This window comes from Nicotiana tabacum, chromosome 11, assembly GCF_000715075.1.
Source record: "Nicotiana tabacum cultivar K326 chromosome 11, ASM71507v2, whole genome shotgun sequence".
Taxonomy (NCBI): Eukaryota; Viridiplantae; Streptophyta; class Magnoliopsida; order Solanales; family Solanaceae; genus Nicotiana; species Nicotiana tabacum.
Window position 1 is genome coordinate 138,589,847 of NC_134090.1, and position 71,454 is coordinate 138,661,300.

At 35.8% G+C, this 71,454-nt stretch overlaps 3 protein-coding genes across 3 annotated transcripts; 2 read left to right on the forward strand and 1 right to left on the reverse strand.

The window, feature by feature from the left end:
• Positions 1-15,455: 15,455 nt before the first annotated feature.
• On the forward strand, positions 15,456-19,801 carry LOC107787159 (uncharacterized). The gene is made up of 2 exons (XM_016608688.2): positions 15,456-16,385; positions 19,380-19,801. The coding sequence occupies exon 1, from the start codon at positions 15,513-15,515 to the stop codon at positions 16,371-16,373; it is 861 nt and encodes a 286-aa protein (XP_016464174.2). The 5' UTR covers positions 15,456-15,512; the 3' UTR covers positions 16,374-16,385; positions 19,380-19,801.
• A 32,774-nt stretch (positions 19,802-52,575) lies between these two features.
• LOC107766830 (uncharacterized) lies at positions 52,576-54,489 on the reverse strand. Its single transcript, XM_075224433.1, has 3 exons — positions 53,822-54,489; positions 53,279-53,665; positions 52,576-52,816 (listed from the first exon to the last, which is right to left on the reverse strand). The coding sequence occupies exons 1-3, from the start codon at positions 54,487-54,489 to the stop codon at positions 52,576-52,578; spliced, it is 1,296 nt and encodes a 431-aa protein (XP_075080534.1).
• A 4,116-nt stretch (positions 54,490-58,605) lies between these two features.
• Positions 58,606-60,426, forward strand: LOC107766832 (uncharacterized). Its single transcript, XM_016585706.1, has 2 exons — positions 58,606-59,324; positions 60,211-60,426. Exons 1-2 carry the CDS (start codon positions 58,837-58,839, stop codon positions 60,302-60,304), a joined length of 582 nt encoding a protein of 193 aa, XP_016441192.1. The 5' UTR covers positions 58,606-58,836; the 3' UTR covers positions 60,305-60,426.
• The last annotated feature ends 11,028 nt before the right edge of the window (positions 60,427-71,454 follow it).

Here is a 71,454-nt window from a genome sequence, read left to right on the forward strand (position 1 = left end):
GTACCTTGGGTCAGTAATTCAAAGGAATGGAGAGATTTGCGAGGATGTCTGCATCATAGCAGAGCGGGGTGGATAAAATGAAAGCTCGCATCTGGTGTTCTGTGTGATAAGAATGTGCCATCAAAAATTAAAGCTAAGTTTTACGAGCGGTGGCTCGATAGACTATGTTGTATGGAGTGGGGTGTTGGCCAATAAAGAACTTCCATGTCCATCAGATGAAGGTAGCAGAAATAAGGATGTTGAGATTGACGTGCGGGCATACCAAGCTAGATAATATTAGGAATGAAGATATTCGGAACAAGGCAGGCGTGGTCCCCGTGGAGAACAAGATACGGGAAGTGATGCTTAGATGGTTCGGACATGTAAAGAGGAGAGGCACAAATGCCGCTGTAAGGAGGTGTGAGAGGTTGGCATCAATGGGTGTGAGGAGAGGTAGAGATAGGCCAAAAAAGTATTGGGGTGAGGTGATTAGGCAGGATATGAGACTGCTTCAGCTTGCCGAGGACATGGCCATTGATAGGAGGGTGCAAAGGTCGATAGAGTAGAAGGATAGTAGGTTGTCATAAGCCTTGTATTTTCTTATATTTTAGATTTCTATTACTATCTGTTGTTTCTTTCGGTACAGTTTTCTTGTTATCTTGCTGACGTTACTGCATGTTGCTTCTTTATGCTTCTTTTTTTGAGTCGAGGGTCAATCAGAATCACTCCCTCTATCTTCTCAAGGGAGGTGTACGGTTTGTGTACACACTACCGTCCTCAGAACTCAGTTATGAGATAACACTGAATTTCTTTTGTTTTGTTGTTTCTTTGATTTTCAGAGTAGTTCCCAATTCATTCGCCAATGTTATTGCTAAAGTTTTAGTAGATTTTGGAAAATTGATACTGATTTACTAGGGGATTAATGGTTCTAGCAAATAATATTTGTTCACATCTGGTCAAAACAGTGAGATTGGCGGACACTCGGCTTTGGTTGCACTACAAAATACTAATATGTAAAAACTCTAAGGATTTGAAAAGTTATGACTTGGCCACTCAGTTGTAATGTCTGTATGGGCTGTACATATGTATAATTCTCGCATTATATAAATCTTTATATATATATATATATATATATATATATATATATATATATATATATATATATATATATATATATATATTGAATGAATGAGAGCCCGTGAGAAAGGGTTAGTACAGCGTGGAGATCAAGTTATTTATGGAACCCGAATTTTGATAGGAGAGGCTAATTGCCAATTCGAAACGGAAAAGGAAAATAAAAGCTTAAAAAAATAAAAGTGGAAATCAAAACTGCGCCGACTTCAGAGTTTACCTAATTAGGATGGCGATTATGGCAAATTTGTACATGACTTCCGTTTCTAATATGGAAACTTTTGATATAACAGATCTGATTCACGTTCACTTAATTAGTTTAATTAATAACTAGTATTAGTACACGTGCGTTGCGCGGGCATTATTAGCCTGTTTAGCCAAGTTTCTTTTAAGGCAAAAGTACTTTTTTTCTAAAATTAAGGTGTCTGGCCAAAGCTCTTGAAAGGAAACAAAATACTTTTGAGAAGAAGCACAAGATACCAAAAAGTTTTTTTTTTTTTTGAAAAACATTTTTGAGAAAAGCACTTCTCAAATTTAGATAGCTTGACCAAATAGGCTATAAAGAATATTAATCATATCAAACATTCACGGTCTGATTTGTTGAATATATTAGATTGTCCATATTAACAAAATTATAATTATCGTCTTATCTCAGTGTAACTATCCTTATAATAGAAAATATACTTAAATTAACGAATCATATAATCATCGAATAGTTTTTGGATGACACTCAAATATCATACTCCCTTCTTTTCAAGTTATGTGGCGATGTTTAACTTAGCATGGAGTTTAAAAATAAGGAAAGATTTTTAAAATTTATTTTAAAAAATCATAAATATTTGTGTGCCTTTAAGTCAATTCAGGGTAAAGTATAAATTTTACAGATATATTATTTCTAAGTAAGGAAGGTGATATTCTTTTTTAGACTGACTAAAAAGGAAAGAGTGTCACATAAATTAAGACGGGTAAAGTAATTATATAGTTTGTGCTATAAAGAATCTAAAAATATAACATGATTCAAAACGAATAAGAATACATTATAATTAAATGAATCTAAAAATGCTTTATTTACTATTTTTCTAACTTCATTTGTTATTTATGCATCATTAAATTTTTTGATTTCTTCCTACTTGTAACTCGTAATGAAGACCATAAAGTGGTTCTTTTGTAAATATATATTTATTTAGAGACAGACCCATATGAGAAAAATAATTCTCTATCGCTTTTAATAATTTTAAAAAGAATAATGTGAAAATTATCTTCGATTATATTAGAAGGTATTTTTTTCTGTTGGGTATAGAGTCAAAATTATTATTGGGATGATCACTTTCTAGTCAACATGTTTTCTGATAAAGTCTTAATTCAGTAACTCGATTTATAAGTCTTACTTACTTTATGAAATCTTATAGCTTTCAATTAGAGATGTGGATTATAAATATTGATATTATATTGTTACTTTTGTACATATCTACATATATTACGTTTGTACATATATAATCAATATAATTAAATTTTATATTAAGGTAAAAATCTTAAAATTTTCATTCCATGTTTCAAATTGGTAGAGAGGTACATCTATTGCAACAACGATTTGTATAGTTATACTATTCGTGCATCAAATAAAATGATACTCATGCATTTTTTTGTCAAAAAATGATATTATGTTGTTTTTGGAGAAATCAAATAAATATTAGTTAATTGCTTTATAAGATATTCTTAAACATTTTTTACTTATAAGTGCAATATTACATTCATGATTTTAGAAGAACAATATGTTTATTAATTGAATTTTTTTGTTTAAAATATGTCCTTTACCATTATTATTCATGCTTTTCATAAAATTGTTTATATTTCAATTCTAATAACTTTTTTTACATACCAGTCCAAATTCGAAACCTTTTGTTTAAATAATATCTTTCACCATTATTCTCATTGTTTTCTAAAATGTTGTTTATCTTTTAATTAAAAATAATTATTTTTATATTTCAATTAAATTCAAAATCCTTATCTATATATTCAAATATTTATCTGTTAATTCAAGTTTAATTTTATTACATGGTCTAACAGATATTATTTTAAAATTATCAAGTGGCTTTTATTAGCTTTCCACTTGGCATAATATATGTATATGTATGTGTGTGTGTGTGTGTGTATATATATATATATATTACTCTAAATATTATTGAACTTTACTCTAAATCTTATTAAATTTTGTCCTAAAAGTGCCATGTGGCTTAATGTCGTTGTCCACTACTCTATTTTATATATCATGAATATATATTTTTCTTAAAATTATACTCCAAGCAAACCAAATAAATAACAACTTTTGTTATTTGCAAAAGCAGAAAAGTGGATAAGAGTTTTTAAGATAAGCAATGAAAATTAATCCATAGTAAAGACGAAGTACAACTCAATTCGACATCCTTTCTAGGTATACATATTATTTTAAGTCATGTTCTTTTGAGGCATACACTGATGAAAAATTACTCAGAGATTAGCACCTCCTTCCTTAGCTTTTTTAGTCAAAGATATATGGCTACATTTAAATAGCAAAACATTTGAAAACAAAAAGAATATCAATAAAGCTCTAAGTACAATAAAGAAAAAAAAATGAATGAACATTTAGAATAATAACATATAAAGGTTACAAATTTTTTTCAAAATATCATAAATCATAAATAAGAAAGAAAAAGAGAATACACAACACCACTGCTTCAACGGGAAAGGTAATACAGGAGAGTTTGCATAACTTTTAGATGGATCTGACATGCTTTCTCATTTCCAAAAAGAAGAGTATATATACATGAGTTTAAGCTCATACTCCCTAAAATCTCTCCTAAGAATATTCTCGGAATATCATATTCCTATAATATCTTCTAGAATACCATATCTCTAACAAATATAGATACACAATATACAACTATTATATTACTCATTTATAGATCTTGCTTAATAAAAAGAGATCCAACTCTCTACATTCAACAATATTAATGAAGCACGAAGAAAATTTTATAAGGCCAACTAAATTTTCTTTTTATAGAATCATAATGCTTCTTTCTTCCTTTTTAGTTCAGCTCATCAAATAAGGATGCATAGAGAAAACACATGAACTTAATTGTCTAATAAAAAATCCACCATGATTAAACTAAAGTATATCATATAATAGATAAATTATTAATGCAAAGCAAATTAAAACAAAGAGAAGAAAAAAAATACATGTCTTTCATTCCTTTCTGTAGCATTATTTATACAAGTGTATTGTTGTGCATTTGAAATTTAAATACGCTTTGCCATATAATATTACTCCAAATATGGTAATATAAATCAAGAACAACTATACAATTTCCCAACATATATTTTTTTCAATTATTAGTTAGATATTCCTCGTCAAAAAGATGCCTATAGTAATTATATTGTACACAAATCAGGTTAGATACATCAAAGTTTGCACTATTCTTTATTGCAGTATTTATTTTCCAAATAAAGAATTATAATTGAAACTCAAAAGGAATGTGTAAGCTACAAAAATAAAAATTTAATTGATTCTTTGTCAAAAAAAAAGACATACCATAACTAAATTATATACAAAAGTTTAACTAAAGATACCTACAATAATTATATTGTAGACAAATAAGGTGAGATACAAAACTTGTACTAAATAAATAATTATTGTTGCAAATAAAAAAAAGAATGTATAAAATACAAAACGTATATTTCAATTGATTCCTTGTAAAAAAGGAGACCTACCATAATTGAATTATACACAAAATGCTAATTAAATTATAGTATTTTATGTTATTTATTTTTTAAATAAAAGGAGTATTTAATAAATCAGAGTAGTATACATAATTTATTATTCTTAAAATTATAATTTGGTTATAATTCCATATTGAAAAATAGTTGAGCTATGCAACAAAACAACTTCAGCAGTCTTGTTGCGTAGCATTATTGAAACTTAAAATATCCACACTGCAAATTTAACAAATCAGTTTATTTTTATTCACATACTTTTAGATGCATATTCATATCAATTTTGATTAGTCAACAGGCGAAAAACATATTTCCTATCATAATTAAGAAAATAATTCTCATTCAACTACTACTTTCATTAATTATGTTTCTATTTATAGTTTCTAATTATTAATGTTGTCTTAAAATTGCCAAGTGACTTCATTTTAGTTTGGCACTTGACTTAAACACAATGGATACTACTCTCCTTTTAATATAATATATAGATCTTTTTATATTACGTTACGGGAGGAGAGAGGGGGAAAATGAAGGGATGATACGCTAAAGGAAGATCACCAAATGAGCTAGCCCGCCCTCAATTCCTTTTAGATTGTGGGGTTTTAAGTTTTAAAATCTCACTTGAAATCATACTTCAAGTAAGTTATTGTTTTTTCTTGATGATTTAGTTTAATTTTCCTAACATAATTTTCTCTTTCTTAATGGCTTTACTTTAACTTCCCTAACATAATTGTTAATCTTTAACATTTTATTATTTCTTTCTATTCATCATTTGATCTTCAAAATTTCTTCCTTTATTGAGCAAGTAAAATATAATCTACATCCAGCTTTTGCAGGAACTTATCTACCTTTTTAATATTTATTTTTAAGTTCAATAATATTGTTTAATAACATTTATGTAATTTCTAAAAAATTGATATTAAGGTACACACGCAAAGAACGTACCCAAAAATTAGTTGTATTTAAATGGTAGGGAGAACCAAAACTAATGAAATTACGTCACAATTGTGTGATTAATTGATATCTGAAATTCTCAGATTGCAAGCTATGAGTTTTTAGGGCAAAGTATCAACTTCCTTATACAATATTTTAAGTTTTGTACTCCGTCAATATACCAAACATTTTATACCATTAGTAATTTCAAGGTAAACACGGTAACTTTCATAAGTAATTATACTACATTTATTTAATATGATTATAGTTTACCCTCGGTACACTAACAAAAATTACTAATAAATCTAGCCTGTAATAAACTTATAAATTAGAAAGGGAAATTAAGGCAGAAATGAGGATTTTTATTAATTCGAACCAAATTACAAGCAATCTCGTAACAGAATGATTAACAGTAACCCAAATGATTCCTAAGCCCCATGATAATCCGCCATTAAACCTGAGAATGAGAGAATTGGTTAGAGATGAAGTTGAAGAGGAAGAAGGTAGAAGGAAGGAAAGAATTGAGGGGGAGTATCAAATTACCGGTCATAACTGCCTTAGACTGTTAGGCCCAAGTTAGTTATAAGCTCATACTGGCCCAAACCGATCTTGGGTTGATATTGAATCTCTACCCTTCATTTAATCTTTTATTCCAACCATCCGATCAACATGTGCAGCTCACGTGCTTTATTACTAAACCCTATTCTTCCACTTTACTTTCCTAATTCATTCTTCTTCTTAGCCGACATATTACAATACCCCTTTGATGAAAAAATGACCTTGTCCTCAAGGTCAGAGGTTGGCCACAAAATCTAGAAATTTGCTTCTGATGTAGCCCCAATCTTCCCAAGTTGCCTCCTCTTCACTCAAGTTAGCCCATTGAACCAGCACCTTAACTCCCACCCCATTGTTTACTTTTACCATTTTCCTTCACAAAATGGCCACTGGTTGGACCAAGACACCACCATCTGCACCACAAATCGGTGCATGCTGCTGTGGATTGATGTTTGGACCTACTCTCTTCTTCAGCTGGGAAATGTGAAACACCGGATGGATCTGAGAACCTGGAGGAAACTCCAGCTGGTAAGCCACTGAACCTATTCTTTGTAGAACTTAATAGGGTCCATAGAATCTAGCACTTAGTTTAAGATTCTTTCGAACAGCAACTAAAGCTTGCCGATATGGTTGAAGCTTCAGATAAACCCAGTCCCCCACACTCAGAACTCTATGAGATCTGTTTCTGTTTGCATAAAACTTCATTCTTGCTTGTGCTTGTGTGAGGTTATCTTTTAAATGTTGTAACATTCGTTGCTTCTGGGCTATGCATGCACCCACTTGGGACTGTGCTGGTTGGGGAAGGGATCCCAAAGGGATCTGTGGTGGTACAAACCCATACAAGGCTTAGAAAGGGGTGGTTTTTAATGAACTGTGGTGGTTAGTATTGTACTACCACTTAGCCAAGGGTAACCATTGAACCCATTGTTTAGGTTTGGAAAACACCATAGCTCTTAGATATGACTCCAAGCATCTGTTTAATCTTTCTGTCTGGCCATCTGTTTGGGAGTGGTAAGAGGTGGACATATGTAACTTGACCCCCATAGATTTGAAAAGCCTTTGCCAAAATTGGCTAGTAAATACACTATCTCTGTCAGAAATAATAGTGTTAGGTAACCCATGCAGTCTTTAGATTTCAGTCAAGAACAAATCAGCCACATCCTATACTGTGAAGGGGTGTTTGAGAGCTAAGAAATGGCCATACTTGGTCAGCCTGTCAACTACTACTAGTGTGGCATTTCTATGGCCTGAAGATGGCAACCCTTCCACAAAATCCATAGCTATATCTCGCCATGGTAACTCCGGAATAGGTAGAGGCTGTAGTAAGCCAGGTGTATATATATTCTCAGTCTTCACCCTTTGACAAATATCACATTCTGAAACCCATTTGTAAGCATCCTTCTTCATGTTAGGCTAGTAGAAAACTATTCTCATCCTCTTGTAAGTCCCTTGCTATCCAGAGTGACCCCCCAAGGGAGATTGGTGCATTGCTTCAAATATCTTTACCATCATATCTGACCCTTTACCAATATAAATTCTTTGATTATATCTAAGGATGCCTTGAGCTAGAGTATAGTTGGAGCTGGTGTGGGTGTTGGTTATTAATTTTGTGATCAATTAGTGAACCACCTAATCATGCTCATAGCTCTGCTCCACCTCACTCATCCAAGTAGGTTCAGTAGAAGATAAGGCAAATAATGATGATTCCTCTCCTTGTCTCCTAGATAATGCATCAGCCACTCTGTTCTCAGCTCCTTTCTTGTATTGCATTTCATAATCAAGGCCAAGTAGCTTAGTTAACCCCTTCTGCTGAAGTGCAGTAGTAATCCTTTGCTCTAGTAGGTATTTCATGCTATGATGGTCTGTTCTTATAATAAAATGGCCCCCTTGTAAATAGTGTCTCCATTTGTCTATAGCTGATAGGACATCAATACATTCTTTCTCATAGGTAGACAGTCCCAAGTGTCTGGGAGCTAATGCTTTGCTGAAAAAAGCAATGGGTCTGCCTTCTTGCATTAGGACTGCTCCCATCCCTTTAGAGCAAGCATCAGTTTCTATTATAAATGTTTTGTTGAAATCTACCAAGGCTAACACTGGTGCACTAGACATGGCCTGCTTAAGGGCCTAGAATGAGTGATCTGCTTCTGAATCCCAATGAAATGCATTTTTCTTTAGCAAATTGGTCAGTGGTCTGCTTATAATTCCATATAACCTAATGAATCTTCTGCAGTAACCAGTAAGTTCAAGGAACCCCCTTAGGGCCTTGATAGTATTAGGGGTAGGCCAAGTGGTCATAGCCTTAATTTTAGAAGAATCAGTAGCAACTCCTTCTCCGGTGATAATATGTCTCAGATACTCTACTTGTGACTGCCCAAAAGAACACTTTGACAATTTAGCAAATAGTTGTTCTTTCCTAAGAACCTCCAACACTTTGCTTAGATGGATCACATGATCTTCCATTGAAGAACTGTAGATGAGAATATCATCAAAGAATATCAATACAAATCTCCTGAGATAGTCTCTGAACACATGGTTCATTAATGACTGAAAGGTGGCAGGTGCATTGGTCAGCCCAAAGGGCATGATCTTGAACTCATAGTGCCCCAAATAAGTTCTAAAAGTAGTTTTGTAGATGTCATCTTCCCCCATTCTTATTTGATGATACTCAGCTCTTAAATCTATCTTGGAGTAGATGCATAAACCACATAGTTCATCCATTAAATCATCAACTAAGGGAATAGGAAATTTATCTTTTATAGTCATGATATTCAAAGCCCTGTAGTCAATACAAAACCTCCAACTCCCATCTTTCTTCTTAACTAGCAAAACAGGGGATGAGAAAGGGGAATGGCTAGGTTGTATTATCCTATTATTGAGCATCTCATTAACTTGCTTTTCAATTTTATTTTTTTGGAAGAAACTATATCTGTATGGTCTAATACTTACAGGATTTGCATCTATTTTCATGGGAATCAAGTGGTCATGCGCCCTTTTTGGGGGCAGTGAAGTTGGTTCCAGAAAAACATATGGATATTGTTTCAGCACTTTATCAATCTCAGCAGGTATCACCTTTGCTCCTGTTGTTTCTTCAGCTGATATAGTGAATAAGTGTGACCAAATAGCTTGTCCCTTCTTAAGCAATTGCTTCACCTCATTTGCTGACATGCTCTTCAATTCTGACTGGTTGTAAATCCCCTTAAGCTCTACTATTTTTCCTTTATGAGTCACTTGTACCTTGCACTCTACAAAATCCAAAAGGACTGGGTTATGCCCCTTCATCCAGTCACCACCTAGTATCATGTCATTGCCCCCAGACTTATAATTCTGACTGTATCCTCAAATTCTACTCCTTGTATTTTTCATTTAAACTTGTGGCAAATGTGTAAGCTCATGAGGTAATTGCCATTGGCCACTGTGACTCTCATGGGCACAGCCTCTGAGATGATACACCATGTTCTTTTTGTTGCCTCCATGTCTAAGAAGCTATGCGTGCTTCCTGAATCTAACAAAATGGTCAATGAATTCTTCTTGGACTCACCCCTTAGCTTAATGGTGTTGGGAACCTCAGTACCAGATAGTGCATTCAGGCTGATTGCCTCATCTACTATCTCTTATTCTAGTATGTCCACTAGTTTTTCTTGTTCGATTACCCCTTCTGTATTCTCCTCATTCTCAGCAGAGATAGCATTCAGTTGTCTCTGTTTACACTGATGTCCAGGATGGTATTTTTTCCCACATTTGTAACACAATCCTTGGGCCTTTCTACTTTCAAACAGTTTGTTGTTGGGGTAGTTAGAGCCACTATTCAAGCCTCTACTACTCTGGGTAGGGTACCCTATAGATGTCCCCTTATTCCATTGCGTTTTCCCTCCTCTAGTCACAGCTGCCAATAGGTTCTCCTTATGTCTAGCTTTTTCTACTGCCTTATTTAATGAATATGGGTCTAACATTTTCACTGTATGTCTAATTTCTTCTTTCAAACCTTCAATGAAGTACTCTAAAAAAAATTCTTCAGGTATAGTAGGATTTCTAATTAACACCCAGGCTTTTAACTCCTCAAACTTCTCTAAATACTCATCAACTGTCCCTTTTTGTTCTATCTTTTTAAATTCTCCAATTAGGTTAAGCTTACTGTTGGATGCACCTTCAAACCTACTACAAATTTCAGTAGTGAAATCTGACCATCTAACTACTCCTTTACTTATGTGATAGGAGAAAAACCATGACTCAGCCTTACCATTGAGATGCAGTACTGCCTCTTCCAGTTTCTGCTGAGGATCAGTGATGTTGTTGTACTGAAAAAATCGCTCGCACTTTCTTAACCAGGCACAAGGATCCACTCCTTCAAAGTATGGAATGTCCACTCGCGATTGAGAAGAATGACCCAGATTCCTACTGCCATTGATCTCCCTGCTCTCCCCCAGCCATGATCGATTGCTCGCTCCAGCGTGTAGAGGACCTTCAGTAGGAGCACTGCCCAGAATCCCATCCTGAGGAGGAAGAAGCTTCTCCACCAACAATTCCAGATTTTTTCCCAAATCTTCTAGTCTCGTATCATTCGTGGATATGTACTGCTGAAATTGTGTTTCTAATTTTTTGATAGATTCATCTGTAGATTTAGATCTCGTCTCTGCTCCCGTCATTTGTAACTGGCCAGGATGTGGCTCTGATACCAATTGTAATAAGCTTGTAAACTAAAAAGGGAAATTAAGGCAGAAATGAGGATTTTTATTAATTCGAACCAAATTACAAGCAATCTCGTAACAGAATGATTAACAGTAACCCAAATGATTCCTAAGCCCCATGATAATCCGCCATTAAACCTGAGAATGAGAGAATTGGTTAGAGATGAAGTTGAAGAGGAAGAAGGTAGAAGGAAGGAAAGAATTGAGGGGGAGTATCAAATTACCGGTCATAACTGCCTTAGACTGTTAGGCCCAAGTTAGTTATAAGCTCATACTGGCCCAAACCGATCTTGGGTTGATATTGAATCTCCACCCTTCATTTAATCTTTTATTCCAGTCATCCGATCAACATGTGCAGCTCACGTGCTTTATTACTAAACCATATTCTTCCACTTTACTTTCCTAATTCATTCTTCTTCTTAGCCGACATATTACATAGTCATACTCGTAACGTAACCACATTTATCTCCTTTTCTAATTCTAATACTAATTTTCATGGTTTTTTTCAAGATCATCATCGCAATCAGTGAAGTGATTCTTCAATGCCTTAAACCTTGTGAACTCTGTAACAAGTAATTCTTCAACACCTCATACATTAAAGACCTTGGGCAGCATCTTCTTTATTGGTATGTATAATATTTATTGTGGTACTTTATAGATGAACTTCAATTCTTTTTTAACTGTGGTTTTAGCTTTTTTCATTTCTATTACGAAAAACAATAGATACAAGTTATAATTTACTAAGTTACCCTTATTCTTTTTAAGATCTTTAATATTAAGGGTATACAACAACAACAATTGAGTAAAATCTCACTAGTGGGGTCTGAGGAGGGTAATGTGTACGCAGACCTTACCCTTACCCCGAAGGAGTAGAGAGGTTGTTTCCGAAAGACCCTCGGCTCAAGAAAACAAAAGGACAAAAGAAGACAATAGTAGTATCACTACAGAAATCATAGGAAAAATATGAACAATATGAAATCCACAAGAAAGATGCAAAACAAAAGCGATAGCTAGTAAATAGGTCCTACACTAAAAAGTGAAATAGTAAGACACAACATTACAACTAGCTATCTTAGACAAAAACCCTACCAGACTAGTCTCACAAAGGTATTAAGTAAGGCAAGAGTCAACTACCTCCTAACATACGACCCTAATACTCGACTTCCACATCTTCCTATTAAGTGTCATGTCCTCGGAAATCTGAAGTCTCGCCATATCCTGCTTGATCACCTCTCCCAAATACTTCTTAGGCCGTCATCTACCTCTTCTCATGCCCTCCACAACCAGCCACGCACACCTCCTTACCGAAGCATCTGGGCTTGTCCTCTTAACATGCCCGAACCATCTGAGTCTCGCTTCCTGCATCTTGTCATCAATGGAAGCCACATGCACCTTCTCCCGAATATCATCATTCCTAATCTTATCCATCCTAGTGTGCACGTACGTCCACCTCAACATCCTCATTTCTGCTACTTTCATCTTTTGGATATGTGAGTTCTTAACAAGCTAACACTCAGCCTCATACATCATGGTCGGTCTAACCACCGCTTTATAGAATTTACCTTTGAGTATCGGTGGCACTCTCTTGTTACACAGGACTCTAGATGCTAACCTCCACTTCATCCATCCTACCTCAATATGATGTGTGACATCCTCGTCGATCTCCCCTCTCCCCTGAATAACCAACCCAAGGTACTTGAAGCTGCCTCTACTTGGGATGACCTGTGATTCAAGCCTCACATCCACACCCACTTCCCCCGGCTCAGCATTGAACTTACACTCCAGGTATTCCGTCTTCGTCCTGCTCAGCTTGAAACCCTTAGACTCAAGAGTCTGTCTCCAAACTCCCAACCTCTCGTTAACACTGGCTCGCGACTCATCAATCAGAACTATGTCATCAACGAATAACATACACTATGGCACCTCCCCTTGAATATGGTGTTTTAACGCGTCCATCACCAGGCTGAAAACAATTAATAAATTTAATAAATTCCTAAACGAAAGTGAATTATTTTGGGACATATTTTTTGAGCTAAGGTGCCAATTAAAATGGGATGGAGAGAGTAATTTACAGTCCTCCAAAGGGTTTAGTGTATCTTAAAGTGCCACTACATACTATCCCCAATGCTTATGCTTTGCTTTTACTAATTGGACTTTTATTACTTTGCATATATTGCAAATAATAGTATAGTTAAAATCCTTATCTTATTAGCATCTTCAAACAATGGAAGTTATAAGCTCAATGCTCATTGGCATATGAGATTTGGAGGTATTATGGTTTAGTGAATGACTGTCCAGTAATTAACTTCGGTCTAGTAAAGTACTTTTGAATAAGTATTACTTAATAAAATATTTAACTTTTGTTTTGAATCAACATTTAGAACATGAAAGATAAATTCTTATGTTAATTTAAAATCTATAATATTATCTATAAAAGAAATGGAAATCTCAAATTCAAATGAGCAAAGTATAAAAGATATTGGAGATGCATTGGAAGAAATAGAAAGGTGATATGGCATAGTGGTTTAGTCTTTAGTATGCGTCTAGCTCATAAAATAAATCTAAGAAGAGATAAATCAGTAATCGGTCAAGAGTTTGTCTGATTAAAGAAAGAATTTCCTCAACAATATTCCAAAAGTAATAGACCATAATATGAAACCATAGAAGGATACAAAGTGTTGCTATATGTATAAATTTTAATGTGGTTAACCCCGATAAATGGGACAAAGGCATCTTGATCATTAATTGAAGAATATTAATCAATGATAAATTTTAGCGTCTTGTTAGATCATATTATTTTAATAAAATTCAATATCTTGTTTCTTAATATAATGCACCTTATAATAAAATCTCTAAGAAATTAAAGGAAATAAATTATATTATAGTTCTTAAATAGCTTGAATGATGCATATTCTTTTTGTGATCATAAGCTGTTAATTATACACATAAGAAAACTCAAATATTCATATATAGTTTGAATACCTTGAAATTTATGAGCTCTTATGAGTTGCATAACCACTATAACAGGCTTATTGTTAGATCCATCCAAATGAGGCATGATCTGTTCTACAAATTCGTCCCAAAAAGTAGCCGAAATATTGTTCCTCCTACACAAAAATAAATAGCAACTTAATTATGATAAAATAATCATCCTGAAGGTTGTATATTAATTCTAATCATGATCGCGAGCTTACTCTTGATCTCGGAGCTTCAAATTCATGAAAACACTAGTCTTAATATCGTGCTTGTATAATTTCACTTCTCCATGACTAACAATCTCTCCTATGACATCTATTACATGTTAAAGAAGCAATCATGATCAAGTTGATCAAAGAAACTAATTAAACTAAATAAAAAAGTGACATGGATAATTACCAAATATGTCATTCTCGTCAACATCAAGTTGGTTTATCAATTACTCATGAATCGAAGATTGAAGATACTCATACTGAAATGGGAATTATTTGTTTCCTCCACACTCGTTCTAGTAGTACACACCACCTTTAATTTGTGCTTATTGGTCTTATGTTTCACGTTATTTGTTCTATCACTAAAATTCTTCATAATGTACAATTTTGACCTTATGAGCAGTCGATAAACCAACTTGATGTTGACGAGGATGACTTACTCGGTAATAATTCAATTTGCTTTTTTATTTAGTTTAATTTATTTTATCAACTTGATCATGATTACTTCTTTCAAAAATATAATTGATGTCACTGGAGAGATTATTAGTCACAGAAAAGTGCAATCACACAAGCAAGATAATAAGACTAATGTTTTCATAAATTTGCAGCAACAAGATTTAAGTTTGCGATCATGATTAAAATCAATATAAATTTTAAGATGATTATTTTTCTCATGATAGTTACTATTTATTTTTGTGTAGGAGTAACAATAGTTGCTTTTTCGGACGAATTTGTAAAACAAATTATGTTACACTTGGACTGATCTAACATAAACTTGTCATAATGATTATGCAGTTCATATGAGCTCACAAATTTCAAGGTATTCAAATTATGCAGGTACATTTGAGTTTTTCTATATGTATAACTAACAACCTATAATCAAAAAGATTGTGTCCAATCAAGTTATTTAATGATTATACGATTATTTTCTTTATTTTAAAGGTTTTGTTACAAGGTACATTATGTTGAGAAACAAGATGACTATTGAAATGTTGTTAAAATATTATTATCTAATATATTTTTTTAGCAAGACACTAAGATTTCTTATAACTAATATTCTTCAATATTATTCGAGCAATACGCAGGTACTATTACTAAACTATAGTATAAATTTTTTGTCTTAGTTCTTATTAGGTTTGTCCAAATCTTTTTAGATTTTATGTAAAAAGTGTCAAGTAACTTTTTTTTCAATATACCATTTGATATAATCTTAAGTTTGACTACCTTCTTCTAATTGGCGAAAAAAGAAACAAGGTGTCGACCCCATCTACTTTAAAGAATTTCTCTCCACCGAATGACAGAGAGAGAGAGAGAGAGAGAGAGAGGAGAGAGGGGAATGCTTCCATTAAAGCTAGTACATTCATTGGTTTCGGGAGATGCCATTGTCAATCCTACCCGCTTTACTACTTTACCCTTTCATCAGATTTGCGATCAAACTGACCATGAAAACATAGCAGCCATAACCAACAACATGTCTTACACTACAGGCAAGATCCCATTGATGCTTTTCGTTCCAACAAAGGAATTGGTAAAAGATTCATATAGACTTGCCACATTAGCTAGAGACATAGGTATGGATCTTTTCCCAAACCCATCTCTTTCTCACATCATCTTCTCATGGCCAGTAGTATCACACTCTACAACTTCCTCTTCTTCTTCATGTTCATCCCTTTTATTATCAAACGACGCCGCTCCACTCCCTTTTCCATCTTTAGCCACTGCTTCTCTCTCCCACTTGCGCCTTTTCGCTAATCTCTCAAAGGGGTTCTTCAAGTTGGTTTTTTTGAAATCTAATCACAACCCATTTGACGAAATCAGTTTTTATTCGAGTAACAATAATTGGGATGTTACGACCCTTTCCTTAATTTCGAGGAAAACTGGGGTTCGGATTGATTCTATGGATGGGTTTACAAAGACTTTGCTTGGAGTAGGCTGGACACTATTTAAGACTAACAAGAGCAGTAAAGATTCAGTTGTATATCTGTATAGGAAGCTGGATTTGAACAGAGTTCATTTTAGATGGCCATGTGAAAAGGAAAATGGGAATTGTAGAGTTAGAGAATTGAGGTTGCCCCAATTGGACTTCAAGAATGCACCTTTGAGGATTTTGCACTACATTCTTCTCATGACTGATGACATCTTCTATCTTGCGTAGTAGTTTTCTCAGGTGAGTTTTTTGGGATATCTGAAAGTTAATTACTCCTAATTCTTTTTTCCTGTGTAGGTTTTCCTTTCCCATTAAACGTAGGTTTAACTTTGGTTGCTCTTTCTTGCATTTTATCTGCTTTTTTGAAGGCTTAATTGGAGCATGAATTATGATATTCTAAGAGCCCGTTTGAGTTAGCTAATGTTAAATAGCTTATAAATATTAAGTGCTGAAAAGTACTTTTAAGTGTTGCAACTGATTGTATAAATAAGTTGTTATTTCATTGGATAAAAGTGTTGACATCGATAATAAACAGTTGATGTGTTTGTTATAAGATACTCTTTTGTTAGAACAATTAAAATACCATTACATTGGTTTAACTTTCTTGCATTTTATCGGCTGCTTTTTTGAAGACTTAATTGGATCATGAAGATTATGATTTTCTAATGGTTTCTGCATTTGCAAAATAAATATGTTCATTCCGGTTTATTTCTACGCGCGTCATTGTTTTGCCCAGAAAATACATGAAGGTTTAGGAAATGATTGTGACAAATGGATACTAGAAGTTCTTCGATGATAGCAGCATTTGTACATGTGCACCCGTAGAGTGTAAAAGGGGCAAGCCTCTCTCAGTTAGAATGAAACATTTACCTGATAAACAATGAAATTTAGCATGCTCGCGAGTTACCTATAGTATGCAAAGCTTCCTTTATGTATTGTTAATAAGAGGCCTATGTTGATATCACTATTTCAATTCTGGGGTGCTTATAAGAAGTGTTAACATTTCCATGGAGATACTAAGTTTGTGTAAGATATCTGACTTACTAATTTTGCCATCTACAAATCTTGCAATACCAAAAGTTATAAGTTCCCGCAGCAAAAAGAAAAAAAAAAGAATGAGGGATGGCAGGGACCTTGGAGGGCAAAGAAGGGAGATCAGAAAGTGTAATGGAGGGGGAAGAGGATGATGCTTGGGTTGAAGGACTCTAGGTAAGGAAGGTAGAGGGTGACGATGGGACCAGAATGTGGGGTTGGGGAAGGCGAAAGAGAACTAGGGGGGTGGAAGTTGCTGAAAGGCATCTGCGAGCTTGGAGAATTCCCTGAGTGAACAAGAGTTGGCCTAAGTGTAAATGGATGTCTAATTGTATACATGATTTTTCTGTATATCTTCTTTAATGAATCAATGCCTCGATCTTATCAATAAAGTTACACTTGGTCAATAAAAAAATCAATGCCTCTATTGCATATTAGTTGAAATTGTCTGTACAAATTCTCTATACCAATTCTACTTTCTTCAGGTCATTATTGTTATTTCAATACTAAATAATTTGTCTGTTAAGTGAATTAGGGGGTTCTTTAAGTTAGACATTATCTCAATCTCACACGTATCCCGACACAGACATATAAGTCCTCTCTTGACAAATACTGAGTCTAATGCAGCTATATCAACAACAACTACTACTACAACAAAAGCAACAACGGCGTAACAACTAGTTAGTTTTACTTAAATGGATCATTTGCTTACATTATTTTCTGTTTTTTTAGCCTAAGCTCGAATTGATTTTAAGAGATTGTACGTATTTTAAGACAACTTTCCTCCAAGTGGTTCAGCCTGTCATTATACCTTCTTATGACCTTCAATTGCCTTACTGTTGCACTTGCATACTAGGATATTTAGAGGTCTATGCGAGAGATGGCCAAGCCCATTTCGGTCGATCTTCTTTTATTTTATTCCCCATGTGTTACTTGTGCTGTATATCATATTTTGTCGTTTCTAGTCTTATCCAATCTGTCGTGACTTCAGATCCAGCTTAACATTGTACTTTTCCATGTCATTCATCTTGTGGATATTGACATTGGTGGTTGCACAATCTTTGTATAGAACTTTACTTCACTTTGTTAGTTATCTTCTTATCGCATAGTATTTCCATAAGAGCATAGCACTCTTCCTATTCAGCCATCTTATTCAAAGTTTTGGTGTTACATCTTTATTTATCATGTCATTCTCTTGGAAGATTGAGCCTTAATCTCATCTGGTGTCACTTTACCTTCGTTCTATTCATGTGGGCTAAACTTGTTTTTATATATATCCTGTCTTACTTCTGCTTGTTTTAAAACACTTGTTGTCTGGAGTATTTCTCCCTAATTCCAACTTATGATTGACTCCCTCGTAGTTTCATCAGTTAGCATAATATCATTTTCAAATATTTGTTAACTCCATGTAACTGTGGTAACAACATACGGATCAAGGCAAATTTCTGGTGCAAACATATGGATTTGCTCAGTCCCTAGATGGCAGGGCATCTCTCGGTTGCACTGCAAATGTGACTTGATGATTTTGTTATGTTTGTTCATAGATCTTTTACGAAGGAAAAGTGGGACTTGAACCCACTGATATGGTAGAATCTGTCTGTTTTCTACATGTTTATTGATTGTTATTAGTATCATTCATCTGTCGCGAGATTTGTAACTGCTTCTATATCAAAGCTTCAAGTTTTCATTTTAAAAGTTACATGGTCGTACAGTTATCTAGTGGAAATTTAACTTGGTGATATTATTTAATTGATGAAGAAAACTGCGAAGCTCTACCTAAACAAAATAGAAGTTGCTTTGCTGAATGGTGAATTTTTTCTGTTAATGAATCTCTTGCTGGATTCTGGATACAATACTTAGTTCAATGGTTTGATTTTCAGCATTATCAACTGGAACTTAATACTTTTTAGCTCTTGATGTTATCTTCTAATTGTTCATTATCGACTGGGGATTTCGTTGTTCTGATGGGATAGAAATACTTTAATTCTTTGAGTGTTTTGTCTTTTAAGTCTTCTAATTCCAATGTTCCCTTCTAATTGCTGATTTTGGGTGTTCATTACGTCCTTGCCCTGTGTTAAAGAAAAAGAAAAAAGAAAGAGCCTCTTAGTATGCCAACTATCATTCATTTAGTTTCATGGATTTTGAATTCTGTCAGTAACATTGCAAATCTAATTTATTTTTCTGTTGATCAAACTTGTCTAGGTGGACTAAGAGAATAGTGGAGCTAACCAGAGATGCAACTGTAACCCCAGTTCTAGCGTCAGGTTCCTGTTTACCGTGAAGCCCCGTAAATATGAAACTGTTGAGCATAGTGCCCCGTATACAAATACATACCAAGAGAGCGTGCACTGCCATCGACTCTTGTATGTTCCACTCAAGGAGGTTACTAGCTTGTGACTGACGATGTTCTGAGGAAAAGGAAAGGGGAATACTATCAAGCTCAACTGCATTAACCTTATATATATGAACCTAGCTAGACATCATCCTTGGAGAAGCCATCCCAACTCTCTCGGCAAAAGCAGAATGGGATGAATCTGAGACCTAACAAAGCTTATGGTTGTGTAAAGTTCTGTAAGAGACGTGAACTAAATACTTTCTTCAAATATATAGCCATCAAATGTCATGTACTATTATGAATTCATTAATAGAGACTATCACAACTGCATACACTGAACTTCAGTTTCATGTCAACTGAGCTACAATTGAGGCAGCTTTAATGATATGTCCGAGAATGAGTTTTTTCTACTGTTAACTAAACTGCAAAACTATTGGAGCCCCTCAGAAGAAGCCTTTAATTAGAAACTAGATCACAGTTGGTGTTATGCTATTTGACGCATCACCGAAATAACAGTTGCAGCGCGTTTGACAGTCAGTATAAAACTAGTCAAAATCAAATGTGCATATATAAATCTTCACAATAAAGGGTACGGGTATATATTGAAAATTCATATATACTTGATCTCTCTAGCTTGAGATTGATATGTAGTTTTCTGTTTTATTTTTATTGTTGATTTGTGTAACGACCCGGCCGGTCGTTTTATGAATTTCAGCCATGTTTCCCCCATTTCTGTTTCTTTATGTGTTGTTCAGTTGTATTATGTGATATTTGGTTGGTTGGTTCGGGTTCGGAGTGGTTTTAGATAGGAATGAGACACTTAGGGGTCGTTTGGTAGAATGCACTAAATAAGCTAATGCATGCATTGACTTTGTGTATTAATAATACATTGTTTGGTAGACATTTTGAACCTATGCATTAGTTATGCAAGCATTAGTTATACATCCTATTTGGTATTATCCTATGCATAACTAATGCATAGAAAACAATGGTATTAGCAATGCAATGGGTTTTAATGCATGCATTAGCTTAGTTAAAGACAAAATTGTCCTTCAAAATTTATGCTTGATTAAAATATGCTAGTTAGTATATTAATGCAAGTTCAAAATAATCCAAATAGTGAGAAATAAAATTATATCCCTAGTAAATAAATAAATACTTAACATATTTCCTTTTTTATAAATAAATATTTAATTTTATTTTACAATATAGTAGACAAATAAAATAATTTTTTTAAACTTTTTTCATTTAAAAACATTTCTCAACATATGTTTCTTTTAAAAAGTTAGAGTGTGGACTAGTTTTGAGGGCATTTAGTCAAACAATTCTTTTAGAAATTGTGCAATACTTTAATACATCAAACCAAACAATGGATAAGAAATATGTCAGCATAACTAATACCAGCATAACTAATGCAAGCATAACTAATACCAGCATTACTAATACACCCTATTCAGCATTATTCTTATGCACCCTACCAAACGACCCCTTAGTCTCTTTGGAGTAAGCTTAAGTTGGAAAAGTCAACCGAATGTTGACTTATGTGTAGAAGGTCTTGGATGTGAATTATGATGGTTCGGATAGCTTCGTTAGGTGATTTGGGACTTAGGAGCGTGATCAGAATGTATTTTGGAGGTCCGTGGTAGATTTAGGCTTGAATTGGCGAAATTGAAAATTTGGCGTTTTCCGGTCGACAGTGAAAATCTTGATATAGAGATCAGATTGGAATTCCGGAAATTTGAGTAGGTCCATTGTGTCATTTGTGACGTGTGTGCAAAAATTTTAGGTAATTCAAATGAGGTTTGATAGGTTTTACGTCGTTTGAGGAATTCGGAAGTTTTGGAATCCTTAGGCGTGAATCCGAGGGTGTTTTGATGTTTTGAGAGTTCTGAAGATTGGAACAAGTTTGAATGGTGATATGTGACTTGTTGGCGTGTTTGGTTGAGGTACCGAGGGCCTCGGGATGGTTGACGGAAGGTTTGGAGTGGATTTGAAGTTGTAGAATTTTTGCTGCTTCCGTTGTTTCCGCACCTGTGGAGTGGGGACCGCAGGTGCGATTATCGCAGGTGCGGAGAGGGACCGCAAGAGCAGAGATTTTCGTAGGAGCGGAAGGATTAACCGCACCTGCGAGCCTGCAAGTGCGAGGCCTGGGGCACAGGTGCCCTACGTGGAGTCCACAGATGCGGGCGTTTGGTCGCAGGTGCGGGGGCCGCAGATGCGATATTTGGACCGCAAATGCGGAACCCCTGGGCAGAACATATAAATTCTTGCCTTCGCGAAATTTGGTCATTTTTTCACCATTTGTGTTCAGACTTGGAGCTCTTTGAGAGGAATTGAAGAGGGATTAGAGGGGTAACACTTGGAGGTAAGGTTTTTGAACTCAATACTCGATTCTATGGTGATTTCTAACTTATTAGACATGAAATTAGTGGGATTTAAGGGTTAAAATTGGAGAATTAGGGTTTGTAATTGGAGATTTTAAATTGAGGATTTGAGAGGCCATTTGAGGTCCGATTTTGGTAATTTTGGTATGTATAGACTCGTGGGAGGATAAGGATTCTAGTGATGTGATTTTTATCGAATTCCGAGACGTGGGCCCAGGGGTCGGGTTTGGCCGATTTCGAAATTTTTGAGTTAATTTGATTATTTTCGCTTGAGCTTTGTTCCTTTGGTGCGTATTAATGTTATGATACTGATTTTGGTTAGATTTGGAGCATTTGGAGGCTGAGTCGAGAGGCAAAGGCATCGCGGGCTAGAGTTTGGACTATGGGTGTTAATCGGGTCGGGCTGACTTATTTTCAACCCGCTTCAACCCGAGTCAGCCCGGTACTGTCCTTATTGTGCGGGTTGGTTTGGGGCGGGTTTTGGACGAACATGTTCTGTTTAACGATGCACCGAACCCGCTAAGCCCGTGACCCGTTAACGGGTTGTTAACGGGCTGCAACCCGTTATGAGCCCGGTTACCGTTGCTAATTTTTTTTTAAAATTAATTGGACCGTTGCCAACGATCAAATTGAGAAATGACCGTTGGGGAACGGCCAGATTTTGCAGAAATGGCCATTTCGGCCTCCCCCATTAAAAGTATAGCCCTCCCACCCCTAATCATTGAAAAATTACATTTTTAACCTTTTAAAACCGATAAATAACCCCCTTCTTCTTCTTCTTCTTCTTCTTCTTCATTTTTTCTCATAATTCTTACTAGTTACTACTCTAATTCTCTTTCAATTCTCTCTTGATATTATTGTTCTTAAATTCTCAAATCTCAAATTCTCCATTACTTATTATTTCAAGTTTCATCAATTATTTAGTTAAGCCATTACAAAATTATTATTATCAAATATCAAGTATTCAAGTGAAGTGTGGTATCAAGTATCTACTATCAAGTTTCGGTCTATCAATTAACCCTTTGAAAAACTATAAATACACCTCCCCCTTCTTCATTTCTTCACTCATCTCTCATTTCTCAAACTCAAATTCTCAATTCAAAACTTTAAGACTTCAAGTTAAATCATGTCTCGTACTTCTAGAGTGCGCTCATATGTTTGAGAACACTTTGAGGTGGTAGAAGAAAATGAAGAAGCTCAGAAAGTAAAGTGCAAGAGTTGTGGTCTAGTCTTAAATCTTCGTCCAAAGTGTGGCACAGGCTCTTTAAGGAGGCATATCAAGAGTTGTCTTGAGCGTACTCCAGAAATTCGTATTTAAGTTGATTTGAGACAACTTGTGTTATTTTAAAATTATTAGACGTATTTATGCTTAATGTTTTAGTTTGTTAGATTAATTTGAAGTATTATTAAGCATGACAATTTAGTTTTACTCTTTTTTCGTTAATTTACTTGTTAAATGCAAACTTCAATTTTGTAAATAATTTGCCTATTGGTCTTATTAAATAATTTTTGTAGCCACTTACTTTCTAATTTTAATTTTATAATTTTAAAATACAAATTTCAAATTTAAAACTTTAAAGTTTAAACTTCAAAGTTTAATTCTAAGCCTTAAAAGTTTGCAAACACTTAAGTATCAATAACATTGAATAAAAAAAATAAAATTTAACTAAAAAAAATAATAGCCCGGCCCACCCGAACCCGTTTAGCCCGAACCCGAATGGGCCCTAAATAACCCGAAAATTCCCAACCCGCCCCCGCCCATTATCCCAGCCCACTAAATAGCCCCCCCGATAAACGAATGGGCTGGGGGTTTTCCCGTTCAACCCGTCCCAGCTCACTCGATAAACAGGTATAGTTTGGACCGGTTTGAGGTAAGTAATGACCGTAAATGTTGTCCTGAGGGTATGAAACCCCGGATTTCACATCGTTTCACTACTTTGAGGTGGCGCACATGCTAGAGGAGGAGCGTGTGGTCGTGCACCACTGGAGATTGTGACTTGGTCCGTCCCGTACGACTATTAAGTCGTGTATTTGATTGAAAACTATTTGATACTATTGTGTTTTGGAAAGTATTACTATGTTTTAGACTGAATGTCATATTTGGACCTCATGCCAACTGTTTGGACCTTTAGGGGATTTTTACTACTATTCCTTACAGTTTTGATTTAATATCTGTACTCAGTCATGCTGTGTTTTACTGATTTCATAACTCGGTATTATTTACTCCGTTTTGATACTATAAATGGTATTGTGGGTTGAGCACCCTGTTTTATTGTTAGCCCGAGTGGCTTGAGAGGTTTCTGACTGAGAGAGGCTGAGGGCCTGTGTTGTGACTTGTGAGGATATCATGGGATCGGGCTACGCGCCGCAGCATGTTGTACTGATTTGTGATATATGAGAGGCCGAGGGCCTGATTTATTATGCCACAAGATGACTTGTTATAGCGCTTGGGCTGTAGGAGCCCCTCTGGAGTCTGAACACCCCCAGTGAGCGCGAGTACCCAGTGTGAGTGATGTGATGTTGCCCTAGGGGCTGATCTTGATTCATGTTGTTGCTCGAGGGCCGATTACGAGTGATTGTGAGGTAGCCCGAGGGGCTGGTTCTATTGATATTTTGCCCGAGGGGCTGGTTCTGTTGATATTTTGCTCGAGGGGTTGGTTTTGTTGATATTTTGCCCGAGGGTCGGTTTATGGTACATGTCTTGCTCGAGGGGCTGTTTACGTTACTATCATTTTTTTACTCACTTGTTTGAAACTATTGAAAGATATTTTTAAAAGAAAAGGGTTTTTTTACTGAAACAGAGTTTGATTTACGAGATAATTGATTTCTGTACTGTTTTGGAATTGTACTGTATTTGTTGTAGTGCTATGACGAGAAATTATCTGTTTTCTTACTGCTCAGCTTTCATTTACTTTTGTTACTTACTGAGTTGGCGTACTCACATTACTCCCTTCACCTTGTGTGCAGATCTAGGGGTTGCGGGTTGCGATAGTGGGTGCTGATCGTTCTTCCAGCAAATTTTCGGAGTCGGCAAGGTAGCTGCTTGGCGTTCGCAGCCCTGCACTTCTCCTTCTTACCTTACTCAGACTGTTCTTAGTATCTTCATTTCCGAACTTTGATATCCTTATTGTATTTAGACAGACCTTGTAGTTGCTCGTGACTTGTGACACCCCGATGTCGGGCTTGTGTTATTTTCCGCACTAGTTATTTAGACTTATGTTATGAGATTTTTGTTAATTAATAGTTTTAAAATGACTTTTATGAAATACTGGTTGGATTTGGGGCTTGTGTCGGCTGGCCTAGTTTCTCGATAGGCGTCATCACAACCGGTTCGGTTTTATAGAGGGTCGTGACAATTTGGACTACAAGGATCCAATCTTGATTTGGTGTCCAATAATACGTACTTTTTTCCCTTTTAATATACAAGTACAGTCTGCTTAACCCGTTATATCTTATAGGACATTTTAAAAGTAAGAAATTTTTTCTCTTTTAAAAACTGAAATACTATACAGACCTTTGATGACAACGTTTCAAAAGTACAATGTAAAGCATGTCACATTGTCTTCAAAATAGTGGTAAAAATTGCATGGGGCGCTCTATTTTGGCGCCCCTTTTTAATCTGTAGCCGCTTTGTCTTTCTGTTTGCACCCGTACCCGTTTTTTTGTTAAAAGCCATTTGAAAAGACTATTTTGCCCTTCTTTATTAAAAGACTACTTTCTCTCCAAGTAGACGCTAGTCCTCTACTGTCTCTATCTCTCTCTCCCGTTATTCGCATTTTTTGATTTGTTCTTCTCTTAAATCAAACGGTTTTCGTCGTTGTTTTGATTTTTCAACTGCTAGTCGTTGTTTTGATTTTTCAACTGCTAGTCGTTGTTGTTCCCATATTACGATTTAATCACAAGTACATTGCATTAACTTTCTAGGTTTTATTTTACGATTTAATTTCTGGTTTTAATTTTGATAGTCATGTATTTAGGATAAAATATTTTCTTAGGGTTTAGTTTGATAAGTGTATTAGTTTTACTGTTACGATTGTGTTTTTAGGTTTTTTGAACGAGTATTTATGTTGTTGATGAAAATTCTATAAATTCTTCTGTGATTAGACGTCCAAATTTTTAAAAATTTTGAGAGTTAAATAGATGATACTATTAAAGTGTGAAGTTTATAATAGTTCAATGATACCTTAAATAGGAGCGGAAGTTTTTTTCATGTTTTGGCATTATTTTTGGATTTGAATTTGTGTTTTTCGTAAAAACTACAACATATTTTTTTGCTGAATGTTTGGTGCTTGTAACTGGTGAAGTTCAGCTTTAGGAGCTGAAGTTTTGTGTTTGTAACTGGTGAAGTCCAACTTTAGGAGCTGAAGTTTTTGTGTTTGTTACTGGTGAATTTCAGCTCTAGAGCTGAAGTTTTTGTTTTGTAACTGTCGAACTTCAGCTCTAGGGCTGAAGTTTTTGTCTTTGTAACTGTCGAACTTCAGCCTTCTTAGGTATTGAAGTTTTAACTGATCTTTTTGATAATGTCCTGATATTATTTTTTTGTATCTTTTACTTTTTTTGAACAGATGGCTCCTAAAACACCTAAAGATCCTAATGCAGCTAAAGTAGGCAAAGCACCTAAAACACCTAAACAACCTATAATACCCCCAGGTCCTTATGTCCCTGCTCCTCCACCTACAAGACCAGGGCAAAGATATTTTGAGTTTGGAGATTGGTTTAACTCTAAGGGTTACTGGAAGGGGAACCATGATTTGAAGAAATTAATTGCAACTTTCTTGACTCCTACACAACGGGATAAGCTTAATAATGGTACATTTCGATACATTATGGCTATGGAGAATTTCAAATGCAGCATGAAGTTGGTTCATTATCTGTGTCTTTCTCGAATATTCACGAATGATCGAAACTTCATTAGTTTCAAAATTTTTGGCCATGATGTTTCCTTCACCCTTGAAGACTTTCACATTTTGTGTGGTTTGCGGATCACAACACATAATATTGAAAAACCAATTAATCGAGAGAGCAATATTCTGAAGCGCTATTTTGGTAAGTCCAAAGGTGTGACTTTGAAGGATATTCTAAATTTTATGACTCGCAAAGAAATTCCAAATAATGGTGTGAATCACGTACACGTATGCGAGAGTGATGATGATAATGTTGTTAAGCTTATGGAAGTTCTTGTTGTAGAGTCTATTTTGTTTGGAAAAAATACCGAGTCATCTGTGATGGAGGAGTATGCATCTATTATTGAAGATGATAAGGTTTGTGATGAATATCCTTGGGGTAATTTGACTTATGAGAAGCTCATTTATTCACTGAAACATGCATTGGACAAGCAGAACAAATTACATACAACTGAGTATAAACTTGGTGGATTTCCATATCCGTTATGTGCTTGGTTCTATGAGCGCTTTCCAGATGTTCGGGAGAAGTATATAAGAGAGGATGAGTACCTTGATACCCCTCAGGTCCCCAGGATGTTACGTTATGTATGTGTGGGAGAGCCTAAATTTCCCGAACTTTATCATATGTTCAGTACTCACGAAGTAAGTTAATTTTTTTTTGTCTTTGTGTTAATATGTTGATGTATTAGTTTTTTTCTCCTAATATACTTTTATGTATTAAATAGAGATATCGCGACTTTAGGGTATTGGATATAATTCCTACAGAAGAGGAATTGAATTCAATGCCTTTAATTGGACAATTACTGTCATGACCCAGATTTTCCACCCTCGGGAGTCGTGATGGCGCCTACTAATGGGAGCTAGGCAAGCCAAACCTTAACTACCTACTACACTTTCATATTGTTTCATTTTAACAAACACGAGGCGATAATATGATAACAACGGAATTTTAAGTAAATAAGCGGAAGTCAACAGTTATAAAACTTAAAACTACGTCTATTACAACTTTTAAACTTTAATTACCCCAAAATCTGGTGTCACAGTATCACAGACTGTCTAAGAGTTACTATATACAAGGTCTGAAGAAAAAAAAACAGCACACCGTTTCTGAAGTATGAAAAATGAAACAGGAAATAGAGATAGAGGGAGACGCCATGGCCTACGGACGCATGCATGTCTACCTTGGGTCTCCGAGTGGACTGAAGGAAGCCCTCCAACTACTGTCTGAAAGCTGCTCTAGGATCTGCACACAGTGCAGAGTGTAATATCAGCACAACCAACCCCATGTGCTGGTAAGTGTCTGGCCTAACCCCGGCGAAGTAGTGACGAGGCTAGGACCAGACTCCAGATAAACCTATGCATTTATATAACATATGGCGGAAAAGTAACATGTAATAAGCAATTAAAGCTGGGGAAGGGGAACATTCTTCGGGGGTAGCTGACAAAACAAAATAACAAGAAATAGCAAGGAAGCTAACAATATAACTTCTAACACAGATAAAGAAAAGTAAAGACAACTTTCACTTTTAGTTTCCATCTTGTTGCAGGCGTGCAACCCGATCCCATTTCTAATATCTTGTGGTAGGCTTACCACCCGTTCCTATTTCATCATATTTTGTGGTAGGCGTACCACCCGCTCCCATTTCATAATATCTTGTGGTAGGCGTACCACCCGCTCCCATTTCATAATATTTTGTGGTAGGCGTACCACCCGCTACTATTTTATTATATCTTGTGGTAGGCGTACCACCACCCGCTCCCATTTCATAATATCTTGTGGTAGGCGTACCACCCGCTCCCATTTCATTATATCTTATGGTAGACGTACCACCCGCTCCCATTTCATAATATCTTATGGTAGGCGTACCACCCGCTCCCATTTCATTATCTTGTGGTAGGTGTACCACCCGCTCCAATTTCATTATCTTGTGGTAGGCGTACCACTCACTCCCATTTCACAGTTCATCACACAATCACAAGAAATCCCGGCAAGGAAACATAAGTAATATAATAACTTCCCGGCAAAAGAGAATCAGCTATAACCAATCTCACTTAGCTGGTACTAGTTCAATTAATGGAAATGCTCAATCATAGAAGATCATTAATTAAAGCATGCAAGGTGTCATTCAAGAACACAACAACTTTCAATTTAAGACCTGTAGACATGTGATTTTTGACCCTCCCCAAGATTTTTTCATATTTTAGCATAAATATTTAGTTTAGGTATAGTATCGCTCTCTTTACCTCATTTTATTTAAAAAAAAACTACAAAAATATTTTCCCTTATCCTAGCTAGTTGATATTTTGAAAAAAAAAATATAAAATAGTCTGGGCATGTTATTTTCAAAAAAAAAAAATAAGAAGAAAAATTGTGCAACTTGCAAAAAGATGCTTTCTTATCCAGTCCCCATAACAAACTCACATGCACCCCTTTTAATTCTCATTCACGTTTTTTGGCACATGGGGGAAGGGGAATGAGGACAAAAATTAGAGCTGGGGGAATCTTTCCTGTCTAAGTTTTTTCTGTTATATATAACATATACACACACAGAAGAAAGAGAGGAAAAATGCCAAAAATCTGAGGGGAACAAAACAGAAAAAGAAAGGGCTCAGATCTGGAAAAAAAAACCTAAAAAGAAAGAGGGTGAGTGTCTTCTTCTTCTTTGGATAAAAACAGTCGTAGCTCCTCTAGCTCTCTCCCTAGGATAGCCATATTTCACCATGTAAGCTCATTTTTTCTCCGCCAAAAGACTCACATCCTTTACCAATGGAAGTAGCTCACAAAAATTTCATGAAAATGCTTTCATGGATGCCATAGCTTGTCCTTTTAAGCTCCATAAAAATGCAATAGTCTAGATCCAAAAACTCACCTTAAAAAAAGTAGTCTTTCTTCCTCAATAAATAGCTGAAAAATACAACAAGAACAGCCATGAAAGCTGGCCACTAAAGCTCCCCGAAACAGTCCAAAAACGCAGTGAAACAACACCTCAAAAACAGCCCCAAAATTTTCCAAGTATGAGCAGCAGTTCGGTCTTCTGCTCAACCGAGATTCGAGTTTTTCAGCAGGTTCAAGGTCGTTCGAGGTTCTCGCTCACAACCCCGTTTCATCGGCCCTTTTTGTTGTTTTGATTCGATTTTCTTCTCGGCAGCCGCTATTAAGGTTTTTTTTCCCCATTGTATTTTTTTAGTTCTATTCTTAAATATATAAATATATGGCTTTGATTTTTGTAACATGTGGGAAGAGGATTGAGTTTCTTTTATTATGCTATATATATGAGCTTGATTAATTAGTTCTTCTTATGATAAGCCTTCGAAAGTGTCATAAGTTTTGTTAAATTGAAATCATAATTTCTTTTTGCCGCAAGAATATGAGCGAAATTTACTTGTAAATAGGTACTGATTTTTGAGTTTTTTTAATTTTATTATTATTTTATTTTCATTCAATTTTTCTTCCTTCCTTTTTTCCTGTTCGTAATTTTTGCATAAATTATTTCTTAAAAAAATTATTTTCTGTTTGTTAACACTTTTAAGGGGATCATGATGAATCTGTGATGAACTTTTGGATTTTAAGATAAAGGTTTGGGGTTTGGTATCATAAAATGCATTTGCACCATTCGGTTATTTGGAATAGAGTAAAGTATTAAACCAGACTTTTTTTTAAGCAAATTATGGGCCCAAAAGAATTCTTCCTGAACCAAGAATAATAAAATTGAAAGTGGCCCATACGTCAATAAGGTCACAAGGTGGCCAACATTCCCACAACTAATTTACTTTATTCCTTCCACAATAATTTCCATAAATTATGCCTCACAACAATCTCAAATATTAGGAAAATAATTGAAAAAGGCGTAGTTGCTTTAGGCGCGTAACTTAAATTACTTTCCTAAATTTGGGTGTGCATTTATGTGACCCAAATTCAAATCTCAACAACGTTAGATAAAATGTGTCGTGGACCGCGAGTGTATTTATGTGACATGGTTCAAGGCGTGTTTTAGATGACGTTAAATCTTTCCTAAAAATAATTAAATAAAAGCGGTTATAAAGTTAAAATTGAACCATAGGTTAAAACATGTTTTAAAATCAGATAAATAGGCTAATAATAACAATTGAGCGACCGTGCTAGAACCACGGAACTCGGGAATGCCTAACACCTTCTCCCGGGTTAACAGAATTCCTTACCCGGATTTCTATGTTCGCAGACTGTAAAACAGAGTCAATCTTTCCTCGATTTGGTATTTAAACCGGTGACTTGGGACACCATAAATTATCTCAAGTGGCGACTCTAATTCTTAAATAAATAATCTCATTTCGATTGTCACTTTGATTGGAAAAAACTCCCTTATATCCTTCCGAGAGTGGTAAAAAGGAGGTGTGACAGCTTGAAGAACAAAGGGAAAGCATCTCAGAATGCAATTCAAGTCAGCAACAAAGGAATCTCACTCAGAAAGTACAAGTCAGCAGGGCAGCAGAAACTGCAAGTTCAAGTTTGAAGATATAGATATGATTCTTGTAATTCGTATATCATAGTTTAGTCTGGCTTCTTTTATTTTGTCACGGTATAATAAGGAGTTCAGTAAGCAGAAACAACAACAATAACAGCAAAATCATAGCTCTTCGGTAGTACCAGCTATCAAAACTTCTTGAACTACACGCGACCTGATTCCCCTATAACCCGGGATATGTAGGCTGTCCAAAACCAAGACTCGGTTGCACCCTTTCTCTTTTCTCTTATCCTTATTTCTTCCCTTTTGAATAAAAATATGTTAAACAATTAGTCACATGGCTCACCTTATCTTTGCTTGAAAACTCTTCATATTTCCAAATAAAGAGGGGTAGTTGTGAGCACCTAATTTTTGACAATATTTAATTTTTTATCACTTCTTCTATGTAAATATTTTAGGGGTTTTAACCTACAATTTTTAGCTTTGTTACACTTTTTATTATAGGGTAAAAATACAAAATTATAAAAGGTGAATTATTACTATTAATATTTTATTATTATTTTTTTTTTAAATAATAAGAAAATTCTGAAAAATATTAATTTTTTTTTAATTTTCAGGAGTGATTTAAAAAATAAGAAAAAGGGAAGTATTGAATAGAAAAAAATAAAAGTAAAATTAGGTTTGGAATTCTCTTTTAAAAAGTAAAAGAAAGTAGAAAATTAAAAAAATAAAAGTAAAGTTTTGTGGAAATTTTAAAAAAATAAAAGTAAAAGAAAAAGAAAGTTGGAATTAAAAAATAAATATAAAGGTATCTGAAAATTAAAAAAAAAATTAAAGTAAAAGAAAGTAGAATTTTTAAAAGAAAAGCAAAAGAAAGTGGATTGTTTTTTTAAGAAAAGTTAAATAAGTGGAATTCTCTTTTAAAAAATAAAAAAAGTGGGATTTTTAATAAGATAAAAGTAATTAAAGTTGGAATTTAAAAAATAAAAGTAAAGAAAGGTGGGATTTGTTTTTATAAAAAAATAAAAGCAATTTGTAAGTGAGATTTCTTTTAATTAAAAAATAATAAAACAATAAAATATTTTTAAAAAAATCTGAAAAATTTCGAAAATTTTGCTATAAATAGAAGAGAAAATTTGAGAAGAAAAAAAAGAAGAGAGGGGGAGGAGATAAATTTAGGTTGAAAGTTTTCATTCAATTTTTCTTTCAACATTTCGGGCCTTGAATCTTGGGTTTGAAGAAGAGTTGATAGAGATTTTGTTGTTGTTGTTGTATTGACTCTACAACTTTCAGATTTTATTCATTTGAATTCACTCTCTTGTAGGTATGTAATTCAAGCTCTTGAGTTAAAAAATGTCGGAGCATCCATACAACACCAGGTCCAAAGGCGAATTGATCATGTCTAACCAAGAACTTGATGCGAGTAGCATCGATCCTTCAAGAGAGGTGGAAGAATTGGATGTTAATTCGATGAAAGAAGAGATGTATAAGTTGAAGCAGCAGATGGCCGAAATGTACCAGGCCTGGGCAAAAGGGCAACCACCACCAGCTTACCCCGCCAACCCTGCTTTCATCCCACCATTGACTCAAACCCAGGAACATCCTACTATTGATTCATCTGCAGGATTTCCTATTTACCATCACTACCAAGGCACCACCTCCCAAACCCGCAAGCTCCACCACCCAAACCAGTTTCGTACCCTCCTCCACCAGCCACTCCTGTCTTCGTAGCACCACCACCTGCTACAATTCACCGATCCTCCAGCGAGCCTTTATTCCAGGCTCATGACAACCAGTATTACCCCCTTGAGCCCACTTTCAAAGCTCCGTAACCCTATTCTTACACTTCTCGTTTCGATCTTCCTGTGGAAGCTGAGAAACCATCCAAAAATCCCGAACAAAAGGAGATGTTCAGGAAAGTTAAAAGCTTAGAACAGTCATTCAGGGACTTGCGGGGGTTGGGAGGTAAAGTAAGTGTGGCTTAAAAAGACCTATGTTTGTTTCCAGATGTGCAATTGCCGGCAGGGTTTAAGATGCCCAAGTTTGATTTGTACGATGGGCACGGTGATCCAATAGCGCACTTGAGAGGGTTTTATAGCAAAATGAGGGGAGCTGGATGGAAGGATGAATTGATAATGGCATATTTCAATCAATGTTTGAGTGGTTCAGCGTTGGAATGGTATACCCGGCAAGATCACGGAAGATGGTACACATGGAATGATCTAACCCAGGCATTTGCTTGTCACTTCCAGTACAATCTCGAGGTCATTTCGGATCGACTGTCCTTAACAAAACTTGAGAAAAAGCACAGTGAAAGTTTCAGAGAGTATGGTTTCCGTTGGAGAGAGCAAGCAGCGAGGGTTGACCCTCCGATGAAAGAAAGTGAAATGGTGGATTATTTCCTGCAGGCCTTAGAGCCCACTTATTTCAGTCATCTGGTATCGGTTGTAGGCAAATCCTTCAACGAAGTGGTGAAAATGGGGGGCATGGTAAGAGAAGGGCTCAAGTCGAATAAAATCATGAACTATTCGGCTATTAAGGCAACCACTCAGGCTATTCAGGGTGGCGTGGGAGGAATAATTGGGAAAAAGAAGAGATAAGATATGGCGACAATTGATTCAGGAGCTTGGTTCGGACCCTGAGGCTCATCTTACCAATATAATCAGCCTCGACCCCACCACCGAACTTACCCCCACACCCAGTATAATCCACCCCAACACTATTACCCCCCACCAGAACCTCATTTTTCTGTCCACCACGCCCAAACATACAACCAACCTCCTGCCCACGCGCAATGGCGTGCGCCCATTCCCCAAAACACTTATCCACCACCACGAGCCTACCGAAACCCTCTTGGACCAAGTTTTCGGCCTAATCAAGCATTTAAGGATGAAAGGTTGCAGAAAAAAAACCTTTACTCCATTAGAAGAGTCATATACTAGTCTGTTTCACAGGCTAAGACAACTGGACATGCTAAGGCCGATACAGTCAAAATTGCCAAATCCTCCCCCAAAAAATCTGGATTATTCTGTAAGTTGCAAATATTGTTCTGGTACTCTGGGTCATGACACGGAGAAGTGCTGGCACCTAAAAAGTGTTATCCAAGAGCTCATTGATACTAATAGAATTGAAGTTCAAGCTCTAGAGGCGCCTAATATCAACCGAAATCTGATGCCAACCTACCAAGAGACAAATATGATTGAAATAATGCATAAGGGAGGGGAGCCCAAGAAGCCTTCACAGACCATCATGATGATTCGGTCCAGTGAGGTCAAGCCAATTGAACCATCTATGGCAATTAAGAAGAGGTTTTCAAGTGATGTGGTAGAAAAACAAGAAAGGGTGAAAGTGGTTGTGCCAGGAGTGGCAAGCAGACCTATCGTAATTTTGGAGGGTGCCCGCACAGATCATGCCATTATTAAGCCAGTAACCTAGTTACCGATAGTCAATAACAGGGCTATTCCGTGGAATTATGAACGGATGACAATGACTTAGAAAGGGAAAGAAGTTAAAGAAGAATTCTGTGAGACCTAGGGTTTGACCCGTTCGGGGAGATGCTTTGCCCCCGAGGAGTTAAGAAAAGCTAAAGATAACCTAGTATTAGTGAAGAAAGCTGTAACTGACGAAGATGCAGAGGAATTCTTGAGAAAGATGAAGATGCAAGACTATTCTATCGTGGAACAATTGAAAAAGACGTCTGCTCAGATTTCAATATTGACATTGTTAATCCACTCAGACGAGCATCGTCGAGCCTTAATGAAAATCTTGAATAAGGCTCATGTTCCCGATAAAATCTCAGTGGATCATCTGGAAAAGATAGCCAATAAAATCTTTGAAGTGAACAGAGTCACTTTTTCTGACAAGGAATTGTCTGTAGAAGGTACTGAGCACAACAGAGCTCTTTACCTTACTGTGAAATGTGAGGACTCCATGGTTACCCGGGTATTGGTCGATAATGGTTCCAATGCGAACATTTGCCCTCTCTCCACTCTGAGCAAGTTGAAAGTAGAAAAGGAGAGGATTCGTAAGAACAATATCTGTGTGCGGGGATTTGATGGCGGAGGCAAAGATTCAGTTGGGGATATAGTGCTACAACTAACAATAGGGCCAGCTGAGTTCACAATGGAGTTCCAGGTGCTAGACATAGTTGTTTCCTACAATCTGCTGTTAGGTCGACCATGGATTCACGCAGCTAAAGCAGTCCCATCAACACTACACCAGATGGTCAAATTTGAATGGGATAGACAGGAAATAGTTGTGCACGACAAAGATAATTTGTGCGCTCATAGCAATACCGTTGTGTCGTTCATTGAAATGGAAGATGACAAGGGGTCGTGGGTCTACAAGGTTTTTGACACGATGTTGGTCGAGAAAGTTCCAGAGGGGAAACACATTCCAAATCCGAAGATAACCGCCGCATCAGTCAGGGTGGCCTTTGAAATGTTGAAGAATGGTTTTGTACCAAGCAAAGGTTTGGGTTCATCTCTGCAAGGTATCATACAGCCGGTGTCCCTCCCTAAAAACTTGGGAACATTTGGCCTGGGATTCAAGCCCATAGCCGCAGACATAAAAAGAGCCAAGAAATTGAAACAGAAGGTGTGGGTCCTTCCAAAGCCAGTCCCACGTATTTCTAGATCATTTGTCAATTCTGATACCAGAAGTCGCCCAATAACAACAATTCCCAGTTCTGTGATTGATCCTGACAAGGAATTAATTGAAAAATTCGAGAAATTGTTTGATGATGTAAACATGGTGGAAATTGGAGAAGGTTCTAGCAACGCGAAAGTGCAATTTGTCCGGCCAAAAACAAAGCTTAACAATTGGAAGGCTACTCCTCTCCCCACTCGGAAGGAGTTTTGGTAGTTTATTTTGATTTTCCTTCAGTTTGTCTGGGTTATTCCAGGGTTGTAATCCAGATTGTTATCTTTCAGTCTGTTTGAGTGTGCAAACCTTGTTATCTTTTATCATTCAATGAAATGAAATCTCCCTTTCTTCATCATTCCTGATGGTTTTCCGTTTTGTTTTTCTTTTCTTTTCTATACAGTTCTTTTTACGTTGGTTCTAATGACATGGTATGCATGAGGAATCCTCAGCCCAGTCTTAAACATCAATCTGATTTTGAAATAATAATTCAAGAAGTAGAATGTGATGACGAATCAGAATATGATGAGGATGAGACTTTTGAAGAGATTAGTAAGGAATTAAATCACTTTGAAGGAAGACTCAAACCCAACCTGAATGATACAGAAACCATCAATTTAGGGGACGCAGATAATATCAGAGACACTAAAATAAGCGTCCACCTTGAACCAAAGATCAGGGAAGAGATAATTAAAGCACTGATTGAATACAAAGATATTTTGCATGGTCATATGATGACATGCCAGGTTTGAGCACTGATTTGGTGGTCCACAAATTACCCACTAACCCGGCATTCCCTCCTGTCAAGCAAAAATTGAGAAAGTTCAAAACTGATATGAGTGTGAAGATTAAGGAAGAAATCACCAAGCAGTTAGACGCAAAGGTCATTCGGGTCACACGATATCCCATTTGGTTAGCTAATGTTGTGCCAGTACCAAAGAAGGACGGCAAGATCAAAGTATGTGTTGATTACCACAATCTCAACAAAGCAAGTCCAAAGGATAATTTCCCACTACCCAATATCCATATTTTGATAGATAATTGCGCCAAGCGTGAAATTGGATCTTTTGTGGATTGCTATACATGGTATCATCAGATTTTAATGGATGAAGAAGATGCGGAAAAGGCGGAATTCATCACGCCATGGGGAACTTATTGCTACCGAGTAATGCCATTTGGTTTGAAAAACGCTGGGGCAACTTACATGAGGGCAATGACTACTGTGTTCCATGATATGATACACAAGGAGATTGAGGTATACGTAGATGATGTAATCATAAAGTTGAAGCAGCAGGCCGACCACGTCGGAGATTTGAGGAAATATTTCTAGAGGCTTCGCAGGTAAAACCTCAAACTTAACCCTGCCAAGTGCGCATTTGGTGTTCCATCCAGAAAATTGTTGGGATTCATAGTCAGTCGTCGAGGCATTGAGTTGGACCCATCAAAGATCAAATCTATCCAAGAATTGCCGCCTCCGAGGAACAAGATTGAGGTGATGAGTCTGTTAGGGAGGTTGAACTACATCAGCAGGTTTATTGCTCAGCTCACGATAACTTGTGAGCCTATTTTCAAGTTGCTGAAGAAGGATGTTGCGGTCAAGTGGACTGATGAGTGTCAAGAAGCATTTGATAAGATAAAAGGATATTTGTCAAACCCACCTGTGATGGTTCCACCAGAACCAGGGAGACCTTTGATTCTTTACTTGACAGTCCTGGAAAATTCATTTGGTTGTGTATTGGGTCAGCATGACATCACTGGCTGGAAGGAACAGTCCATCTACTATATTAGCAAGAAGTTCACGGCTTATGAGGTTAAGTACACTCACCTGGAAAGGACATGTTGCGCCCTAACTTGGGTAGCACAAAAATTGAAACATTATTTGTCATCCTACACTACTTACCTCATTTCGCGCTTGGATCTGTTGAAGTATATCTTTCAAAAGCCTATGCCCATAGGAAGACTTGCGAAGTGGTAGATTTTGCTCATGGAGTTTGACATCATCTATGTGACTCGGACCGCGATGAAATCCCAAGCATTGGCCGATCATTTGGCCGAGAACCCGGTCGATGAAGAGTACGAGCCATTGAGAACTTATTTTCCCGATGAAGAGGTGATGCATATCGACAAACTGGAGTAGATTGAAAAACCAGGTTGGAAACTTTTCTTTGATGGGGCTGCCAACATGAAAGGAGTTGGAATAAGAGTTGTGCTTATTTCTGAAATAGGGCATCACTATCCTGTTACGGCTCAACTTCGTTTCTATTGTACCAATAATATGGCTGAGTATGAGGCATGCATTTTGGGTTTAAGGCTAGCTGCAAACAGGGATGTCCAGGAAGTCTTGGTCTTGGGAGACTCGGATCTTCTGGTGCACCAGATTCAAGGAGAATGGGAAACATGTGATTTAAAGCTCATACCATACCGACAATGTTTGCCTGATCTTTGTCAACGGTTTCGATCAGTAGAGTTCAGGCATATTCCAAGGGTCCATAATGAGGTGGCCGATGCTTTGGCTACCTTGGAATCAATGTTGCACCATCCGGACAAAGCTTATGTCGATCCTCTACATATTCAAGTCCGAGATCAGCATGCTTACTGTAACATGGTGGAAGAAGCTTGATGGTGAACTATGGTTCCATGATATCAGGGAGTACATCAGAATGGGGGTATATCCGGTGCAAGCCATGGGGAATCAAAAGAGAACAATTCGACGGTTGGCAAGTGGATTTGTCTTCAGTGGAGGAGTTTTGTATGAAAGAACACCAGACCTTGGATTGTTAAGATGCATAGATGCTAGACAAGCTACGACTGTCATGTCCGAGGTACATTCGGGAGTCTACGGACCACATATGAACGGATATGTGTTGGCGAAAAAAATTATCTGAGCAGGTTATTATTGGCTCACCATGGAGCGAGATTGTATCAGTTTTGTGCGCAAATGTCATCAGTGCCAGATACACGGAGATTTGATTCATTCTCCACCAATGGAATTGCACACAATGTCAGCACCATGACCCTTCGTTGCTTGGGGCATGGATGTCATTGGACCAATTGAGCCAGTAGCATCCAACGGGCACATGTTCATTCTGGTAGCCATTGATTATTTCACCAAGTGGGTTGAGGCTAAAACTTTCAAGTCTGTAACCAAGAAAGCAGTGGTTGATTTTGTTCACTCAAATATCATCTGTCGATTTGGAATCCCAAAGGTGATCATCACGGATAATGGTGCTAATCTTAGCAGTAATTTGATGAAAGAGGTATGTCAGCAGTTTAAGATTGCACATCGCAATTCTACCCCATATCGTCCCAAGGAGAATGGATTAGTCGAGGTAGCCAACAAAAACATAAAGAAGATACTTCGGAAAATGATAGAAGTTTCCAGGCAATGCATTAAAAATTACCATTTGCGTTGCTAGGTTATCGCACTACTGTCCGTACTTTAGTAGGTGCAACTCCTTATTTGTTGGTATATGGCACTGAAGTAGTGATACCTGCGGAAGTTGAAATCCCGTCCCTTCGCATTGTCGCTGAGACTGAGATTGATGATGATGAGTGGGTCAAAACCCGTTTGGAGCAGTTGAGTTTGATTGATGAAAAAAGATTGGCAGCAGTGTGTCATGGCCAGTTATATCAAAAGAGAATGGCGAGAGCGTACAACGAAAAGGTGCGTTCTCGAAAGTTTGAAGTGGGTCAGCAAGTATTAAAGCGCATCCTTCCACACTAGGCCGAAGCGAAGGGCAAGTTCGCCCCAAATTGGCAAGGGCCGTTCATTGTTACAAAAGTGTTGTCCGATAGTGCTTTGTATATAACAGATATCGAAGGCAAATGTGTAGACATGGCTATCAATTCTGATGCAGTCAAGAGATATTATGTATGATTTTTTTGGTTCAATTGTTGATTGTTTGTACTTGGCATTGTTTCGAAGATTGGAATGACGAAGGCAATTTGTTCTGCTATCTAAACACTCTACCCTTTGTTTCCCCTTTTGAGCCTTATTTATTTTATTTCATACCCCTATTTTAGAATCAATAACGAAAAGGGGAGAAAAGAAAGAAAAGAAAAAGAAAAAAGAAAAGAAAAGAAAAGAAGCGAAAAGAGAAAATACAAGAAAATAAAGAAATTCAGGTGTGAACTACGTTTGACCTGATTCCTGTTAAGGATACGCAGGCAGCCTCACGGCTCGGTCATATCATATCAAAATAAAAATAAAAGTTTCCCAGCAGAGTCGCCAGAGCTGTCACACCTCCTTTTTACCACTCTCGGAAGGGTATAAGGGAGTTTTTTCCAATTAAAGTGACAATCGAAACGAGATTATTTATTTAAGAATCAGAGTCGCCACTTGGGATAATTTATAGTGTCCCAAGTCACCGGTTTAAATTCCAAATTGAGGAAAGATTGACTCTGTTTTACAGTCCGCGAACATAGAAATCCGGGTAAGGAATTTTGTTAACTCAGGAGAAGGTGTTAGGCATTCCCGAGTTCCGTGGTTCTAGCACAGTCGCTCAACTGTTATTATTGGCCTATTTATCTGATTTTAACACATGTTTTAACCTATGATTCAATTTTAACTTTATAACCACTTTTATTTAATTATTTTTAGGAAAGATTTAACGTCATCTAAAACACGTCTTGAACCATGTCACATAAATACACCTGCGGTCCACGACACATTTTATCTAACATTGTTGAGATTTGGATTTGGGTCACATAAATGCACACCCGAGTTTAGGAAAGTAATTTAAGTTACGCGCCTAAAGTAACTACGCCTTTTTCAATTATTTTCCTAATCTTTTAGATTGTTGTGAGGCATAAGTTATGGAAATTATTGTGGAAGAAATAAAGTAAATTAGTTGTGGGAATGTTGGCCAACTTGTGACCTTATTGACGTATGGGCCACTTTCAATTTTATTATTCTTGGGTCAGGAAGAATTTTTTGGGCCCATAATTTGCTTAAAAAAAGTCTGGTTTAATACTTTACTCTATTCCAAATAACCGAATGGTACAAATGCATTTTATGATACCAAACCCCAAACCTTTATCTTAAAATTCAAAAGTTTATCACAGATTCATCATGATCCCCTTAAAAGTGTTAACAAACAGAAAATAACTTTTTTTAAAAAAATAATTTACGCAAAAATTACGAACAGGAAAAAAGGAAGAAAAAAAATTGAATGAAAATAAAATAATAATAAAAGATAAAAAAAACTCAAAAATCAGTACCTATTTACAAGTAAATTTCGCTCATATTCTTGCGGCAAAAAGAAATTATGATTTCAATTTAGCAAAACTTAAGACACTTTCGAAGGCTTATCATAAGAAGAACTAAATAATCAAGCCCATATATATAGCATAATAAAAGAAACTCAATCCTCTTCCCACATGTTACAAAAATCAAAGTCATATATTTATATATTTAAGAATAGAACTAAAAACAATACAGTGGGAAAAACAACCTTAATAGCGGTTGCCGAGAAGAAAATCGAATCAAAACAACAAAAAGGGTTGATGAAACGGGGTTGTGAGCAAGAACTTCGAACGACCTTGAACCTGCCGAAAAACTCGAATCTCGGTTGAGCAGAAGACCGAATTGCTGCTCATACTTGGAAAGTTTTGGGGCTGTTTTTGAGGTGTTGTTTCACTGCGTTTTCAGACTATTTCGGGGAGCTTTAGTGGCCAGCTTTCATGGTTGTTCTTGTTGTATTTTTCAGCTATTTATTGAGGAAGAAAGGCTATTTTTTTAGGTGAAGTTTTGGAGCTAGACTATTGCGTTTTTATGGAGCTTAAAAAGACAAGCTATGACATCCATGAATGCATTTTCATGAAATTTTTGTGAGCTACTTCTATTGGTGAAAGATGTGGGTCTTTTGGAGGAGAAAAGATGATCTTACATGGTGAAATATGGTTGTCCTAGGGATAGAGCTGGAGGAGCTACGACTGTTTTTATCCAAAGAAGAAGAAGACACTCACCCTCTTTCTTTTTAGTTTTTTTTTTCCTGATCTGAGCCCTTTCTTTTTCTGTTTTGTTCCCCTCAGATTTTTGGCATTTTTTCTCCCTTTCTTCTGTGTGTGCATGTGTTATATATAACGGAAAAAACTTAGAAAAGAAAGATTCCCCCAGCTCTAATTTTTGTCCTCATTCCCCTTTCCCCATGTGCCAAAAAATGTGAATGGGAATTAAAAGGGGTGCATGTGAGTTTGTTATGGGGACTGGATAAGAAAGCATCTTTTGGCAAGTTGCACAATTTATTATCTCTTGTTCTTTAATTTTTTTTTTCCTTTTTTTTTCAGATTTTCTTTTATTCTAAAGATGAATTAAAAATAGCTTTATAAAGATACTAGTATATTTAAGATAGTAAAAAATGTTTAGAGAAGACACATAACTACTATATTAATGAAATTTAAATACTACTCAATATATACTAAAATGTAAAATATTTTTTGATCTTTTTCTTCTTATCTTTTTTTTTTTGGAAAATAACATGCCAAGACTATTTTGTATTTTTTTTTTTCAAAATATCAACTAGCTAGGATAAGGGAAAATTTGTAGTTTTTTTTTTTAAAATAAAATAAGGTAAAGAGAGCGATACTATACCTAAACTAAATATTTATGCTAAAATATGAAAAATCCTGGGGAGGGTCAAAAATCACATGTCTACAAGACCCACGGTCATGCTTGACACCAACGTATAGATACTCGTCACCATGCCTATGCGTCGTACTCAACAAGAAGCAAGTAGCAAATATGACTCAACTCCTAATCCCTCAAGCTAGAGTTAGACCAAACACTTACCTAGATGCCTTGAACACCACTCAAATCTCAATTATAGCTTTACTCCTCGATTCCACCACCAATCCGCTCGAATCTAATCACAAGTTACTTAATTACATCAATAAGTGCTAAATGAATCAATCCCAATGCATGAAAAATGAGTTTTCTAAGGTTTTACCCAAAAGTCAAAAATCACCCCCGGGCCCACGTGGTCGAAACCCGAGATTCGGACCAAAACACGATTACCCATTCCCCCACGAATCCAAATATATAACTTATTTTGAAATCGGATCTCAAATTGAGGTCCAAATCCCCAACTTTAGAAAAACCTAGGTTCTACCCAAAACACCTAATTTCCCCCATGAAAATCTTTGATTTGAAGTTGAAATCATGTTAAAAGATGTTAAGGAGTGAAGAAAATGAGTTAGAAATCACTTACCAACATTTTGGAGAAGAAAAGTTGTTTGAAAAATCATCTCTTATGTTTTTTTTTTGGGTTTTGAAAAGTGAAAAATAACTGAAATTCCCGTTTATTTATAACCCTCTCAGACCCCCAGTGCGGACCGCATCAAATGGACCGCGGCCGCACTAGCGTACCTGAAGACCTGCAGTTCAGCACCCTGTGCGGACCGCACAAGGCCGACTGTGGCCGCACAACCTCCACCGCGGACCGCACAAAGGCGACCGCGACCGCGCTGGCCCCTCCGCGGTCGCACGCGATTTCTCGCAGACCGCACTAGAGGGTTCAGAGACTGCAACTTCCTGAACCTGCAACACCTGACTTTCTAAGCCTAAGGCATCCCGGAACCTACTCGAAACTCACCTGAACCCTCGAAACTCCAACACAAGTATACACACAGCCTCAAAAAATCCTACGGACATATTCGTGTAATCAAATTGCCAAAATAACATCACGAGCATCGAATTAAACCTCGAGATCAATGATATTTCTCAAAACTCTTTTAAACATCAAGTTTCTCAATTAAGGTCCGGATCGCGTCAAGCAATGTCCGTTTTCAACCAAATTTCACAGGAATGACTCAAGTCATATATAAGACCTGTACCGGGCACCGGAACCAAAATACGGGCCCGATACCATTGCTTTCTAATCAGTTTTCATTTCAAATTTCCTTAAACAATTTCTGAAAATAATTTCACTTAAAAATTCATTTCGCGGACTTGGGACCTCGAAATTCGATTCCGAGCATACGCCCAAGTCCCATATTTTCCTATGGACCCTCCAAGATCGTTGAATCACGGATCCGGGTCCGTTTACCCAAAATATTGACCGAAGTCAAATTTATTTATTTTAACATCAAAACTTAGCATTTTTCACAGAGTTTCATATTAATCTTTCCGGCTACGCACTCAGACTGTGCATGTAAATCGAGGCGACTCTAATGAGGTTTTCAAGGCCTCGAAGACGCAAAAATCAACTGAAAGCAAGTGATGACCCTTTGGGTCGTCACAATTACCATGCAGTCGGATTCGTTCAAAGGTAGTTAATGCAGTTCCTTCAACTGGTGAATCACCATGTACTCTGAGTCAATAAAAAAAAGTGAATCGAACTCCTGTCATTGGTAAATCACCACGTACTCTGAGTCGATCAAAAGAAGCGAATCGAACTCATGTCATTGGTGAATCACCACGTAGTTGAAATCAATCAAAAGAACCGAATCGAACTCCCTTTATTGGCGAATCATCTCGTACCCAGAGTTGTTCTACCTGTTCTACATCTGACTTTGATGACAATGAATTACTTGAGACAATATGTTCTGTAAGTTTTGATCTGAAGTTTTTTGATTTTGTTTTTGTAAAAGTACAACATGTTTTTTAGCTGAATTTTTCTTCTATATCTGAATTTTTGTTGTGTATCTATTCTAGAGGTTAACAACGGAGGTTCAAAGGCATGCAGAAAAAGAAAGAAGCACGATTGTGAACGAAGTTTTTGATAAGTTTAAAAAGGAGGAGCGATATGCTATTGTGGATGCGGTTTTTGTAAAAGTGAAGGTAAGCTAATTTATAGAGAAGTCTTTTTATTTCTGGTGATGTTATTCAAATTAATCATTGTTAGTAATTTTTTTTCTAGGAATATTTCGATGAGAAGTTTGAACAGTTGTTTACGATTGTCAACAAATCAAATGGAATGGACGATGGCAATTTTGATTTGAGTAACCATCGAGAATATGATAGGATGAACGACTGTTACGAACATCTATCGGCTTTTGAAGGCGATCAACATGTTCAAGAACAAGTTGAAGAGGAACATTCCAGTGCTGATAGATTGAGCAGAGATGGAAATGATGAAGCACAGTTATCAACTGAGAATATTGGAAGCAAGCAAGGTGCAGATAATCAAGTTGTTGAGACTGAAGAACATACTGCTCATGATGCATTGCGTAAAGTCACAGATTATAATGCTACACATAAGGAAGCGGCTATTGAAGGCGATGAACATGTTCAACAACAAGGTGGAGAGGAACAATCAAGTGTTTGTAGACAGAGTAAAGATGAAAATGATGAAGAGTTAACAATCAAGAAAGGTACAGATGATCAAGTTGTTGGCACTGAAAAACATGCACCGAGTTGTGCTTTGGAAAGTGATATTGGAAAAGGCAATTTGTTTGGCGATGGAGATCAAGTACCTGTTTGTACTTTAGAACTGAAAGCGAGTGATGTGTCTAGCACTATTGGGAAAGACGATCGGTATACAGGATTACTAGCTATTTGCAAAGAACTTCTAGGTGGTGATACACAGGAAATTGTTACTACATGTACAAAGTGTGAAGTTTATAATATTTCAATGATACCTTAGATAGGAGCTGAAGTTTTGTTTCATGTGTTTGTTTTTTTTGTAAAAACTACAACATGTTTTTTTGCTGAATGTTTTGGTTTGTAACTGGTGAACTTCAGCTCTAGAGCTGAAGTTTTTATTTTTGTAACTGTCGAACTTCAGCTCTAGAGCTGAAGTTTTTATTTGTGACTAGCTAACTTCAGCCTTCTTAGAGTTGAAGTTTTAACTGTTTTTTTATAATATCTTATAGTGAAATTTTCACTACATGTATAAATTTTTTCTATGTTCTATATATAGAAAAACTAGTTGATTTATTCCCCTTCTTTATGAATATGCAGCGGAAGTTGAAACTAGTTGTGCCTCAATTGACACAACTCAAAAACTCTCTGATGATGCTGAATTGAATGAAGGTAGAGTTGAGAAAAACCTTCCAGAGAATACTCCAATGCTCCTCGATGTTGGTTCACAATTGAATGAAGCTGGAAATGATGATATCGACAAAGGCATGCAACCTGGGGAAACCACAATGGAAGACAAATGTCAAGGTATTCTATAGATCATGAATTTATTATATTTGATCGAAGTATATTTTTTACAGTTTGAAATTTTACATACTTTATTTTCTTTTTTATGTTTTTGAATGATTTTTCAGAAAGACTTGAGGCAGCTCAAAAAGAATTTGGTGAGCTTATGCAGCTATATGAAAAAGGAGAAATACATATATTCACACATGTTGCCTCACAGACAGGTGTGAAGTGTGTTGGTATTATTTTATAAAATTTAGTCAGTATTATTTAATTATTTTTTTTTGCATGAAGATACATGATCTGTTGAGATGCAAACACTATCTGTGTTGCAGCACTTAGACCAAGTAGTTAGTTTCTGCAATTCGATTACAATCTATTTTTTTTGCCTAATGTGTGTTTTCTATCAGTTTTATTTATGTTTATATTTTCCTTGCTTTTGCATATCTCATCTGATGCATCGGAACTTCTTCCAAAACCTAAGAGAAGGAAGATTTCCAATTCTCCTATGTGTGATACCAGTGACTAATTCAGAAGGTAATTCTGCTGTTGTTGTTGTTCGTGAAGAGACACAAGAACGTCGTGAACAGCAGGGAGTTGGTCAAGCATCTGCCACGATGGTTGTAGTTTTTCCCCCTGCTGTTGAACAGCAGCAGTTAGTTGTGACGGAACAACAGGAAGAGCAAGCAAAAGGAAAACCAGATAAAAAAGGGAAAAGGATTCGTATGGAGAGTATTTGGTTGAGATCTCCTTACGTAGTTCATAAACGAAAGGAAAGGGGGCAAGATTGGAAAGTAGGAAAGAATATACGAAGGTGTCCCTTCCATTATATTAATCATGATAGTGGATTGATGCAAAGATTTACAGAGTGGTTGAAAATGGATGCCGGTGAATATGATTCCAATCCATTCATATTAGCTGGAATTGATATTCGAAACATTCTTTACCGAGCTTATGGATCCTAAATCTAATCTTGCAGATGAAGTAAGTTATTAAATTTGTTTTTTGAATTGGTTTTCAACTGTATTTCCCAAAACTTCACCTTATTTTTTATAGTAAAGTTTTTGTACTGTAATTTCGAAAACTTCAGCTTTATTCATACTAAAATGCTGAATTTTTTTAGCTTATTTGCTAAAAATTCAGCCTAACCGTGCTGAAGTTTTTGACATGCATTCTCTAGTTCTTTTTTCAAAACTTTTAAATCAAACATGCTGAAGTTTTTTAGATTATTTTCTAACACTTCAAACTAAATATGCTTAAGTTTTTGTCATGCTGTTTGTAGTTTTTTCACATGTTATCATTTGTTGTTGTTCATTTGCAGCATATGGATGTGGGCATATATTACTTGCACAAAAAATATTGCTATCACCTTCCAGCTTATCCAAAATCAAGATTTGCAGTAACAGATTTAATTTTTGATCAGTATATGACTAAGCTGGCTGATATTCATCCTTTAGAAGAACAGATGGATAAAATTAGAAAAAGGAAGCAAAAGAGAATGGAGGATAAAAAAAAGAGCAAATCAAAGAGAAAGAGGATATCCAAACAACAGGCTCAAGAATAAGAAGAAGAAGCAGTTATTCGGACACTTACGTACTTTAGTTGGTTTGAGGAAGAATCAACAAATGAAAAGGTGGCCAACTACGTAAAAGGCCTCGACCTTTCCTGTGGTATCTCATGGGCATCTACCAGAAAAGTATTCTTTCCATTTTGACTTAAGCCAATGATGGGCCAGAGATCTACGCACTACTTTTTTGGAATTCTGGACTTTAAAGATAAAATTATATATGTGTATGATTCCATGGGCAGTGTAACATATGAGCGTGCGGTTGAACATGTCAGAAATTATGCCCGGTTGATCCTACACTATCTCAAATACTTGGAATTTGGGGCACACAATAAATTTTATGAGGCTAGTCCTGTGGAAAAATTTCAAATTAAGTGGATGGTCTCACCGCAGCAGACTAACAAGTACGTGTTTCGCATATGTTTTACCATGCATCTTATGTTTATTATATTTTGTCCTTGTGTTAACTATTTTTCATGTTCTTTTTGTAGTGTTGATTGTGGTGTATTTGCTCTTAAGTTAATTGATATGCGGTTGAATAAAAAAGATGTCTTCAATTTCGATCAAAGTCAGTCATTGACCTTCAGGAGAGAATTGGCTGCCAATCTTTGGGCTCATGGAAAGTGGAAAAAAGATAGCGGCTATGAAACTCCAGAAGAACAACAAGGACATGATTATGGAGATTTTGAAGAGACTGTGTGTGAATTTTTTGATTAGAGGATTGGTTGCACATAATTTGTATTTTGTGAATATACATTAAGTATTTTTTTATTTCACTTTTGTTCATACAACTATGTTTGTGTCTTTTATTATGAATTTTAAGTACATTTTTGTTGAAAAACCTTAAGCATGAAGTAAATGACTTCTGGTTTTTTAGCTGAAGTTTTGGTTAAAAGTCATAACAAAAGTGTCGATTATAGGACAAAAACTTCAGCTTATCAAATGTTGAAGTTTTTATAAATACACTAAAAAACTTCAGCACGTTGGGCTGAAGTTTTTTTGAAAAAGCTGTAGGAAAAAACTATTGAATCCAACACAAAAACTTCAGCTTATCAAGAGCTGAAGTTTTTAAAAATACACTAAAAAACTTCAGCACATTGGGCTGAAGTTTTTTGAAAAAGCTTTACGACAAAAACTATTGAATCCAACACAAAAACTTCAGCTTATCAAATGCTGAAATTTTTAGAAATATACTAAAAATTTTCAGCACATTGGGCTGAAGTTTTTTGAAAAAGCTGTACAAAAAAACTATTGAATCTAGCACAAAAACTTCAACTTATCAAGAGCTGAAGTTTTTAGAAATACACTAAAAACCTTCAGCATATTGGGCTGAAGTTTTTTTGAAAAAGCTCTACGAAAAACTATTGAATGCAACACAAAAACTTCAGCTTATCAAGAGCTGAAGTCTTTAGAAATACACTACAAAACTTCAGTACATTGGGCTGAAGTTTTTTGAAAAAACTTTACGACAAAAACTTTAGCATGTTTTGGTATTTTTTTACTTTGATATTTATCTTTTTTGCATTTTCTAGCTACTTTTTGTCATTTATCACCTATATCACCTACTTTTTGTGGCCTTATTTTTTACTATTTTTTATTGCATTTACCAACTACTAGCATTTACCTCTTACTTGTTTTGCCTGCTACTTATCTTCTTACATTCAATTTCTCTGAACAAAAAACAGTTAACAATCTCTTCAGCATTTATAGATATTAAATTGATTAGGTGTGCTCTTTGGCTATATTAATGATCTCTTCACTTGAAAATTTTCATAGTCATCCATAGACTTCTATCATATTTCTTTAAATTTATATTCAAAGAAAAACAAGAAAATGTTGGCATATACATGCTTATTGGGTGTAGCAGGGAGTTTATGGGAAGCAAAGATAATGAAGGAAAAGTCTAAATACTTCATATGTGAAGGAGAGTGGCCAGATCAAACACTCGAGCTCCAGGACAATTTGCTCTTTTTACTAGTTGATAAATCTAAGTTTTAGTAAAATTATCCCGGGGATCGAGTATTTGATGTGGCCACTCTCCGTCACATATGAAATTTTTTGGACTTCTCTTCATTATCTTTGCTTCCCACGAATTCCCTGCTGCACACCAGTAAGCATGTCTTTGCCAATATTTTCTTATTTTTTTCTTATGAAAGAAGACGGGAATTGCTAAAAAAAATTATAGTACTAAACTTTGTCAACTTGTGTCTGACAGAAAACGCTTTGGTGGAATTAAATTTGGTGAAATAGAGGGTGACTGTCTTATAGCTCATGGTGTTGCAGCGAATTTGCATGAACGCTTTTTCACACTTAGTAAGTCCTCCCAGATGCACATATGTGAAAAATGCAATAATATGGCAAATGTAATTCAGAGGTCCGTACAAGATGGTAAAGAAAGGTGCTCGTATTGCAGCTTTTGTGAATCAGTTGAAGACATAGTGAAGGTTCATGGAGTTTTGTTAAGAAACCCAAGAAAAGCAACTAGGACATGTGGAGAATATGAAGACACACTGTCAATTTTTTGCGTAGAGAATAACTTGTAAAAAAACTAATTTTTTCTTCTTTTTTTTCAAGGATGTAAGCGAAAACAAAATTGGATTGTGTAAATATACATTATTTTGTGTGATTTATGTGATGTCCTTTAAATTTTTGTTCTATTCGCATTACAGTTTTTTAGTATACTTGGATTGATTCAAATATGCTAAACTTCAGTATGAAGTAAATAACTTCTGCTTTATAAACTGAAGCTTTGGTTAAAAGTCATAACAAAAGTGTCAAATGTAGGACAAAAACTTAAGCTTTTTCTGCGTAAGTTAATTGAAAAAGCTTTACGACAAAAAATATCGAGTCCAGGACAAAAACTTCAGTTTATCAAGTGCTGAACATTTTAGAAATGAACTAAATAACTTCAACACATGCAGTTGATGTTATTTGAAAAAACTTTACGACAAAAACTATCGAGTCCAGGAGAAAAACTTCAGCTCATCAAGTACTGAAGTTTTCATAAATGAACTAACTAACTTCAGCATATTGAGCTGAAGTTTTTGAAAAAGCATTTACAACAAAACTATGGAATGCACGATGAAAAACTTCAGTTTATTATGTGCTGAAGTTTTAGAAATGAACTAAATAACTTCAGTACATTGGGCTGAAGTTTTTGAAAAAGCTTATGACAAAAACTTCAGCATGTTTTGGTATTTTTTTAAGTTGATACTTATCTTTTTTGCATTTACTATCTACTTTTTGTCTTTTGTCACCTACTTTATTTTTCATTTAAATTTTTTTGACCATATAGTAAATGATCCGAAAGTTATTTTCAGGCTGAAGTTATTTTTTTACTATAGAAAAATTGTGGGCTTATTAGGGCTAAAGTTATATTTCTTTTTGCATTTACCACATACTTGTTTTACTACATATTTATCTTGTTTCATTTAATTTCTCTGAACGTAAAACAGTAAAAACACCTGAAAAGTTACTTTTACATTTATAGATATTTAATTGAATAGGTGAACTCTTTGTCTATATTAACAATCTCTTCACTTGAAAATTTCATAGTCATTCATAGACTTCCATCATATTTCTTTAAATTTATATTCATCCATAGTTTTTGTTAAAGAAAGAATGTCTGGTGGAAGCAGAAGTAGGAAGCCTAATTTTGATGAAATCATGCCGAAGTGGGAGACTTTGAAGTGTGAATGGTACAATAGCAAACCGATGGCTAATCTTATGCTTTTGTGGGATCAAATAAAGGTTGATTGGGAGAGAATCAGACCAAAACTCTTTGCCAATGAATCATTCCAGAACAGGCTTAACCTGGAGCGTAGTTGTGGAGGTTATTTAACCTCATTCGACAAGGTTGTGCAACAGTTTCATAGTTTTCAGTTTCCCACCGGAACGACTATTCCAAGCTGCAAAACAACCTGAAGACTTTTCTTCCTCTTATGGACAGAGTAATCATCGAACAAAGTCAGTTGCGTGATGAATTCGACAAGTTGAAGATTGATATCCTTGGATTCAGTGGTCTTTTGCCCGATAGTTATCTCTGATACTGATGATGATGAGATACTTAGAGAAATTGAAGAGTACTGTGATGATGATGATGATGATGATGATGATGATAATGATGATGGTGGTGGTGGTGGTGGTGATGGTGGTGATGATTGTTTGTGTTTGTTATCCTTTTTTTATGTTTTAATCCTGTGCTTTTTTGTTTACTTCATCCCAGAGAGCTGAAGTTTTTAGGTTCATTTTGTATAACTTCAGCCCAGAGAGCTGATGTTTTTGTTTGTACTTTGTGTGTTGTTCTCATCTCTTTTTGTATCAATGTAATTCTCATACTCTTTCTTCTTAGCTTTATATTGCATTATCCTTGTTATTTATTGGTATTTGCTTTATACTTCTTAGTTGATTTTTATGTTTAGTTTTTGTAATTCTTTTTCATATTTTTATGTTGTGATTTTTTTGTAATGAATATGCTGAAGTTATTAAGTTCATTTTCTATAACTTCAGCTTAGAGATGCTGAAGATTTTGTTCGTACATGCCTTTCTTTTGTGTGTTGTACGCGTATGTGTGTCTGAGTGTGTGTATGTGTGTGTGTGTGTTAAGGATATGTATTTCACATACTGTAACCTGAAGTTTTTTCTCGCAGAAGTCATTGTGTACTTTTTAAAAATGCAACCAAACCTGTTAGCATGCGCAATAAAAATGAGTGATTTGTACTTTAGTAGTATATAAAATAGTCCAATAGCTTCTTCTTTTTATTCCTATGAAAAAAATCACATTTCAAATATGTCATACAATAATGAAAGTCTAAATTCAGACCAAGGATTATTGAAGGTTGGAGTACTTTTCAGTGTGTTTCTTTGAATATGGATGAGGTGCTAGAGAAGACAAGCAAGTTGTTCTATTATGCCCAACTTGTTTACATCGACTGCACTTGGTAGATTTTAATGGTACTGATTCAGTCACAGGTATATACCTCTTCTTTTGTCTTCTTCCTTGTAAAATCTCTACATTGGGAGGTTTTGTGATCTCAGATTATACATTTTGTGGTATATCCCATGATTTTTGATCTCCCACGGTATTCACATGTCCTTCATATGTTTTCAACCATGTTTCCTTTGAATACCAATTTGAGCAGTAATCAGATTTCTGCAGATATCTCTTATTAATAGCAGCAATTGCATGTGGACAGGGCAATTCATCAAGTTGGAATTCCAGGCAGTTACAAGTTCTCTTCTTTAAGTCCACAATGAACTCGATTCCTTCACTTTTTATTCTAAACAACATTGAATCAAGGTTGAACACCAAACAAGGAATAAAAAATTAAGACAAACTATATTAGTGTATTGTTGCTTCAAAAAGAAAAAGTATGAATTTTTTTAAATGTAAGCAGTAAATCACTGCAACAGATATAAAAAGCTGAAGTTAATAAATATACTCACAAACATTTTACAAGCCAAGTCCATCTTCTTAGTCATCTCTTCTTCTGCACATATTGATACTCTGTGAAAAGTTTCATTTGCCTTTTTTCTCCGTTCGTAAAACCACTCTCCCAACTTTTCTTGGATGAAATCTAACATTCTTAAAATAGGCAGTTCTCTCCCTTTTAGTAAAACGGAATTCATTGATTCTACCATGTTTGTTGTTAGCATATCATAACGTCGCCGTGGGAACCACGATCGAGCCCATCTCTCTGGAAGCTCTTCCATTATGTAATTGTATGTTTTCTTGTCAATACTTTTGAGTTGGGACATGATTAAAATCTTCACGTTTGTATGACCTTGCAGCACTTGGAAAAAGATTTATTACCGTGGCTTTTGCATGTCTTTGCTTTAAATTTTTCTCAAAGTGATAGAGGCAGATACTATGGTGAGCTTCAGGAAAAACTTTTCTAATCCCATTTGCAATTGATTGGTTTCTATCTGACAAGAAAACCAATTCACGACAGATTTGAATTGCTTTTCTCATTTCCCCGAAGAACCAAATGTATGCCTCATTGTTTTCTGATTCTACTACACTAAAACATAGAGGAAAGATTTGATTGTTTGCATCCTTTGATACAGCAACAAATAGAACACCATGATATTTGGACTTTAAAAACGTTGCATCTACTGCAATAACGGGTCTACAGTAGGACCAACCAGCTACTGATGTCGCAGAAGCAAAGAACATGTAAGCAAATTTGTACAGTGAAACACAAAAAAATAAATCATAAGGTGTGAAGTTTTTCAAATAGGAACATTTGAAACTTCAGGCTAATGGTTAGTATTGTTTTGCTTACCTATTCTGCACATCTCTTTTTATGCTTGTGTACGTTCCTGGATTTTTGCACACCATCATGTGTAGGTATGAAGGAAGAATTTGGTAGTTCTCTTTAAGTGTTCCCCTTATGCAAGCAACAGCTTTTTGAACAGCACGCCATACCTTGTGATAACCAATGTCGATTCCAAATTTCTTTTTCATTTCATTTTCTACAAAGGCTGGTGTAACCTCTATCTTTTTGTCTTGAACATGTTCTACAATTTGTTCACTTATAAAATTTGATGTAACATGCTTCTGATCTGATTTTCTTGCATCAACCGAGCATTCATGGATGTTATGATATTTTATCACCCTGAATAGTGTGGAACTTTTTATTCTGGTAGCACGTACATTCCAACCACATTTGTCTATGATGCATTTCAGCCCATATCTCTTTGAACATGATCTAACAGCAGTGAATTCAACTTTCTGGTTTATCTCCAAGCTGCAGAAAAATTTTGTCATATTTTGTTTGTTCTCAAAAATTGATCCAACTCTTACTTCCTCAGGCAACGCATCATGCCTAAGTATTTTACATGGTGGAGATTCTTTCAGCTTTCTCCTCACTCTTTTTCTTGATTTCTGAGAAGCACAAGAACTTTCAGCAATTTCTTCAATTCTATCTGATGTTATCGGTATAAGCTCCATGTTTACTTCATCATTGTTGTTGCTTATCGTTGCAGAAGATAACAAAAAGCTTTGTTGGATTGTGTGTTGGTTGTCAATTTGCATTATTAGTTGTCCTTCTTCTTCTTGTTGTCATCGACAAACTGGTTTGAATTTATTGGAGGAGGGGGTAATTGTTGCAGCATTATATTCTAAAGCAGTTGTAATGTTAGAAGGTTGTTGCGCGTTGTCTACTTCCATTATTGGTTGTCCTACTTCATATTGATAATCAGCAAAAGGTTCTGATTCTATCGCATATGCAAGAGATTGTTTGAATGCTGCAGATTCTGAAGGTTGTATTTTTCGATGATGAAATGGCAATTCTTGTAGGGTGAATCAGTTGTAAGCAAATGTATACAGGTACTGAGTTCTTCATCAGAAGTTACAAGCATTCCTTTGCTTGTATTTAGTTTGATATCAAACCATACTTTTAGTGCATATCTGGTTGAGTCAATATTTGCAACTTCACTTATTTTCTTCAGGAAAGTATTGAATGATGTGTGCTTATTAAGTAGAACAAGTTTTGTATCATGATCCAAGTATTTGAAATTAGGAGTCCAACTCCCATTAAAAACTTATAACAACGCAAATCGAACTCATTCTGCAGATTCATGTTTAATGGCAAGTATTAGGAAAGTGAACAGAAGAATTTTTAGGCATCTTCTGCCGAATTTTTTTGGAAAAAGATGTATGACATAATTAATGAATCGTGCACAGAAAACTTCAGCGTATTAAGTGCAGAAGTTTTTAGAAATAAGCTTAATAACTTCAGCATATCAGCTGAAGTTTTTTTTGAAAAAGTTGTATGACAGGGATTCATGAATGCAGGGAAAAAAACTTCAGCTCCTTAAGTGCTGAAGTTTTTAGAAATGAACTAAATAACTTCAGCACATTGGGTTGAAGTTTTAGCAAATGAATTCAACAAACTTGAGCATGTTTCAGCATTAATTGCATAGTATACAGGAGTAACCTACACAATTAAAGTAGTAATTATATTTGTGTTGGGGGTATGTGTTAGTGTAATAATTACATTCCTATCACATTCATGTACGCTTTTCATTAGACAACGTTTAAAATTCCTCTTTGCTTTTTCATATACCATGCAGAAGTTTTTTCCCCTATATAAGCACGTTATTCCTTGTGAGTTTATTCACTCAAACACATATATTTTAGCAGACATAAAATACAAAAAGGAGAAAAATAGATGCTGTCATCAGGCAAATAGTAGAAGAAATCAAGCAAGACATTATAGAGGCTTTTGAGCTGAAATTGGATGAGCTCATAGAGAAGTACGACAGCGAGTTGGAAGAAATTAAAAACAAGTTTGATACGCTTGTGATGTATGCAAGATTTTATAATCTTGTTGATGAAGATGCTCGTCCATCTGGTAGTGACGATGACGATGATGATGATATGGACGATTAGTTTTTCTTTTTGTTATTTATGATATTTTGTTATTTATGTAATTTAATTTATCTTTTTTGATGTTTAATGAAATATTCAGTTTTTATTTTAAGTTTTTTTCTGCGTTTCTTTAATATTAATTCTATTCAAACTCGAAAAATAGCAGAGGAAATGAACTATATAACTTCAATAGGAATTAACAAAAACTAATCTGAATATTAAGTATTTTTTGGTATGAAGTTTTTTTCAAAAAATCATAATAAAATACACAGTGCTTGATGAAAACTTCAAGCATGAACTAAAAATTCTTTTTAAACTTAGAAAATAACAGAACAATTAACAAAAACTTATCCGAAAATTACATATTACACGAGAAAATATTAAGCATTTTTAGCAGATGAACTAAAAAAACTTCAGCATAAAAAAAATTATATCAAAAATGTTTTACATATTCCTGAAAACATAAGCATTTTTTGGTATGAAGTTTTTTCAAAAAATGATAATAAAATACATAGTGTGGGAGGAAAACTTCAGTTCCATTAGCTGAAGTTTTTACAGATTAACTAAAGAAGTGCTGAAGTTTTTTGTGCAATATGAAATTTTAATTGATGTTTTATTTTTTTTACCCAGTGTATTAGGAAAACTTCAGCTTCTCCTGCTGAAGTTTTCAAATATTAACTAAAAAACTTCAGCACTTATGCCGAAGTTTTTTGTGCATTATGAAATTTTAATTTATGTTTTATTTTTTTTACCTAGTGTAATAGGCAAACTTCAGCTTTTAAATATTAACAAAAAAACTTCAGCACCTATACTGAAGTTTTTTGTGCATAGGTGTTTTAAATATTAAAACACTCATATATTGTTTTAATATAATTTTTTCTTCGTTGTGTTATTTGCCAGCTCGTTTTGCTGAATTTTTTAGATATGAACTAAATAACTGTCAGATTAGAATGTTAGAATTCATCGTCAAACAGATTTAGAAAGCAAATTCAGCATATCAGTGAAGTTCGTCAAACAACTTCAATCGATCAATCAGAAAACATATAATTCAAAAACTATTTTGAATTCTGGAGATAAATTTGAATACTTACAATGTATTTGAATTTGAATTTGGAATTTGAATCTGGTTGCGAGAGGCGATCTTAGGAGAAACGGACTGATGGAGGAGATACGGAGGAGATTTGGAATTTGAATCTGGGTATGCTTGATGCAACTTTTATATGTTTTGGAAGGGGTATAATGGCCATATTATTACAGATTTTTTGTTAGTTGGTTACAAAATCAATAGTTTTTAAAAATAGGATATAGGTTAAAAGGTGGCATAAAAATAGGGTACGGCTGCAAATCGCCCTAAATAGTATACAAAGAGCAGTTAGACCAATATCGCAGTTTGAAAAGTAAGTAGATTTATAAATATAATACATGACAATACTCTTCCAAAAGAAAGGGCTTGACCATACTGACTGTCACAATCGCAACACCTTTTGTTTTCCACTATAACTAAAACTTCGACAGATATGTATCTTGTTAAAACACGAACATACCAAAATAGCTTGCGAAAAATGATTAAAGTAAATGATAAATTTTATGTAAATTAAGTGGCTTAAGATCATATCACAGAAGTAGATATATAAAGAAAGGCATTTCTGACAGCTTGTGTACTTTGACAGTGTAAGTGATATTTACATTATCATGTCACCGTTACTTGTTATAGTGACAATCTGTCTTATTTTAAATTTTAAAAATCTCATATTTGAAGGTGGTTTACCTGCATATATCACTTGTGATTTGATGGTGTAAAAATTTCTTTACGCTCAGACGGTGTATACAACCTAAACTCTAGTGCTTTTGTTAAATGCAACCAGAACAAAGCAGCTGCGAATAACATGCTTTATGCCTATGAATAACATTGCTGCAAGCAATTACACAGAGAACAAAATATCCAACTATTTTTAAATTATGTCCGCCGTTAATGGGCTAAAATTTTTCTGTAATAGAAAAATCCAACTATTTTTAAAGATAAAATCTTATGTGGATTGAATTAAAGAGCGGCTTCAAAAAATTCAACAGTTTATATTGAAGAAACCTATAAAAATAATCAAACAAATCATAAAATGTAGAAGGATTGAAGAAAAAAGAGAAAATGTAAAGTTGATATCTTTTAGCTCCCACAACTCTGATTTGCGCTGTTGTTTTCCTCCCAAAATGGCTGTGATAATCCTCAAAAACGAAACACATATGAGCTTTATTTATAAATTCTTGATAACAAATATATTTCTTGACTGACCTGAACCTCCTAAACCTGGTACCATACGTATGAGAGGAAATAGTACACATATGAGAAGATGAAAAATTCTAGCCAAAAGGCTTTGGGTCTATATATTTAGTTATTAGCCTCTAAGTAATATTGATTCCAGACAAAAAGAAAAGTAATATATATTTGATAGGCACACAAAAGGAAGTACTATTATGAATTGGTTTGTGTTAGTTATCAATATAGAGAGACAAAATATTTCCCTTTTCCCTCCTTAGAGCGAGTCTGAGGGATTAAGCAGGTGGGAATTAATCCAAGCCTTTGAAAATTCCTGTTATAAAGCCTAACTTTATGCTTATCTTGCCATTTACCCCCATGTGATATAAAAAGCCAATTAAATCATCCTAATTCACTTTTGTCTCAAAAACAAAAAAATGGAAGATGATAAGCGAGGAATTCTACCAAATGTGGCTATTAAAAGAAGTTCAGAAAGCAATTCAAATATCACCATACAAACAACTCCTATAACAACAACCTCTACATTTACAACCAATTGTACCAACATCAAGACCGAAAACAACAACAATAACAAGTGTAGTAATAGTAGTAATAACAACAATACTAGTAAAGAACAGGATCGGTTCCTTCCAATAGCGAATGTGGGACGAATCATGAAGAAAGTCATCACAGGAAATGGAAAAATTTCAAAAGATGCAAAGGAAACGGTCCAAGAATGCGTGTCAGAGTTCATTAGCTTCGTTACAGGAGAAGCATCAGACAAATGCCAACGCGAAAAGAGGAAGACGATTAATGGCGATGACATTATATGGGCTATCGGAGTCCTTGGATTCGACGAATATGTGAACCCATTAAAGCAATATCTTAACAAGTACAGAGAACTTGAAGGTGAAAAATTAAATGTTCCTAATAAGCAGCAGCAGCAGCAGCAACAACAACAACAGCAACAGCTACATGATCACGCGCATTCGCCTAGTTTGCCTAATTACAACAGCGTATATAATTCTCCCTCAGGTCTTGGTTTGCCTCAACCTTCATTTGTGTCAACAGATCAATCGTTTCCGTTGCCATTGATTTCACAGAATTCAATTCAATCCCAATTATCTCAACAAGAGCAGCAGATTGACTCTGTTGGACATTGGTAAAAAAAAATGAATAGTTTTGATCATTATACGTAATTTATCTTTTTTTTTCTTTTGGTATTTTCCTCCTTTCATTTGAAAATTTTTGTAACGCAAAATGATATAGGATGAGCATATATACTGTTATATTACATTGAAATTCTTGAACGGCTTATATATGATTTAATTAGGATAGTTTAGGATTTAGCACGTCGTGTTATTTATCTCGTGCATATAACATCTCATGCACACACGCAGAGAAGCATGTTTTGTTTAGCTAGAAACATATAACGTCTAATTTGGTTGATCTAAATTCTTTTGAAATGCTGTATATATATACATATATACACACACACACTCTTCCCTCATGTTTTGCATATTTGAGCTTTGAGCTTGTGGATGGTAACTATGGAGTCCCTTATGATTGTCTTTAGCAATGCATAGCGTTAATAGACGTTACTTGTTAATTCAACTCTGTCATTCTTTATGAACCGTACATGAAGATCATATATTTTGTTAATTATTTCTTCATTTTTTATTCAAAATTGATTGGTCATTCTAAGACCTCCAAAAAGAATGTACTATCTTTAATCTTGTGTGTTTATGGTTTTGTGCCAAAATCTTACATGTGAGATGCCTTGGAGGAAAGAAAGGTGATTATCAGGGGACAGATTTACTGCTCAATTTATGTTGCACATGAACCCATGGTCGTTTTACCAAATTAGGTATTTTACGTATATATTTTCTAGAAATGATCTAATATTATTTGTTGGACGTTATGCTCCAAAAAAACTGAATGCTGCACTTGGTTGAAGGCTGGGTTATTTATTAAGAATTTGGTGCACTAGAAAGAATTCCTATTGTCTACAAATCGTGGCTTATTCTTAGCTTGTTGGTGTTCTGCAGGAAACTTCAGTTTTTGAGATGGTTTTGGGCTCTTAATTATCATTTCTTGCAAAGATTAATTTCCTCTTCCAACCATATATATATAGGCGTGTGAATTTATTTGAAATCCAGCTTTCGGCACTCCTGAAACTATAGTTATTTAAGTAGTAGCTTCATCCTATAGTTGCTTTGAATAACTCATAGTATAGAAAATTTATTTGGACACTTACGGCTTGTTTGGACGGTTGTTACTTATTGTATTATATCGTATTGTTACTTTAAATATCATGTTTATTTTGGTTGTTACTTAAATTTTATTATATCGTATTGTTAAATCCGTCGTTACGTAACGACGAAATGCGCCACTTTATATAACGACCGATTTCATGTGGTTGATGTTAACCAAAAGATGGGATTTCGGTCAAAGCTTTAATTTAGAAGAACTCGGGTTACTGATAATCAAAAGAATATATGAAAGAAAGTAATTTGGCTAGCAATAATATAATCAGAAGAAAAACAAGTAAATCAATATATCCAGATAGTATTTCGTGCCCCTACAATTGATCAGTTATCTCCCTTTTATAGCTATTTGGGAGATATGCGTTTTGCACTTGTCATAATTAGGCTATTATGAGTAATTAAAGACATTGAATACTACGTTACACAATCATTGTATTTAATACAAATTCTCTAACGTATTCAGTATTTCATGTTCATTAAATACTATATTTGTACTCTCATATATTGTCAGATTCATTCCCCTTGATTCCTGGACCTAAATGACTTAAATAGGTACGAGCGCCGAGTCCCTTGAATATCTTCCCGTGCCTCTTCCTTTGCCTTTGCTCGTATCTGTTGCAACTCGTGTCTCTTTGCCAGCTGTAACTCTTTGACTAGTCTATGTGTCTTGACACGTCATCTTTATTCCACTTTAATATGTAAACTCAATTTTTCCAATATTGATAGTCCCCCCACTTGCCACTTATTCATCAGTTGAATATTTGGGAAGTGGATTTCATTAAAACGAGAATTTTTGTCACCATTAATGCTATGACAAAATTGACGCTTCAATTGTCACTTCCATTTAATGCTCTTCATACGTGTCACCTTTTCATTAGTTCTGCAGTTTTGCAGCCATTTCTAAGGCTTTTTCACAGCTTCACTATTCATGAAGCGTCAGTTATCATTATTATGGTACTTCCATCATTACACTTTTTCCTTCAGTGGTTGCTTATCAGTATAAATATAATTTCTTTCTTTGTCTTTTCCACATAAAGTTTACTGAATATTCAATCTCTCAATTCTCTGTTTGCTTCTTCATCGTATCATCCTCCTTCGTCATGTTTTCTTCAAATTCTAACCCTAGAAGGGTTCCCACAGTTGATACCTTCTCTAATGCCCCCATTAGAAGCATAAGGGGAGGTAGGCTTCGTAATTTAGGATCTGTTCGTGGTTCTTCCACTCCTTTACCTAGTTCTGGCCCTTCTTCTAGAACTAGGGGTTCACTTTCACAAAGATCTTTTTCAAGAGGTAAAGAACCTTCTGAACCTCTTCGTGAGCCTACAGTAGAGGAGATAGTTCCTACAGAACTATATTTTTATCATGACAGAGAATCTCTTAGGAACCAACTCTCTGGTTTAGATCGTGCTGATATTTATCCCACTCAAATTACAGAAGGTTTGATTTCTATAGTTTGTAGAGACTGTCATTGGAGTAGTGATTTCCCTATTATTATCCCTAATCCAAATCAAATAATCACCTCTTACATGACAGGGTTTTCTTTTGTTTATACATACCCTTTCACCTTAGGGTTTAGACCATCTATTGACCCAGTTATTCTTGAGTTCTGTCATTTCTTCGATGTTTGTTTGGGTCAAATTGACCCAATCATATGGAGGGTTGTTGCCTGTTTGAGGCATTTGACCAACACAGCCGGTGTTCCCTTTACTTTCCCTCATTTGATTCACCTTTATTCGCCTAGACTCTTCCGCAATGGTTTTTTCACACTAGTAGCCAGGAGAAAGAGAGTTTTGGTGAGCCCTGAGAATGACAAATATCGTGGCTGGTATGCCAGGTTTGTTGCTACCCCCACTATTGGTTTAGTGGGTGATGATAATGTTCCCTTCCCTGAGAAGTGGAATTTTGCACGTAAGTCTTTTTAACTTTCTCGTGCCTTTTTTTCTTCAAGTTTGTCAACTTTTCTAATTTTGCTTTTTTTTAGCAACCATAGGAGTTGTGGAAGACGTTCCCAATTTCCGTGATTGGGTAGACAAGTTATTGAGGACCACACCAATGGATGGTAGGTCTTGGAAGACACTTTCTAACCGTTTTGGTTAGAAAGTAAAAACTCATGGTAAAAGCTTTTATATTATTTCATCTTTTCGTGTATTTTTTTTTATTGCACTAATTTCAATCCATCTTTTTATCAGGATTTGCTATTCGTGGAGTCACTGCCAAGGCAGTCGCGGCTTCCCGCATCTCTTTGGAAAGGGCTCAAGAAATAATCTTGGGTTCTTCTGCAAAAAGAAAAGTCGTTGCCGTTGAGGAACAAGACTCTGAAGAGGAGGAAGATGGGGGCTCTTTGGTGACAAGGCCATGAGCTCGAAGATGCATCATTTCTAATGATGAAGCAGAGGCATCCCCCCATCGTTCTGTTCCTCTTGTCGAGTCTACTGAGACTCCGGTACTGATTCCTGATGATGACGTTGCTCCCGCTGTTGCTCATGACTCTGTTGAGTAGCTTTTTATTAGCGGGTTTGGTAGTGAAGGTTTAGGCCCTGTTTTAGATGAAGTACCCTTGTCTTCTTTTTCGACACCCGTGTCTGTAACTCATTCTTTGCCAGTCTCGATTGTTTTCATTCCTCCCCAGACTATTTTTACTACCTCTTATGTTCCTCCTTCGACAATTCCTCCTCCAAACATTCATCGCACTGAAGTTGGCTCCTCAAGTAGGAGTGTTGCTATGAGGCGAGTAGTCATTAAAGTCCCTGTTGAGGGCAGTCTCTTAAGGAAATCAGGCCAAGTGGATGTATGGCTAGAGCCTTTAATTGGCCCAATTGAGAAAGCTAAGCTAGAGAGCCATAGTTACTTGACCCTGGTGAATGATATTGTGCACGCCACTTTGAAAGTATTCCCCTTCTCTTTTACATTGTAATTTTTCTATCTTTGAGGATTCTTATTTCCTTTTCTCCTTTTTAGGCCAACCTTATCGGCACAGAGATGATGAAAAGAATTTCCCACTTAGATCAATTAGCGCGTGATTCTCAGTTAGAGGCGTGCAATTGGAGGGAACAATTTGAGATCTGGCAAATTGATGTGGAGTATTTAGAAAAGAGTAAGAGTATCTTGGAGCAGCAGGTACGGGCTTTGACTTCGGAGTTGGCGATTGAAAAGGCTTCCTCAAGCCAAGCAGATAAAGAAAAAAGTCGCCTTGAAACATCCTTCTCAGAGCAGTTGTCCAAGGCTAGTGAAGAAATCAGAGAGTTGAAGGCACTTTTGAGTAAAAAAGAAGCTTACGCTGGGGAGCTCGTACAAAATTTGACTCAGGCACAAGAAGACCTTCGAGCTTATTTTGATAAGGTGCGTGCTTTAGAAAGCTCTTATGCCTCTCTCCAGACTTCTTACACATCTGTCTTGGCTGAAAATGAGAAGTTAACGAACGAGATTACTGACTGGGAAAGGGATTATGAGATCCTTGAAGATAAATCTGCTATTGAAGTAAGTTAGGCGTTTTTGAATTCACGCTATGATACCCTAATTAAAGCTGTCCAAGAAAATTTCAACTTGGAATCTAAGTTGGCTAAAATCAATGAAACTATTGAGAAAGTTCAGCAAACTCAAGATTCTCCTCTCCCGTGGCCGAAGCTTCCGTGAATGTTGAAGTCGATACGGGTATCCCAACTATTTCAAGCCCAGTCGAGCCTATTGCTGCAAGTCAAGTTGAGCCCGCAATTGTTGATACTCCTACCCAAGTTGAGCCCGTTGTTGTTGATGCTCATGCTTCAGTACCTTCAACTTCTCAGTGACCAGCTTTAGTTGTTTGTATATCTTTGTTTTTGTTTTATTCGGAAAATTGTGATCAAACCCTTGGTTTCATTTGAGGGTTTATTTTGAAAACGCAAGTCCCCAGACCTTTTCATGGGGCAATTTGTATAAATAATTCGTAGCTTTACAACTAAGTTCGTACTTAGTCTTAAGTTGTTTTTTTTTAAATATTAAGAAGTTTTCTCGTTATTATCTTGAACTTCTGTTTACTTTATTCTTGCCTTTATTTTGTAAGGACTTACAGAATAATTTGCATTTTTATTCTTCAAAAATGCTTCTGTTAACCTCATGACTAATTAATTTAAATATAAGTTTTATAAAAGAGGACCCTTTTATATTCAACACTTAATGAAGAAGATGTCTCAACTTCATAATGGTGTTTAACATACGATAAAAGAAATAGGAACACACATGTTTCTTTGAAATAACTTTGACAAGTTTTTATTTGAACCTTGTCTAGTTTTGAATAACTCTTTACATGTATTTGAATTACATCTATAACTTTCTCGTAACTGTTTTTTTTTTTGTAACAGATTTAAAAAAGTAAAAATAATAAACACGAGGTTTTTACTTATAACTCGTTTCAGTACATAGCCTTTACCCTAACTATAGTAAGGTTTTCTTTGGCCTTAGTTCGTGACTTCGTGACTTTTACTCTGCACTTGACTTTTTCAGGTTTGAACTTTGATTTTTCTCAATATTCTTTGCCTTCTTTATACACATGCATGTGTATATTATGTGCTCAATCTTCGAGCACTTGATTATTCCTCTCATTTGGTCCTTTCCCTGAAATAGGAAAAACATACGGGACTCGGAGGTACGATTATAGATGAAGACTGCTTAACCCATTTTGAATTTCTATCAGAATTCTATAGGGTCCCTCCCATGTTGGACTTAATTTACCCGCATTAGCTGCCTTCGTAGATTGGAGAGCCTTTTTGAGCATGAAGTTCCCAATTTTGAAGAATCTGAGGCGTGCTCTTCGGTTGTAGTACCGTTCTATGACTTGCTTCTGTGCTGCCATTCTTATTAATACAGCTTCCCGTCTTCCTTCAAGTAAATCAAGATTTACATGCATTTCTTTGTCATTAGACTCTTCTATTGCCTGCGTAAACCTCGTACTTGGCTCTCCTATCTCAACGGGAATTAAAGCTTATACTCTATAAACCAACGAAAATAGTGTTTCTCCTGTATTTGTTTTTGTGGTTGTGCGATATGCCCATAAAACACCAGGTAACACTTCTGGCCAATTACCTTTTGATTCCTCTAAACGCTTCTTCAAATTGTTGATAATAACTTTATTTGTTGATTCTGCTTGCCCATTACCCACCGGATGATAAGGCGTAGACGTAATCCTTTTAATCTGCCAACTTTGAAAGAATTCTGTGATTTGGGCTCCTATAAACTAAGGGCCATTATCGCACACGATCTCCACTGGTACACCAAATCGGCATATGATATTCCGCCAAATGAAATCTTTCACTTCCTTTTCTCGCACATGTTTGAATGCTCCTGCCTCTACCCATTTAGTAAAATAATCAGTGAGTACGAGCAAAAATTTTACTTGTCCTTTTGCTTGTGGTAATGGACCCACGATATCGATTCCCTATTTCATAAATGGTCACGGTGCAATGACCAGATGTAGTAACTCCGCAGGTCTATGCATATTGTTACCGTATCTTTGACATTTATCACATTTAGCCACGAAACTCTCTACTTCTTCTTCCATTTTAGGCCAATAATACCCTACCCTAATTAGGGTTCTTACCAATGATCTTCCTCCTGCGTGATTCCCACAATGCCCCTCGTGTATTTCCCTCATTACGTACTCCGTTTGAGAAGGTCCGAGGCATCTTGCTAAGGGACCACCGAACATTTTTCGATAAAGATTTCCTTGCTTTAAGCAGTACCAAGCAGCCTTTTTTTGAAGCGCATGAGCTTTTTTCTTATCACCAGGGACGGTACCATACTGCAAAAAAAAAGCAACAATCTCGTTCCTCCAATCCCACGTTAAGTTATTAAAATTTACCTCATTCTTGTCGGGGTCGAGAACTGAATGAAACAAATGAATACCTGAAGCATTTGCATCACTTACCACGTCAGTCATAGATGCGAGATTAGCTAGGACGTCTGCTTCAACATTTTCGTCCCTTGGTATTTGTGTAACTTTCCAATTTTGAAATTGTTTTATCAAATCCCGTACCTTTTCCAAGTACTGCTGCATCCTTGCTTCCCTGTATGTATAAGTCCCCAACATTTGATTAACTACGAGTTTTGAATCACTCTTGATTATAATCTGATTTATGCCAAGTTCTCGTGCTGTTCTAAACCTGCAATCGTAGCCTCATATTCTGCCTCATTGTTAGTTATAGAATGACATTTGATAGCTTGTCGAATGGTTTCACCCGTAGGTGGTACCAATACGATCCCTAAACATGCACCTTTTACGTTAGATGAACCATTAGTGAATAACGTCCAAGTTCATGGGTTAGCTCCATTAAACACCTGTAATTCTTTTTCTGCATCTAATTGCATCCTTTAGCTAAAATCAGCCACGAAATCAGCTAACACTTGAGATTTTATAGCAGTTTTAGGTTGGTATATGATTTCGTATTCACTCAATTCTATAGCCCACTTAGCCAATCTACCTGATAACTCATGCTTATGCAATATATTACGTAAGGGATAAGCAGTTACTACAGCAATAGGGTGACACTGAAAGTAAGGTCTTAACTTCCTAGATGTCATGATTAATGCAAGTGCAAGCTTTTCTAATTGAGAATATTGTGTCTCTGCATCTAACAAAGATTTACTAACATAATAGATCGGAGATTGTTTACCTTGGTCTTCTCGGACTAAAACAGCACTTATCGCTACTTCAGAAACAGCAAGGTAAATGAGAAGTTTTTCCTCAGCCTTTGGTTTTGCAGTAATGGTGGATTTGATAAGTACGTTTTCAAATTTCTGAGCGCTTGCTGACATTCCTCATTCCATTCAAAACGATCCTGCTTTTTAAGAGCTGAAAAGAATTTAAAGCACTTTTCTGATGATTTGGAAATGAATCTTCCCAAGGATGCAATTCTTTCGGTTAATCTCTGAACTTCTTTTTTACTTGAAAGCATATCAGGGATTTCTTCAATGGCCTTAATTTGTGCGGGATTCACTTCAATACCACGGTTAGAAAAAAGAAAACCTAAAAACTTACCCGATGCAACACCAAATGCACATTTCTCGGGATTTAACTTCATATTAAATTTGCGCACAATTTGAAAAGTATCAGACAAGTGTGATATGTGATCTCTCGAATGCTGAGTTTTAATGAGCATATCATCTATATAAAACTCCATGGTTTTTCCCAAACATTCTTGAAACATTTTAGTAACCAGCCTCTGATATGTTGCACCAGCATTTTTTAGACCAAAAGACATTACTTTATAGCAGTAAGTCCCACTGTCTGTTATAAATAAAGTTTTTTCTTCATCTCCCGGATCCATTTTGATCTGATTATAACCTGAATATGCATCTAAAAAGCTTAATAGTTCATGCCCTGCAGTTGCATCAATTAGTTGATCTATATGTGGTAGGAGAAATGAATCTTTAGGGCAAGCTTTATTAAGGTCTGTGTAACCTACACAAACTCGCCACTTACCATTCTTCTTTGGAACTATGACAGTATTGGCTAACCAATTAGGATACTTTACCTCGCAGATGGATCCAATCTTTAGCAATTGAACCTCTTCTTGAATCACTTGATTCTTGAAAGTTCCTTGCATTCTTTTCTTTTACTTGACAGGAGGGTATGATGGGTCTTCATTTAATTTGTGAGTCATCACCTCCGGTGGTATCCCTGTCATGTCAGAGTGGGACTAAGCAAAACAGTCTACATTAGTTTTTAAAAATTCAATTAACTTACCTCTCATGCCTTGGCTAAGATTGGCCCCTACATAGACTTTCTTATCAGGCCATTCAGCGAATAAAACAACAAGCTCCAATTCCTCAATTATTGTTTTGATATTTTCGTTTTCTTCTGGTTCTTGAATGGTGTCAGGCCTTGAATCCACATCTGTTCGTCCCTGTTCAGTTGAGGTTTGTGTTGTGGTGCCCTCAACTGTCTTCTGTGATTGCTATTTTCCTTCATTTTTCGTACATGTATTTGCTACATAATTGATGCTCCTAGATGTATGTTGATCTCCACGAATTTGACATACTCCCCAGGGTGATGGAAATTTAATGACTTGATGCAAGGTTGAAGGAACAGCATCCATTTCATGGATCTATGGTCTCCCAAGGATCATATTGTAAGCCATCTCCAAATCTTCTACTTGAAATTTTGTATCTTTGATGACTCCTTCTGTGAATGTGGTGAGTGTTACATCTCCTTTCGTCACAACACTAGAATTGTCAAATCTAGATAGAGTATGCGCCTTTGGTACTATTCTATCTTCTGCTTGCATCTCACGTAATACTCTTAGCAAAATAATGTTCACGGAACTACCTGGATCAATCAAAACTCATTTTACATTAGTATCATGTACAATTAGAGATATTACCAGTGCATCGTTATAAGGGGTTAATACATCATCTTCATCATCAAATGTAATGCTTTCTTCCTCTATGACATGTCGCACCCATTTCCCTTGGGTAATTGTAACTTTGGAAATTTTGTTAGCTGCAGTGTATGATATGCCATTGATGTCTTCACCTCCGCTTATAACGTTGACGGTTCTTTTGGGAGAATGTGGCTTCGGAGGCTCCTGCATGTTCTTCATGTAAGCTTGCTTACCTTTCTCACTGAACAACTCAGTGAGATATCCTTGTTTTAATAAATGATCAACTTCACTTCGTAAAAACCTACAATCTGCCATTTTATGCCTATGGTCATTATGAAACTCGCACAAATGATCAGGGTTGCGCCTGTTTGGATTCGATCTCATCTCTTTTGGCCATCGAACCTTATCTCTCATGCTTCTCAAAACAGCTACGAGCTCGGAAGTGCTCACGTTGAAACTATAACCGCCAAATCTTGCCTTCAAATTTCTATCATCATCTCATGACTCATAGGTATTTTGATCGTTTCTAAATCTTGATGAAGAACCTGACTATATATTCCTTGATCTGTGATCATACCTTTGATTATCCTGCTCTGATTGTGAGTCTTTTCCCGCAGGTCCCATGTATGGCTCGTACTTGTTTTTCGGTCTCCTCACGTCTCAAACTTACCTTTTCTTCTTTTTGAAGTCGTGAAACACTATCTTCTTATATCCTCAGCTTTTGTTTTATACCTATTGTAAACGTCATTCCACATTGTAGCTGGGAATTCACGAAGGCTTTCTTTGAGTCACCTCGTAGCTTCTGAGCTTTTTTCATTCAAATTGCTTGTGAACGCTATAGCTGCCCAATTATCTGGTACACATGGTAATGTCATTCTTTCACGTTGGAATCTGTCCACGAACTCTCTAAGCAATTCTGAGTCCCCTTGCTTGATCTTGAAAATATCTTCCATTCTTTTTTCGACTTTTTGAGCTCCCGAGTGTGCTTTGATGAAAGAATCTGTAAGCTCAGCAAAAGAATTTATAGAATTTCGGATAAAAGAGAATACCATGTTAATGCTCCCTTGGTGAGTGTTTCACCGAATGTTTTGACTAATACTAATTCAATCTCCTGCTTAGTCAAATCGTTGCCTTTTACGCCTGTTGTGAATGCAGTCATGTGGTCTCGTGGGTCTGTTGTTCCATCATATTTTGGAATATCAGGCATTTTAAATTTCTTTGGAATTGGGAGGGGAGCAGCACATGGCTTCCAGGGTTGTTGTGAATATTTATCCATCTCTATCTCTTTGATTACGGGGGCACCCCCGATATTTTTTCTATGCGGTCACTTTGCTCCTTGAGCTGTTTCTGCAATGTTAGTACTAAATTTTGTAAATTATAATTGACTAAGTTACCTGGTTCTCCCTCCTGTGATTCGTTGGGGGTTCCACCACTACTTGAATTAACAAGCCCGGACCGAGGGTTCTCCAAAGTGTTGTTATTTGGAGTGGGTGTGGTTGGTGCAGTAGGTAACTGGCTAGCAAAAGCCTCAAGAGCTTTATTGACCTGAGCAGCAATTAGTTTTTGCAAAGCTTCATCGATAGCTTCAACATTTTCAAATTGAGCATTTCCATTTATATGAGATCCATCAGGAGTGCCTTCACGAAACTGCCAAGGAGAGCCTCGTGGAGAAGGGACCGGGGTGTGAGTACCCTGTGGATCTCCCTGAAGTTGTTGGTTTCCCTGATTTCCTTGAATGTTGTCATTATTGTTCGACATGATTGATGCAACAAGGAAAGTTAAGCCAAAAGAGAATAGATTATCAGATTCCCAATAACGGAACTAATTTGTTTAACCAAAAAATGGGATTTTGGTCAAAGCTTTAATTTAGAAGAACTTGGGTTACTGATAATCAAAAGAATATATGAAAGAAAGTAATTTGGCTAGCAATAATATAATCAGAAGAAAAACAAGTAAATCAATATATTCAGATAGTATTTCGTGTCCCTACAATTGATCAGTTATCTCCTTTTTATAGCTATTTGGGAGATATGTGTTTTGCCCTTGTCATAATTAGGCTATTATGAGTAATTAAAGACATTGAATGCTACGTTACACAATCATCGTATTTAATACAAATTCTCCAACGTGTTCAGTATTTAATGCTCATTAAATACTGTATTTATACTCTCATATATTGTCAGATTCATTCCCCTTGATTCCTGGACCTAAATGACTTAAATAGGTACGGGCGCCGAGTCCCTTGAATATCTGCCCGTGCCTCTTCCTTTTCCTTTTCTCGTATTTGTTTCAACTCGTGTCTCTTTGCCAGCTGTAACTCTTTGACTAGTCTACGTGTCTTGACACGTCATCTTTATTCCACTTTAATATGTAAACTCAATTTTTCCCAATACAGTTGCGTCGTTATTTTGCCTTTTTCTCTCATCTCACCCTTCATTATTATTAAACAATTTTATTTATCATTTACCCTACCTTTTTATATAATAAATTTACCCTGTATCATAATTTTTCTTTATAATATTGCAAGTTTATTCTTTATATTGTTGGTACGTGATATCATGAAATAACCATAAACGATACAATCTATCTAAATATTACATTTATCAAACGATACAGTACAATACAATATTATACATTATGGAACGATGGGTAACAATCATCCAAACAAGTT

Bases quoted from the DNA above. Each gene is read 5' to 3' on its own strand.
- LOC107766830 (XM_075224433.1), bottom strand. From the start codon at position 54,489: ATGGAGCTTATACCGATAACATCAGATAGAATTGAAGAAATTGCTGAA. The intron at 53,666-53,821 runs GTAAGCAAAACA...GTCCTACTGTAG, and splicing joins AAAAGAGATGTGCAGAATAG to ACCCGTTATTGCAGTAGATG. The intron at 52,817-53,278 runs GTATTGACAAGA...AATGTTGTTTAG, and splicing joins AATCATGTCCCAACTCAAAA to AATAAAAAGTGAAGGAATCG.
- LOC107787159 (XM_016608688.2), top strand. From the start codon at position 15,513: ATGACAGAGAGAGAGAGAGAGAGAGAGAGAGGAGAGAGGGGAATGCTT.
- LOC107766832 (XM_016585706.1), top strand. From the start codon at position 58,837: ATGAAGAAAGTCATCACAGGAAATGGAAAAATTTCAAAAGATGCAAAG. The intron at 59,325-60,210 runs GTAAAAAAAAAT...GGTGTTCTGCAG, and splicing joins ATTGACTCTGTTGGACATTG to GAAACTTCAGTTTTTGAGAT.